This window comes from Danio aesculapii, chromosome 9, assembly GCF_903798145.1.
Source record: "Danio aesculapii chromosome 9, fDanAes4.1, whole genome shotgun sequence".
NCBI lineage: Eukaryota > Metazoa > Chordata > Actinopteri > Cypriniformes > Danionidae > Danio > Danio aesculapii.
Genome location: NC_079443.1, coordinates 51,138,408 through 51,202,372, shown reverse-complemented (window position 1 = coordinate 51,202,372; position 63,965 = coordinate 51,138,408). Strand labels below are relative to the sequence as shown.

At 36.6% G+C, this 63,965-nt stretch overlaps 3 protein-coding genes across 6 annotated transcripts in view; all 3 read right to left on the bottom strand.

The window, feature by feature from the left end:
- Window positions 1–330, bottom strand: part of LOC130235494 (bromodomain adjacent to zinc finger domain protein 2B) — an 82,371-nt gene extending 82,041 nt beyond the window's left edge. The window contains exon 1 of the mRNA XM_056466083.1: window positions 312–330. Within this exon, the coding sequence (XP_056322058.1) occupies window positions 312–330 (19 nt within the window). The remainder of the gene's footprint in view (window positions 1–311) is intronic.
- A 16,667-nt stretch (window positions 331–16,997) lies between these two features.
- cd302 (CD302 molecule) lies at window positions 16,998–39,005 on the bottom strand. Its single transcript, XM_056466003.1, has 6 exons — window positions 38,881–39,005; window positions 33,531–33,656; window positions 33,328–33,438; window positions 24,022–24,204; window positions 20,372–20,395; window positions 16,998–18,394 (listed from the first exon to the last, which is right to left on the bottom strand). Exons 1-6 carry the CDS (start codon window positions 38,993–38,995, stop codon window positions 18,192–18,194), a joined length of 762 nt encoding a protein of 253 aa, XP_056321978.1. The 5' UTR covers window positions 38,996–39,005; the 3' UTR covers window positions 16,998–18,191.
- A 20,511-nt stretch (window positions 39,006–59,516) lies between these two features.
- LOC130235370 (RNA-binding motif, single-stranded-interacting protein 1) overlaps window positions 59,517–63,965 on the bottom strand; it is a 185,659-nt gene continuing 181,210 nt past the window's right edge. For all 4 annotated transcript variants that reach the window (XM_056465944.1, XM_056465945.1, XM_056465946.1 and 1 more), the window contains exons 13-14: window positions 63,810–63,888; window positions 59,517–59,929 (exon numbers count right to left, since the gene is read on the bottom strand). In XM_056465944.1, the coding sequence (XP_056321919.1) occupies window positions 63,817–63,888 (72 nt within the window). In that variant the 3' untranslated portion in view covers window positions 59,517–59,929; window positions 63,810–63,816. The remainder of the gene's footprint in view (window positions 59,930–63,809; window positions 63,889–63,965) is intronic.

Sequence of the window (63,965 nt, the reverse complement as noted above, 5' to 3'; positions counted from 1 at the left end):
TTTTACAGTTGAAATCATGGCCATTTGTTTTTACAGAGAGTTAACCTTTATTTTGCTAAGTGCACAGCTATCATCATGCATGCATGTGACTTTTGCACGCCCAAGACTCTTCCTGAAAATAATCAAGCTCTAGTTTGATGATGCAAATCTGCCTGTGTGCAAACAGCATATTCTCTCTTAACAAAGGACGTGAGAAAGCGGCACATGTCTGCTGGTGCGTCTGGTATGCACATTTCCATGCCAACTGTCGCTTCGTGTCTTGTCATATTAACGCTGTCCCTTTTAATTAGCAGTGTCGGGTCAACGCTAACCTTTTTCTCCTCCATGCATCAGTATTAGAGAGCCAGAAACATGCAAATGAAATGCATTTCAGTGTTATTTGATCAAAACCAGACCATTACAGCCATAATCATAACTGTAATACAGTTTCACTTAAAGTGACATTTAAAGGCTTAACTAGGTTAATTAGCCAAGTTAGGGTAATTAGGCAAGTCATTGTACAACAGTGGTTTGTTTTGTAGACAATCAAAGTAAATTTTGCTTAAGGGGGCTAATAATATTGACCTTAAAATGGTCTTAAATAATTAAAAAACTGCTTTTATTCTAGCTAAAATAAAACAAAAAAGACTTTCTCCAGAAGAAAGAATATTATAGGAAATACTGTGAAACATTTCTTGCTCTGTTAAACATCATTTGGGAAATATTTTGGGGGAAAAAAATACACAGGAGGCCGAATAATTCTGACTTCATCTGTATGTGGACAACAGATGGAGGAGGGAAAATAAAGCGGGAGACAGAAGACAAAAGCAAAGGTCTGTTTGAGGAATCAAGCACAGCGTGACACCGGGTAATTAAAGTGGAAGCTGGTGGCATCATCTTTAAGGACTCCGACTCATGCATTTTTTTTATTCAGAGCTCAAATTAATCATGGAAATCTGTAGAATGCAATGCAAAAGATGCATACTTCATTCATTTCCAATGCAGTGATCGTTTTTCAGCAGCAGGAGGGGTTGTTTTTTATTATGTTACTTATTATTTTTATTTATTATGCTATTTATTTTTTATTTATTGTGTTATTTATTATGTTATTTATTATTTATTATGTTATTTATTATTTTTTATTGTTATTTATAATTTTTACTGTTATTTATTATGTTATTATTATTTTTTATTGTTATTTATTATGTTATTATTATTTTTATTGTTATTTATTATGTTATTATTATTTTTTATTCTTATTTATTATGTTATTTATTATTTTTTATTCTTATTTATTATGTTATTTATTATTTTTATTGTTATTATGTTATTTATTATTTTTTATTGTTATTTATTATGTTATTATTATTTTTTATTCTTATTTATTATGTTATTTATAATTTTTTTATTCTTATTTATTATGTTATTATTATTTTTTATTCTTATTTATTATGTTATTTATAATTTTTATTGTTATTTATGTTATTTATAATTTTTTATTGTTATTTATTATGTTATTTATAATTTTTTATTGTTATTTATAATTTTTATTGTTATTTATTATGTTATTTATAATTTTTTATTGTCATTTATTATGTTATTTATAATTTTTTATTGTTATTTATGTTATTTATTATTTTTATTTATTTTTTTATTTTATTTTTATTTATTATATTATGCTGTTTATTATGTTATTTGTATTATATAGTTATTTATTATGTTATTTATTATTTTTTATTGTTATTTATGTTATTTATTATTTTTATTTATTTTTTTATTTTATTTTTATTTATTATATTATGCTATTTATTATGTTATTTGTATTTTATTGTTATTTATTATGTTATTTATTATTTTTTATTTATTATGTTATTTATTATTTTTTATTTATTATGTTATTTATTATTTTTTATTGTTATTTATTATGTTATTATTTTTATTGTAATTATGTTATTTATTATTTTTTATTTATTATGTTATTTATTATTTTTATTTTATTTTCTTAATTTTTTATTTATTATATTATGCTATTTATTATGTTACCTGTGTTTTATTGTTATTTATTATGCTATTTATCATGTTATTTATTTTTTATATATTATGGTATTTATTTAGAGCTCAATTAATCATCTAAATCATCATGCAATTTGCAAAATGTTATTTTACTTATGTTATTTATTATGCTGGCAACACGGTGGCTCAGTGGTTAGCACTGTCGCCTCACAGCAAGAAGGCCGCTGGTTCGAGTCGCGACTGGGTCAGTTTGCATGCTCTCCCCATGTTGGCGTGGGTTTCCTCCGGGTGCTCCGGTTTCCCCCACAGTCTAAACCAGGGGTGTCCAAACTCGGTCCTGGAGGGCCGGTGTCCTGCAGATTTTAGCTCCAACTTGCCTCAACACACCTGCACGGATGTTTCTAGAAAGCCTAGTAAGTGCTTGATTAAACTTTGCAGGACACCGGCCCTCCAGGACCGAGCTTGGACATGCCTGGTCTAAACACATGCGCTATAGGTGAATTGAATAAACTAATTAGGCCGTAGTGTATGAGAGTGTTAGTAAATGAGTGAATGGATTTTTCCCAGGACTGTGTTGCAGCTGGAAGGGCATCCGCTGTGTAAAACATCTGCTGGATAAGTTGGCGATTCATTCCACTGTGGCGACCCCAGATCAATAAAGGGACTAAGCCGAAGGAAAAGGAATGAATGAATTTATTATGCTATTTATTTTAGCTTATTATGTGATTATGTTATTTTATTTGTTATGTTATTTATTTATTTTTTATTTTAGGAATCAAGTTATATTTTTCATTTATTATGCTATTTATTATAATATAATGTTATTTATTTTGTATTTATTTAATGTTTTTGATATTGAAATGAAACAAACAGTGCAAGGAGCAGCGGAAGAGCACTAAATCGTCACAAATGAATTGATTAATTAATTGAATTTAATATGTTATGGCTTAAGGGCGTCATGGTGGCGCACGATCGCCTCACAGCTGACTGTGTATGGGTGTTTCCCAGTAATGGGTTGCAGCTGGAAGGGCATCCGCAGTGTAAAAAATATGCTGGATAAGTTGGCGGTTCATTCCGCTGTGGCGACCCCTGATTAATAAAGGGACTAAGCTGAAAAGAAAATTAATGAATGTTATTTCTGATTTAAACTTCTGCGTCAAGCTCCGGCGCAGCCTTCCCACGGGCACATAACCCTTGCCGACACTGACGCCTCTCAAAAAACCTAACTGCACGTCGCAACGACGTGTAGCACGTGGTCCGTTTGGTAACTGTGACGAGTGTGGGCGGTGTGCAGCAGAGGAGCACTAAATAATCACAAATAAATTGAATTTATTATGTTATTTTAAGGTTTTATTTACATTAGGGCGCAGTAAGGGCATTGTTTTAAATTATTGATGCAAGTATATAGTTAAGGCCACCTAATATAAAGTGGCCCCATTTATTTTGAGTTTATTTCCTTTTAGAATAGTGCTGCAGAGTTAAAAAAAAGAGAAAGACATGGAGTCACTCAAGGGAAATCCTCTGGTTTGTCTTTTGCTTCATTACTATTATCAGACCCGTGTCTTTGTCTCTCTCTCAAACTCAAACACACACACACACACACACACACACACACACACACACACACACACACACACACACACACACACGCCTCCCCTCTGCTGACAGCAGCTATTGTGTCTGTCTCTTATAAATTAGGCTTTGTTGACCTGGCTTTTGTCATGTCCTAAGAGCTCCAACAGCAAGTTGAACCCTGGGAAACTGCAGACAGACCAGCAGAAATCCTCAAGTGTGTCCACATTTCAGCCCTGGCAACCACATAGCATCACATCAACAAACACACAGAAAACACTATAGCAACTGCATAGAAACACAAACAACCACTCCATAGTAACCACATGACAATGACCTGACAATCAACCATAATACGCTAGCTACAACATAGCAACACACCAACAAACACACACAAAACACCCTAGCAACTGCATAGAAACACACAAACAACCACTCCATAGCAACCACATGGCAATTACCGGGCAACCAACCATAATACCCTAGCAACCACATAGCAACACACCAGCAAACAGACAGATAATACCCTAGCCACTGCATGGAAACAAACAAACAAACACTCCATAGAAACCACATGACAAGACCTGGCAACCAACCACAGTATCCTAGCAACCACAAAGAAACACATTAACAACAAACAAGAAAACACCTTAGCAACTGCATAGAAACACACAAACAACCACTCCATAGTAACCACATGACAAAAACCTGGCAACAATCCATAATACTCTAGCAACCACATAGCAATAGATCAACAACAAACAAAAAACTCCTTAGCAACTGCATAGAAACACACAAACAACCACTTTATAGTAACCACATGACAATGACCTGGCGACCCGCCATAATACCCTTGCAACCACATAGCAACACGCCAACAAACAGACAGAAAACACCCTAGCAACTGCATAGAAACACACAAACAACCACTTCATAGTAACCACATGACAACGACCTGGCAACCAACCATAATATCCTAGCAACCACATAGCAACACATTAACAACAAACAAGAAAACACCTTAGCAACTGCATAGAAACAAACAACCACTCCATAGTAACAACATGACAAAAACCTGGCAACAATCCATAATACTCTAGCAACCACATAGCAATAGATCAACAACAAACAAAAAACTCCTTAGCAACTGCATAGAAACACACAAACAACCACTTTATAGTAACCACATGACAATGACCTGGCGACCCGCCATAATACCCTTGCAACCACATAGCAACACGCCAACAAACAGACAGAAAACACCCTAGCAACTGCATAGAAACACACAACCACTTCATAACGACCTGGCAACCAACCATAATATCCAAGCAACCACATAGCAACACATTAACAACAAACAAGAAAACGCCCTAGCAACTGCATAGAAACAGACAAACAACCACTCCATAGTAGCCACATGACAACAATCAGGAAACAATGCATAATACCCTAGCAACCACATAGCAACACATCAAAAACCCACAAAAAACACCTTAGCAACTATAATGAAACACACAAACAACCACTCCATAGTAACCACATGACAACGACCTGGCAAACCACCATAATACCCTAGCAACCACATAGCAACACATCAACAAACACAAAAAACAACTTAGCAACTGCATAGAAACACACAAACAACAACTCCATAGTAACTACATGACAATGACCTGGCAATAAACCATAATACACTAACAACCACATAGCAACACACCAACAAACACACAGAAATCACCCTAGCAACTAAAAGAAACACACAAACAACCACTTCATAGTAACCACATGACAACGTATACACACACACACACATATATATATATATATATATTTACACACACACCGGCCACTTTATTAGGTACACCTGTCCAACTGTTTGTTAACACATTTCTAATCAGCCAATCACATGGCAGCAACTCAATGCATTTAGGCACGTAGACATGGTCAAGACGATCTGCTGCAGTTCAAACCGAGCATCAGAACGGGAAAGAAAGGTGATTTAAGTGACTTTGAACATGGAATGGTTCACTGTACTCAAATGGCCTCCACAGCCACCATACCTCAATCCAATAGAGCACCTTTGGGATGTGGTGGAACAGGGGATTCGCATCATGGATGTGCAGCCGACAAATCTGCAACTGTGTGATGCTATCATGTCAATATGGAGCAAAATCTCTGAGGAATATTTCCATTACATTGTTGAATCTATGCCACAAAGGATTAGGGCAGTTCTGAAGGCAGAACGGGGTCCAACCGGTACTAGTAAGGCGTACCTAATAAAGTGGCCAGTGAGCGTATAATATATCATCATATATTTAGGCTATTTCTTTTTTTATCAGTCCACATCATAAGACAGTTTGTGGAATATTTAAATGTGTTATTGTATTTGGATCCAACATTTATCAAACAGAAACTATTTTGTATTCTTTGTTTTCTTTTGAGAACTAGCAACCAATAAATCAATCGAACAAACAATAAACACCAAATTTTGCAGTCTACACATATGTGGACATGGACTGGTGGTGTGTTACCGCATACATTATTAATCTTTCAATGTGTCTTTTAAACTGTCTTGAGTGTAGTGAATGAACTGTAGTCCGGTACATTTAGAGTCTGTGAGCTTGAATGGTTTAATCATGAGTCACAGTGACCTCTAGTGGTCACTTACTAGATCTTCATTACAGAGGGTCAGATCAAGGTCACTCACTAACAAAGGCTTAATCTTAATAAAATAACTGTATACTAGTCAACTAGACAGTGAAATTCTGCCTAAAGGTGATGGACTAATCTAATTACACTGTATATGTATGTATGTATGTATGTATGTATGTATATATATGTATATATATGTATATGTGTATATATATATGTGTGTGTGTGTCTGTCTGTATATATATATATATATATATATATATATATATATATATATATATATATATATTTATATATACATACATTTATATACATACATACATGCGTACATATATATAAGTACACATGTGTGTATATAAATGTTTGTATATATACACACAGATACATATATATATATAATAAAACTGCCAACTATTCCAGCATATGTTTTACACAGCGGATGCTCTTCCAGCTGCAACCAAGTACTGGGAAACACCCATACGCTCTCACATTCACACTCATACACTAAGGCCAACTTAGTTTATTCAATTCATCTATAGCGCATGTGTTTGGACTGTGGGGGAAACCGAAGCACCCGGAGGAAACCCACGCCAACACAGAGAGACCATGCAAACTCCATACAGAAATGCCAACTGGCCCAGGGACTCGAACCAGCGACCTTCTTGCTGTGAGGCGACAGTGCTAACCACTGAGCCACCATGCTGCCCCTATTTAGTTGAAACCTGATTAAATTAGTTTCTGATTTAAATTAGTTTTCAGATTATAAAGAATTGGTTAGTTTTGTAAAGCTGCTTTGAAACAATAATTATTGCGCCGCACAAATAAACTTGCATTGAACTGAAATAAAGGGATATCAATTAATATTATTAATGTATCCTGTGATCAACTATAAACACAGAGTTGTAATAAATAAATAAAATAATAATAATAAAAAATAGCCAATATTTCCTGCACTCCAACAAAAATGTCACTTCCAGGACAACAGGGATGAATATGTGATGGAAATAGTGTCTGAGGACACAGGAAAAACCTATAATTGATTATCAACTGTGTGCAAACGAACTACTGTGGAGATTTAAATACTTCTTTGATTTATAGTATAAGAGATGAAAATGGTCTGATGTTGATCAGATGAGCAAACATGTTGAGGTGAAGCAGCAGCTGCAGAAACAGAGGAAAGTGACACTTTGAGGCTGAAAGACTGACAGTGATGTAGAAAAGCCCAGAGGGAGATTCACTGGCCTCAATAAACTGGCCCACTTTATCCTGAGAATTGCTCCTCTCTCACACACACACACACACACACACACGCGCACACACGCACACACACACACACACACACACACACACATTCATTTTATTTAACTAAAAGAGCAAACTAAGATTTATAACATCTCTATTTACATTGAAAAAATTCATGTAATGTAAAACAGAAAAGGGATATTAGTTAGTTAGTTGGTTTTTGGTTATTTACATGTATCCTGTAATCAAGTCAACTAACACAGACGAACAATAAACAAATTAAAATATCACATGCTCATTTTCACTTTCTCTTTCATTTTAAAAACAATAAAAAATAACAAAGATTCATTAAATCTCTATTTACATTGAAAAAAATCATGTGATGTAAAATTTAAAAGGGATATCATTCATTCACTCATTCATTTTCTTTTCAGCTTAGTCCCTTTATTAATCCGGGATCGCCACAGCGAAATGAACCGTCAACTTATCCAGCACATGTTTTACGCAGCGGATGCCCTTCCAGCCGCAACCCACCTCTGGGAAAAATCCACACACACTCACTCACACTCATACACTGCAGACAATTTAGCCAACCCAATTCACCTGTACCGCATGTCTTTAGACTGTGGGGGAAACCGGAGCACCGAGAGGAAACCCACGCGAACGCAGGGAGAACATGCAAACTCCACACAGAAACGTCAACCGACCCAGCCGAGGCTCGAGCCAGTGCTCTTCTTGCTGTGAGGCAACATCACTACCTTCTGTGCGACTGTGTCGCCCAAAAAAGGGATTTTAATTAATATAATTAACATTGTGGCTGTTCTGAGTGTTTCTGTTATGTATCCTGTAATCAAGTCAACTAAAAATACAGACTAATAATTCAATAAATTAAAAAAAAAAAAAAAAAACACACACACATTCATTTTAACTGAAGCAACAAACTAAGATTTTTTAAATCTGTATTTACGTTGAAAAAAAAATCATGTAAAGTTAAATATAAAAGGGATATTAGTTAATATTATTAATATGGCTGTTCTGAGTGCTTTTAAATGTATTCTGTAATCAAGTCAACTAAAAACACTAATAATTAAATAAATAAAAATTAAATAAAATCCCATACACGCGCATTTTCACTTTCTCTTAGTTAGTGTGTGATTTTATTTATTGAATTGTTAGTCTGTGTTTTTAGTTAACTTGAATACAGGACACATAAAAATACCCAAAACAGCCACAATATTAATAATATTATCTAATATGCCTTTTCTAGGTTACATGCAAGGGCGTAGGTTTGCACTTGACATTGGTAGGGTCAGGTGAATCAAACAATATATATATATATATGTATATGTATGTGTGTGTATATGTATATATATGTGTATATATATATATATATATATATATATATATATATATATATTGCTATTATTTCTTCAACTGCTATTAAAATACATTAATAATTAATCCTCTTTTCGTACAAATTACAAAGTTTTAGGCCCATAGCTAAGGGGGGTTTGGGTGGTTCGAGAGACCAAAAGTTGGATTATTATTATGGATATTTTTTCTTATTCAAATGGCCAAATTCTGACAGAGGAAAGTTGGATGTTCTGGCCAGTTTGTTATTATTATATTAAATGTACACTTAAAATAGTATGGTAAGCAATTTGACAAAATAGTTGGAAAAAATTTTTGGTACACCAAAAAGCGTGGTTATGATAATCATCCGACAAGATAATCCAGCAAAAACTTGTTCTTAAAATGTCACTAAAATGCAATATTCATACCTCATAATTAAATAGAAAATAAGACAAACAACTAAATATAGCCACAGCCATATCACCCTGCAGCCCAAGAGCGGTTACTGACTGAAGCTGAACAGGGCTGAGCCTGGTCAGTACCTGGATGGGAGACCACATGGGAAAACTAGGCTGCTGTTGGAAGTGGTGTTAGAGAGGCCAACAGGGGGCCTCTGCGTGAGTCCTAATGACCCAGTAAAGTGAAGAAGACACTCTACTGTCAGTGGGCGCGGCCTTTCAGATGAGACATTAAACCGAGGTCCTGCCCCTCTGTGGTCATTAAAAATCCCATGGCACTTCTCGTAAAAGAGTAGGGGTGTAACCCCGGTGTCCTGGCCAAAGTCCCTCAATCGGCCTGTACCAATGTCAAGTGAAAACCTACGCCCATGCATGTAACCTAGAAAAGAGATATTAGATAATATTATTAATATTGTGGCTGTTTTGGGTATTTTTATGTGTCCTGTATTCAACTAAAAACACAGACGAACAATTTAATAAATAAATAAAAATCACACACATTTATTTTATTCAACTATTACAACTATTACAACAAACGAAGATGAATAAAATCTGTATTTACATTGAAAAAATTCATGTAATGTCAAATATAAAAGGGATATTAGTTATTATTATTAATATTGTGGCTGTTTTGAGTGTTTTCAAGTCAAGTAAAAACACAAACTAATAATAAATAATTAATAAATAAAATATCACATGCTCATTTTCACTTTCTCTTTCATTTTAAAAACAATAAAAAAACAACAAATATTTAGAAAATCTCTATTTACTCTGAAAAACAAACAAACATGTAATGTAAAATATAAAAGGGATATTAGATCATATCAATATTGTGGCTGTTTTGGGTGTTTTTATGTATCCTGTAATCAAGTCAACAGACTAATAATAAAAACATTTCACACACACAATCTCACTTTCTCTTTCATTTTTTGAACTAAAAAACAAACTAAGATTTATAAAATCTATATTAACGTTCCAGAAAATTATAAAATGACAAATGGCGTGGGTTTCCTCCAGGTGCTCCGCTTTCCCCCACAGTCCACACGCTATAGGTGAACTGAATAAACCAAACTGGCCGCAGTGTATGAGTGTGTCTGTGAAGTGAGTGTGCTTGGATGTTTCCCAGCAATGGGTTGCAGTTGGAAGGGCATCCGCTGTGTAAAACATATGGCGGAATAGTTGGTGGTTCATTCTGCTAGGGATATTAACTAATATTACTAATATTGTGGCTGTTTTTTTTAAGTATCATGTAATCAAGTCAACTAAAAACATTTCACTCACACACTCACACACAAACACACACACACACACACACACACACACACACACAATTTCACTTTCTCTTTAATTTTTTTAACTAAAAAACAAACTAAGATTTATAAAATGTATATTTACATTCCAGAAAAATTATAAAATGACAAAAACATGCAGCAAAACTTTTCAAACTCAAACATGAAATACAAAAACAAAAATAAATTAAATAAAAATAGCTGACAATAAAAACTAAACACACACACACACACACACACACATACATACATATACATACATATACATATACACACATATACATATATATATATATATATATATATATATATATATGTGTGTGTGTGTGTGTGTGTGTGTGATCAGCATAAATGGGTACACCCCTCATCAATCTCTCTTTTAAATTAATATTTTTCGATAGGACGCTTTACAATAATATTTGTGCATTTAATGTACATTAGATTAGCCAGTATCAAAATGAAAACTGGAGCAAATCTAACAAAAACAATGAAGATCACAGTCCAAAAATGTGTACACCCAAATTAATATGTTGGGGAGAAAAAAATTAAATAAAATAAAAAAATTATAATAATAAATACAATTTTATTAAGCAGGAAAAATCTAAAAAAAACATAAAAAATTAATTTAGGTGAAATTTTGTAAATAACAATAAAACACACACACACGCACACACGCGCACACACGCACACACGCGCACACACACACACACACACACGCACACACACACACACTTTAGATTTTAGCTTCAAGTTACTTTAGATTTTAGCTTCAAGACACTAGTACAAACATATTAAGAAAAACTAGTTGATGTACTACAGAATAATCTAAAATAAAAACTAACCTATATAAACATTTATAATTTTTTTATATAATAATATTATTATGGTATATACACACACATATAAGATCATATAATAATAATAATATATAATATTACTGAAAGGGCGTCACGGTGGCGCAGTGGTTAGCACTGTCGCCTCACAGCAAGAAAGTTGCTGGTTCGAGTCCCAGGTGGATCACTGGCATTTCTGTATGGAGTTTGCATGTTCTCCCCGTGTTGGCGTGGGTTTCCTCCGGGTGCTCCGGTTTCCCCCACAGTCCAAACACATGCACTATAGGTGAGTTGGACCAAATTGGCCGTAGTGTATTAGTGGGTCTGTGAAAGTGAGAGTGTATGGGTGTTTCCCAGTACTGGGTTGCAGCTGGAAGGGCATCCGCTGTGTAAAACAAATGCTGGATAGGTTGGCGGTTCATTCCGCTGTGGCGACCCCTGATAAATAAAGGGACTAAGCCGAAGGAAAATGAATAATACTGAATATTTGAATATGTTTTGTATATTTTGAACATTTAAAAATGAAAAACAAAGATAGAAACTAGTTAAAAATATGAATAAACATTTACGAGATGATAGTTTCTCATGACTACTAAATCGAGAGTGTTTTGCCGACGTGTCTCTAAGAGATATTCAGGGTTTCACTAAAGGCCGCACTAAAATCTGAGCTATTAAAAGCATCATGGGAGTATCATTCATTTATTTTCTTTTCAGCTTAGTCCCTTTAATAATCAGGGGTCACCACAGCGAAATGAACCGCCGACTTATCCAGCATATGTTTTACACAGCGAATGCCCTTCCAGCTGCAACCCATCACTGGGAAACACCCATACACACTCATTTACACACATACACTACCGACAATTTAGCTTACCTAATTTACCAATGTCTTTGGACTTGTGGGGGAAACCGAAGCACCCGGAGGAAACCCACGCCAACATGGGGTGAACATGCAAACTCCACACAGAAATGCCAACTGACCCAGCTAAGGCTCAAACCAGCGACCTTCTTGCTGTGAAGTGATTGTGCTACCCACTGCGCCACCATGACGCCCCTTCAGTAATATTATATGTATATTATTATATAATGTATTTGATTTTAATAAAACAGATCAGACACTAAAAACAAAAAAACAAAGCAAATTGTTTGATGAATCTTTATTTGTATTGAAGGAGCAACATGATTAGTTTCTCTCAGAGAAATGGCTGGCTCATGAATGGATAAATAAAGCCTTAATCAATGTTTATACCGTTTGATTCATAACAATAGATACAGAAAACTGTTAGTGGCCAATACAAATCAGAAAATCAACAACAACTTAAAACATTTAAAAACATTGAGATGGCCATCAGGAAATGCTCATATCTAACAAACTAACAGAGAAAAGTGACCTTTTCAGTGGAGAAAGGAGGAAAGGAAACACTGGTTATTGGTAAAATCTCACAGCAGAAGCAAATGCAAAACTTGGCACTGAAAACTTGGTCGATAAGCTCTGATTGATATCACAGAAAGATCATACTAAATATGACTTTAAACCGCTTTCTCACACTAATTTATTATCAAATTTATAGTGCACAAAAATATATGGCATTTGCCCTCTTCAGAGCTTGATAGTGGTCTCTGTATTTCAATTATAACTACATATAAAATATTATTATCAATTTAATACATATTATATAAGATCTATATTTTTATAATTTATATAAATGATACATTTGATTTATAACACACACACACACACAAACGCACGCACGCACGCACACACACACAATTTCAGTTTCTCATGACTTTTTGGATTTACTATGTGTTTGAATAAAATGATCTTATTTTTCTTTATAAGTAAAAGTTTCAATTGTTTGTGATTGAAAATTAGGGCTATTTCACCCAATTTGTTTTTAAATGCTTCAAACATTCTTCTTACTATTATTATTATAATTATTATATGTTTTCAGAAGTTAAAACATTATTATTATTATTATAATGTTCAAACATTCTTCTTCTTATTATTATTATTATAAATATTATATGTTTTCAGAAGTTAAAACATTATTATATTTTCCAAATACTAAAATAAACATGTTTGAAAACAAGGCATGAATATTTTTGACCAACTCTACGCTTATGCTATAGATCAGGGGTGCCCAAACTTTTTCGTATGAAGGGCCAAAAACTAAATATCATTGAGAGTCGTGGGCTGAAGGTAAATATACTAAGCAATATTACATTAAAGTTGCCATGGGTTATTTCCTAATATTTCAAAATAAATAAAAAACATGACTTTAAATCGTATTAACTAATGCAGTATAACTTTTTAAATGTTAACTTATTGCAAAGAAAACAATCTCATTTATAACACGGTGGTGTTCAATGCTGAATACACAGGTCAAGCAGAATCTGCCTTTGACTTGATTTGCTCCCATCTCTGCTAAACAACATCTGATTCATTTACACCCTTTAATTTCAGCTAGCTTTTAACACTAAAACAAACAAACAAACAAACAAACAAACAAAGGGTTACATTAAGTTTGAATTGACAATCCCTAACCCATCCCCATCATTCTCACACTCTCTTCTCAGGTGGGATCGCGAGCCAAATCAAAGGTTACCATGTGCCAACTTTAGCCCGCACGCCCTAGTTTGGGCACCTCTGCTATAGATGATAAATGAAAAGTGGAAATAAGGTGATCTGTAGTTAGCATGAATCATTAAAACAAATTATATTGTGTGTTAACACTTAACTATAAATTGTGAACTTTGAGAAATAAAACAGAAGTTTTATTTTTTCCATAGCGCACATACACACACACAAGCACACACACACACACAAGCACATGCACGCATACACGCACGCCTGCACCCACCCATGCACAATTTGTTTTTCCATCTTAGTGAGGAGATTACATAGACGTCCATTGTTTTTCTATCAGGTTAACTATACTGTCTATTACCTGACTCTAAAGCCAACTCTCACAGAAACAAGCGCACATCATTAGATGTAATACTAATAAAAACATCATAGATGCAATACATGTATTAGACGTGATGCTAATAAAAACATCTTCTGGCTGATTTTAAAGCTTTTACAATTGGTGGGGACTCAAGGTGGGTCAATTTTCCTATTTAACTATAAAAGTGAGGATGACTGAGCCCTCACCATTGAGCACTCACAAGTATAGCTAGACCAGTATCACACACACACACACACACACAATTTATAATGAATACATTTAGCAAAATCTGGCTAATCTCACAATGGTGACACATTGCAGCTAAAAATATTAGTAATGCAAACAATACGTCACTAGCTATGTTTCCATCCAAATATGTGAATTAGATTCATGCGCACCACTGGAATATGGCATAAAAGATTTGCAAATAAAGCAGCGTTTCCATCCAAGGAGTCAAAGAGAACAAAATTGTCACTTATGGCTCGTTTCCACTGACTGGTACGGTACGGTTCGGTTTGGTATGGGTCTCCTTTATCAGGCTTGCGTTTCCACTACCAAGGGTACCCTTTTGGTGGGCGTGGTGTATGACAGAAAGTTTCAGTCGACGTCATTCTAGCTCGAGGAAATGTCTACAATATCGCTCACATATCATATGAGAAGCACTTCTCACAAAATAGATGCTTCATACACATAAATACTTGTGTAGAAATGATTATTACTAACTTTTCAATGAACATGAGTTGATTATAACTGCAAATCAAAGACAGTGCGAAACAGCCTACTGTAACGTCTGTAATTATATTAAAAAATTAAATAAATGAACATATATAAACACATACAGCCCCTTACAGTCTCCGATATGTTCCCAACTACAGAAGAACTACATATAGCAGACATTTCGCCTGTATTTAATGTGCTCCTTTTTTCCCGGCTTCTCCTTTGTTTCTTCACGCTTCACTCTCGCGTTTGTCAGTGTCTGACAGGATCGGGTTTTAAAAGCACATCAATAATCAAGCGCAGGTTATTATCATCAGCTCAAGAAGTTTGTTATTTCAGATATAATGTTAGACGCACGCGAGCACTAGCAAGAAAAACCGCTCGCGCCTCAGACTGGCTCGTAAAAAACTACGGGGCACAGGGTAAATCTGCTCTTCTTCTTGGATTTGTGGCTGTTTATCAAGATGACGACAAGGTTTGTTTGAGCCCAGATCGACCATGGCTCGTTATTATATGTATTTATAATTCCGCTAAAATCTCTCGCTGTGTTTTTCAAACATGGCGGTTTTTTTTGTTTTCATTCTGGCTTGTTGCATAAGCGAATGACGTATCTTTGTAAACCAATATCGTTCAGCTGCGCGTGTGGCTCCGCCTTTTGGTACCCTTTCTCGTCTTTGGTACCCTTTCGAAAGGGTGCCGAAAAAGTGGTACGGTTCGGTACGCTTTTTGACAGTGGAAACGACCATAAAAGCATACCAAACCGAACCGTACCGTACCACACAGTGGAAACGGGCCATTACTGATAAACTGGCACCAAATATCAGACAGAAAAATGCAGTTTTCTGTGTTTTTCTTCGGTAACAAATGAGTTGTGCCTCAGAAGATGAAGATGCAATGAATGCAATGCGATAGGTGTGAGATGCTCTTTATAATAATAATAATAATAATAATAATAATAATAATAATAATAATAATGATAATAATAATAATAATTATAATATTGATAATGATAATAATAATAATAATAAAACAACAACAATAATAATAATAATAATAATAAACCACTGTGATGACAGACTTTGGCATTTTAGACCAAAACAACATTTCAGATGTTTCAAGCTGGTTTGTCCATTAACGTCATTCCATTGTGCCAATTTTTATCATCACATAATCTGCTAAAACAAAATCACATGACTTTTTTGATGCACAAGCTGGAATTTATTCAGTAAAAATGTGTTCATCACCTCTTTCACATCGCACGCGCGAGCACATCGTGAGCAGCGCATGTCTTTTTGGCGTTTATGTTAACAGATTAGAGCTAACAGAAGCAGCACATCAGTGCAGTGCTGTGATCATTTCGACGATGGGTCTATTTTTCCACGCTGCTCACGCTCAATTAAAGTGGCAGTGCATTGAGAATGACCAAAAACACACTGAATGACAGTAAAAAGTAGCAATGTTACCCAATAAATGCATCAATAATATCCACCGACTTTCATGGTCAATCAAATGAACTTAAACGATTAAATGCAACAAATATTTATTTGGGCCCAAACTATATAACCAAATTTAAAACTATTTCAGTACTAGTTTTGCTTAAGCTGCACATTAGTTTGATTATGTATAAATATCATTCTAACTATATTGGATAAATATATGATAACTATAGGCCTACATCATGCTGACAATCAAAAACAAAACTACATGATATCACAGGCGATTGTCCTCTGAATGCACCTGAAAAACATGCATGACACTTCTCGTAGAGCATGAGAAGCATGCAGTTCTTTAGATCTAGATAAAGCCGGTTAAGGAAACAGCATGGGAGGAAGCCGCGGGCCTTAGTACAGATGAAAAGTACAAAAATAAAATAAAATTAACAAGTGCTTAGATTAATATATAGATAATGTAAATTAGATAGATAACTATCAATCAATCAATCAATCAATCAATCAATCAATCTTCATTTATATAGGACCTTATTACAACTAGGAGGCTGTCCTTAGAGATTTACAGTATTAAAAACTAAATGAAACATTAAAACACATGGTGGTAAGAACACAAGTGTCAATAAAACAGCATTTTATACTCCCGAATATCAAAAGCAAGTCTAAATAAACAAGTTTTAAGTTCAGCTTTAAACTGTGCCACATTTGTGATGAAGTGAAGTTCTAAAGGTTTTGGACCGGCCACTGAAAATGAACGATCACCCCATTGTTTATACCTGGATCTGGGCACCTCCAGCAACAACTGACCTGCTGATCGTGGGGCCCTGCTCGGTTTATGAACTTTTAAAATCTCACATAAATATGAAGGTGCAAGACTATTAACTGCATTAAAACCAAATAACAGTAGTTTAAAATAAATCAATCCTGAATTTAACAGGGAGCCAGTGAAGGGAGTAAAACAGATGTGATGTGCTCATGTTTGCGACTATTCGTTAGCATGCGAGCAGCAGCATTTTGCACCAGTTGATGAAGAAAGGTTTGGTTAATTCCAGCATAAAGTGCACTGCAATAGTCCAGACAACAACTAGATAGAATAGACAGAGATAGATTGATCTGTGCAGCAGCCGCCGATGAGCTGCACGCTGCAGACGCAGCCGGTGTGAAAGGCAAACGACAGCGCGCTACTTCTGCTCTCCCTTCACGTTACACATTCGCTGTTTCAGCTCTGCTTGTGCGTGCGGTGTGTAACAGGCCTTTTGTTTAGAAACGTGTTTAAAAAAACTTCTCTCCGTTAAACAGAAATTTGGGAAGAAATATCTAAAGTAATTAAAATTTAAGAGGAGCGCTAATAAGTCTGATTTCAACTGTATAAGATTTTATGTGCAATTTTATAACGCATGTGCACCTTGGTGTTTGCATTAGTGATTCTTTTATTGCAATATTCCTAAACGTGCACAATAATAGCTGGATGAAAACATAGCTAATAACAGAAGCACAATCAATATGCTCGATTTTCCTGCATAATAAAAGCCCAGCGACTGTAGTATGTTTATTTCACATTCAGACAGATCATCCAGCCCTTTGTTCTGACCCGGGAAAGAGACGCTTTGAGTCTGGCTTTAGTGAATTGGAGTTGTGAATCTCCCATGAGCCCCTGTGGTTCATTCTGACCTGTGAGCGGAGAGTTTTATGGCATCTCGTTGATCTCTTCTGCCTCCACCAGACAGGTCTGATCGGCGGATGGGGATCTGAAGGGCGGATGATACTCGATCAGGTTGAGGATGGAGGATCCAGGGTTGTGTCTTTGTTGAACGAACCAAATGACGGCAGAAACGGCCAGAATGAGCACCACGCTGATGATGACCAGAGCCGACAGCAGAGGTTTGCTCTCTGCAGAACACACAGACAAACGTGACCCAATCATTATTTACTTTCATTCATGATGCATCTGGACTCATTTAAAAAGAAATAATAAACACAAATTCAGGATATCATGCATGCAGACACATATTCAGGATATCATGCATGCAGACACATATTCAGGATATCATGCATGCAGACACATATTCAGGATATCATGCATGCAGACACATATTCAGGATATCATGCATGCAGACACATATTCAGGATATCATGTTAATTGTTAAATGCAATTAACTACATGTAATTTTAAAACTATGGTTCATTTTTTCAGTTTTCTGTATTTTTGACTTTTCATGTTTATAATCTTTCTTAATCAAGACAATACTAATGTTTTAAAGGCGCAGTAGGTGATCTGCCTAAACGCTAACCGGTTAGGATAATTTGTTTGAAACACAGTCCCTCCCCTGCTGTCCAAAGCCACATCTCCTGAAATCATGAACGCGCACATTAAAGATGACAGAGACCTGACAGACTGTCACTGTTCAGAAATGACCCAATGTGAATATAAAAGCACCTTCAGCTCAGTAAAGCAGGCTAGGTGGAATAGCGCTGTTTACTGATGTTTTGTTGTTAAACTAAATATAAATCGACATTATCGATGCTGTAAAAGGTCCTTATGAAACTGAAAATAGTCACATCAATCTTTCAGCAGGAGATTTCAGTGGCTGAACAACACTTCTGTGCATATAACCCATTCATAACAACACAATCTACATCAGCTTTGAGTGACTAAAAGAGTTTTAACACAGAACATGACCTGTCTAACAGAAATACTTCAGCCATGGTGTCGTCCTTTCTCCAGCGAGCAAAACTAACTCCAATACTGATTCAGGATTTTCAAAAGTTTTGATTCAGCATTTGATTTTACTGCGGTCACTCTCTTGAACTCGGTGTGTATGCGTGTGCAAATGGCGGATCGGCACGCAGATGTACAAATCCACATTTGCTGACAGACAGTTTGGGCTACTTATCAGAATTATGGGAATTGTCGGCCCGACAAACTTTAATTGGATGAAGATATTTTGGTCTTATGCCTCACTCAGGATATAAAAACACATATAAATACATTTAGATGATTTACTTTAATCATTACTACTGGAATGTGAAGAGATTTTCAACCAGCACAACAACACATGTTTCTGACGACGATCACCTACTGCACCTTTAACTTCAGAAAAATTTATATTCCATGGAATGACCATGATTTTTAATCTTTTAGAAACCTTGATTTTTGTTCAATCTCAACGAACAAAAATATATTTAAGAAATGTTTAATATATATATATATATATATATATATATATATATATATATATATATATATATATATATATATATATATATACACACACAGTTGAAGACAGAATTATTATATATATATACACACACACATATACACACACGCACACACGCACGCACGCACGCACGCACGCACGCACGCACGCACACACCTATGCCAAACAAAGTTTTGTTTTTATGTATGTGTATTACTTATACATAATACACACAAATTTCTTTGGCAAAACAAACTTTTATTTTGGATACGATTAATCTTTGCCCAGAAATAATACATTATCTACAGTATATACATTTATCAAGATATTGTTTTTTCGCTAGTTGTCAAAACATTTCTCATTTTTATTTAGTTGATAAATAATTAAATAAAAATATTACAAGCACAGAAACATATTTGTACAAAAATTACAACTAATAAAAACAGCACAATCACACAACCAAATTAGTTTTACTATTTCGACCAATTTAGAATAAAAATTAACACACACGCACACACACACACGCACACACACACACGCACGCACACGCACACACACACACGCACACACACACACTACAGAAGCTCAGTTCAATCAGTTTCTCAGCAGCGTTTTTCAAATATTGCTTACTGTAGCTTTAAATGTGCATGTATGATAAGATTATACTTACGATTTGACCTGATAATGACTGCTTCTGTAAAACAAAATGCAAAGATTGACAATTAGCTTAAATACTAATATTTTATAGCCATTGACTTTTAAAAGTACACACACAGTGCTCAGCATATATAAGTACACCCCTCACAAATCTATCTTTTAAATTCATACTTTTAATAGGAAGCTCTACAATAATATATTTGTGCATATACATTAGATTAGTCAGTACTGAACCAAATCTGGGGCTTATCTAACAAAATAACTTACGATAACTGTCCAAAAACTAGTACAGGCGAATTTATATGTTATTGAAAAATATTAAATACAAATTAAAAAAAGAGGGAAAAAATCAAGAGAAGCAAAAAAAAAAAAAAAGTAAAAATTTGCTTCAGAAATTTTCTAGGTATATCTTTTTTGCAATATTTTGCTTGAATTTAATTGTATTATCTTTCAATTTCTAAATATGTTTGACGACTAAAATAGTTTTTAAAATAAATATATCCGTTTAATCTGTTTTGTTGAAAATGCATCAAAAAACACTGCTTATTTTCACTGAGAAATGGAGAAAAATATTCATTTTTAAAATGAGGTGTACATAATTATGCTGAGCACTGTATATACAAAAATACTGTATATCTAAAGCAATTCCATGACATTAAAATAACCAGCACAGGCTAATTGGAAATATGTGCCTCGGCCTACATTTTTGTAAAATATAAAGTATGTTTCTCCAGGTAAATTTGTTGCACGTTTCTGATGATGAATAGGCACTGTCTCGTTATTATGTTACTTAGGGTACATTTTGTTTTACATTTCAGAGACGCGTCCTTCTTGTACAGAGGTCCGTTCTTTGTACAGTACCTCGCTTACATGATCTAAGATGATTTGGCAGATCCTGGATCTTTTAATCTTGATAACAGATCTCTGGCTAATTTGGTTAGGTTGGTGTATTAATCAGATTAAAATGTCTGGATGAACTGATCTAAGATCTCTGCGTGTGTTATGAAGAACAGATCTATTGATCCTTGAAATCATGCAATACAACGATTAGCTGATGGCACAGCAGCGTAATGACATCATCTGATTAATATTCAAGTATACATGTGAGCAATATAATATAAAATTTGTAGTAAACGCTTTGTTAAATATGATACATGATAACTTTCCACATTTGTTGTGAGCTGCATCCTTTATACTTTCATGTGTCAAGAGTATTTAGTAATTTATTTAGCTTTACATTTAGAGCGGATTTTGTTTACTATAGTAGCCTAGGCCTATTTTAATTTCTCAATCGGCATAAGGAAATTAATTTTGCATCTAAAAAAGCATTTTGATATTGGTCAAGGTGTCTGCAACTTTTGCAAAGCATCAAATCACCATCATATTAGCCGTCAAAACATGTGCATGACTGCATAAATTATTATTCCATTATAAAAGACAAACAAACAAAAAACAGTTGATTATTGTGCATGTCTATTATCATACAGAAATTGTACTAAAGCTGGATCAGTACCTTAAAATAGTACGTGTTTGTATCTAAAAAAAAAAAAAAATATATATATATATATATATATATATATATATATATATTAATTAATTAATGAAATTATGCAATCTGCTCTCCAAAACAAAAGTACAAAAACTGTATATATAAATAAATTAAGGCTGCCAAAATTAGCGGGGTAACGCACGTGATTAATTGTAAATATTTAAAAAATAAACGCAAATAATGCAGTTGCAGTTTTTTTATTTTTTATTTCCTGTTGTGGCCGACATGTGTTTAGGGACGGCGCGTGCATCGAGGTGACCTAGGCGGTCGCCCTGGGCAGCAGAATAGGATGACTTCACTTTCCCGGTCTTCACTTTCATCTGCTACACCCACCCCCTCCCTCACGGTCCTAACTTTCAACCGCGAATTGGTCACTTTCGGGTTGAGGGCGGCGTGATTGCCGTTTTCCTAGAGTGCCAGTTTAGCTTGCTCTGGCCCTGCATGTGTTTAACGTGCAAAGAAATTTGGATAAGACCAAGCTTTTAGAAGGAAAGTTTCAGTATAAAACAATTAATGTCGCATAACCAGGCTATCCTGCGCTTCCTCCAGAGATTCATGCAATTTCAGGTGTTTCATTTTTAATCTTTAGACTTTAACTGCAGTTCAGCAGTTCGTTTTCATTCAGAATGTTTTTATGGATTTTGATACCGCATGGCGAACGGAAAGAAAAACCTCCGCATTGCAGGACTCGCGTGATCCGTTCATGTATTGAAAAATCTCTGCTTACATGGTCGACTCTTAATCAGTATTATCCTAATCATAAAAGCGGAGTATTGATGTCCATGTAAATGTACTGTAGTGAAAGTGGCAGATGAAGTCGCAACCTCAGTCAAAGACAGCCCTGTTATCTGCCTTTAAGCTGCTTCCATGAGCCCTCACAATCATAAGTTTGACGTGTTTCCCCCCCTACACGCAACTTTTGTAAAGCATCAGCTTCACATTGCTGTGTCAGAATCTTTGCTTGTAAAATACAGCCATTCTTCAGAACGTTTAATTTTTTTTTTTTAAGATTTTTTTTTTTGGCCTTTTTGCCTTTATTAAGCGGATAGGACAGTTTTACAGACAGGAAGCGAAGTGGGAGAGAGAGAGGGGGTAGGGACGGGAAGTGTCCACAAGCCGAGATTCGAACTCGGGACGCCCTGAAGTGCTACTGCACCATATGTCAGCGCGCTAACCACTAGGCTATTGCACTGACCAGAACGTTTAATTTAAGCAAATTTCATGCGTGTTAATGAATCTCCCGCTCATCGGGTTCGCTGTACTGCGCGCATTGTCTGTGTGTGTGTGTGTGTGTGTGTAGTTCACTTAGAATCCAACAAGGAAATCATTTTTGTTCAATTCAAATGGCACTTACATGCCTGTGTTTTTATTTCTGTAATAAATATGGCGTTTCGTGATTAATCATGATTAATTACAAAAAAAGTGTAATTACATTAACTTTTTAATCATTTGACAGCCCTAATATATATATATATATATATATATAAACTTTTTTTTTTTACTATTTTACTAAGTGTATGTAATCTATTGGTTACTACTGTAAGAAAATATCAGCATTCGGTACCTTTGCTTGAAAAGACCCCATCTAATCCTGTTTCTATGAAATGAGCGTACTCCCGAGCAGGTTTGAGCTACCAGACCTGTTGCTATGACAACAACTTTCAGATCTGTTTTGAAGAAAGAAACGATCCTGGATCGTGTCAAATCGTCAATCACCATATCCAGCTAATTGAGTAATCCACGTACAAAGAACGGACCCCAGGTCTACATCAGCTAGCGAACCACTGAGCTAAAATGTAAATATTTGTTTTTTAGTGTGAAAAACTTTTTCTGATTTAGGGTTGAAGATAGGTGACGCAAACACATTCACTACAAATCATAGACAGTGTTAATTTGTTTTGTGATATTTATTTGGTGTTGTGCAAAGAACTCCTTGAAAATATCGTTCATGTGAAAAGAAACAAAAGTTGTTGTCATCCTACTGCCCCCTAGTGTTCATTTTAACTAGTAACTGCAGTCAAATGTATGCTGAAGTACGCTTTTGCAGTTTCACAGACTAAAGTAAGCATTTCCATTGAGTCTGTGTTGGAAATACCACAGTATGGTGAACTCACTGGTCTGACACACTACTCCGTTCTCAGGCTCGTCTGTGCAGCTGATGTTTTCCCACTTGCCGGTATTAGAGTGAAGAGCGACACATGTGTCCATCAGAGGCAGATCAGTTTCATCGTCACCGCCATCCTCCCAGTTACTGAAGCTCAAAACACTGTCATCCTCGTGCCACCTAAACACATCCTCTGAACAGTCAAACACACACAACACTATGGTTAATGCATGTAATGAGAAGTTCTCTGTTAAAACAACAAATTAGGCTCTACATGATCATACCCTTTTCACATTTCTGTGTTTCTCAACAGCGGAAGTAGTTACATTTGAGTAAACTTTGAGTGCAGTGAATAGAAGAGTGCAACAAATAATTTTCTACAATACTATTTGCTGAAAAAATAAAAGAAAAACTCACGATGGTGTTATCAAGACTTATAGAAAAAGGAAAAAAGTTGTGCGAGACTGATAACGGCAGCCAGAAGAGAGAATAATGCCAAATGTACTGTCCTGCCCCCATAAATGCTGCATTAGAAAAACCTTACATAACTTTTAGACTGTTTGGCAATATCCTGTCTCTGAATAATGCGCAGGTTAGCGTATGCTCCATCAGTTGTTTTCATTTATGTCAGATGTTTGGTGCCATCCTGTGTCTGAATAATGCGCAGGTTAGCATATACTCCATCAGTTGTTTTAGTTTCTGTCAGATGTTTGGCACCGTCTTGTGTCTGAATAATGCGCAGGTTAGTGTATGCTTCATTCAGGTGTTTTCCTTTCTGTCAGCTTTGTGTTTTTGATTGCCGCCATCTTGTGACTGAATAATGCGCAGGTTAGTGTATACTCCATCAGCTGTTTTAAATTCTGTCAGCTTTGTGTTTTTGATTGGCGCCATCTTGTGTCTAAATAATGCGCAGGTTAGTGTATACTCCATCAGCTGTTTTAGTTTCTGTCAGCTTTGTGCTTTTGACTGTTTGTCGTCATCCTGTGACTGAATAATCCACAGGTTAACGTATGCTCCATCAGCTGTTTTTGTTTGTGTCAGCTTTGGGTTTAATTAAAAAATTAATAAACCATTAAGGCTCAGAACAGTGTTGTGTGTGTAATTTTTATGTTTTGTGGCAAGTAGCTGTTTAATAAACAGAATAAAAGTACATTTGCTAATAAACCTGTCAGGATTTATTCTGCAATAACAACCTCCTGGATATACTTTATCCCTAACTTAAGCACCTCTGATGATAGCGGTGGTCGCAGGCAGAGATGTATAAAGTACTAGAGACCCAGACTTAAGTAAAAGTACAAGTACTCTATCTAAAAGTGACTTGAGTAGAAGTAAAAGTGCTCTTTAAGCACCATACTTAAGTGGAAGTACTAAAGTATTCAACATTTTTTGTACTTAAGTATTGCAAGTAGTTTATTTCAAAATGTACTACTCAAGTACTGAAAGTAAAAGTACAAGTATTGTGTAATGTAGTTATTAAAGAAAGCAGTCAAAAGACATCATATTGTTTTGTTTATTTTAAATCGCTTTTTTTGGGGGCACGTCATTAAGCAGAACGAAAAGAAACATGACTTACAATACTGTTTTTCTCTCACGCTTGAACCACAGATCTGACAGATTATAACAGCTTTAACACACACCTTTCAAAGTTGTGTGTCACAAAAACAGTCCATAATCCACTCAAAACGCTATTGAAACCCATTTTCGGAGCACAATTTACTGGTTGTAAACGCTGTAAACGAACGTTCTAATTCACTTGATTTTGATTTTATTGTAAAAAAAAAAGAAAACGTGTATATTACTGTGTTAAATGAAAATCTGAAATATTTTATGGCTTATGGCTATGATTTAGTATTCAAAAATGTTTCATTTTGATTATGTTTAATTAAATTGGTCTTAAACTTCATATTTTTATAGTATATTTATTCATTCTGGTACTTTTACCATAAACCAACATCTCAACCATTTGGTAGAGGCTGATATTTTTGAAATTATGGGATGTGTTGGGGGAAAATGTATTGATTGTGTTAACTAGCAACATTAGGAGTTAAGAAATGCAATAAATAAAAAAATTCTATAGTTTTTTTTCTTGGTGAGACAGTTAAATGGTTACTTGTAATAAAATTGTGTCCTTTAATACAGCAGTAATATATATGAACTGTACCCTTAATTTGACCCGCTCAAAGAAAACACTCTTTCTGAATGTATCAAACAAAACTCATGCACAGAAGACAGCATGAGCATTTATAGCAAATAAACTAATGTAAATATTCTCCCGCCTGCTTTTTAAACGCTGACAGGCGAGGTCTTACACCCCTTTGATTGGTTATTGTCTTCACCTTCTCAACAGAAAGGGCTGCTACCAGCTTTAGAAATGAAAGCGTTGTTCACTGATGGCGGGAAGAACAGCCGCGGTTACAGTCTATGTATGTATAATACGCGGTTATCACAGGTAATCTATAATAGACACAGTGGAGAAAACTTGCACCTCATACACGCCCAGGTCTGGATCCACAAGTATCGCTTTAACAGCCAAGAGGAGATGAAAAGTTACCTCACAAACAGGCCAGCGGGTCAAATGTCCAAAGTGAGAGAGGCAGAGATTCTCACAACATTTCTCTGTAGTAGTGAAATAGCGGCTCATGTGCTGTGCCGCCTTCACTCGCCCTCGCGCCTCCGTCCTTCGCCATAGAGTAGTATTGCGACACCGCACAGAGGAGATAAATGACGTCAGTACGTAATAACCCGTTATGATCTATTACTGAACCGATATCGACCATTTTGACACCTCTAGTAACGAGTAACGATGCAGCTCATAAAAAATCTATCGGAGTAAAAGTATTAAACTCATCGAAAATATGTACTTAAGTAAAAGTGGAAGTAGGAGAAAAAACAATACTCCAGTAAAGTAAAGATACTGCCTTTTAGTACTTAAGTACAGTAGTGAAGTAGTTCTACTTCGTTACTATACATCTCTGGTCGCAGGTCACTGGCATTGTTATTTTGGGGCTTGTGGGCTTAAAAGTTTAGAACCCTAAACAACACAAAACCATTTTTTTTTTTAATGCTCATAAAAAAAAACTTCATAAAGCATGATGGAGCAGCAGAGGCCTGAATCTGGGTCAAATTCTCACTGAGCCATGAACAGATGATCAAAGTTCACATTGTCCTCTACTACATTGTTCAATAACTGAGTGAAGTCTTTCATCGAGAAGCCTAAAAAGCAAACATGTGGCGTCGGGAACCTGTTTTTATAGTTTTCATCTGGACTCTGGGTGTGGATGAAGTATTCTTTGAATCCGCCAACCCCCCGATCATACCCTCAAACAACAGGATTTCCTAGTGTTGTGAGACGACACGTGTGAAAATTACACCAGAGGAAAACAACTCACAAAATGGATGCGTTTACACGCTTACATTATGGATGGACAAGGATGGAAGCTTGTTTTTGCCATGAAAAACATTTACACTTTTACAACATATACAATTTTAACTTTTTTCCCTCAGAAATAAAAAAAATACACACACATATATACATACATACATATACATACATACATACATACATACATTTATATACACACACACGCACACACACACACACACACACACACACACATACATATATATATATATAGCTACAAGCAGCAAACATTGGTGTCTGAGCACAGCCTGTCGGGCAACTGGTGTTAAAAATACATCAAATTGATGTTAAAGAATATCTACAAATTCTTAAATCAAGAAGCATTTCTTGTCATGCAAATATATTGTCTTGTTTTCAGAAATAATGTGTATAAATTAAGTCATTTTCAAGCAAAATAATCTGACATTTATTTCTGAAAACAAGACAATAGTTTTTGCTTGTCTCGGATTTTAAGAATTTTTTCAATATTTCGACTGGAAACAATACAAATGCTCTAAGAAAAGCTTTTTTTTTTTTGCAGCGTGGTGTTAATTCAATGTAAACTGAACATTAAACACTTAGCTACCAAAAACCACTTTCAGTGCAGGATTAACTGTCTATTTTCACTGAACTATCAATGACTTTGTGGCCTAAACTGAATTTAAAGCTAGATAATAGCTTTGTGATCAAAAACTTACACTTACCCAAGATGACTTGGTTTTTAAGATTGACTCAGGAAATCTTTGGGGAAAAAAGGGATTTTTCCTTGTAACTTGTGGAGAAGTAAGTAAGAATATAAAAGGTACTTTTATTTTGTATAAGCGCTATACAAATAAAGGTGAATTGAATTGAATACTTATTGAAGCACTACCGGTCACACTCTTGATGGTCCGTTTGTTGAATTAAGTTACATTGCATCTACATGCAAACTAACTCTAATTAGATTATAAGTAGACTGTTAGGTTGCAGTATCAACAGATATTAAACAGACAGTCTACTAATACTCAAATGGACCATCAAAATAAAGTGTTACCTATGGTATGATTGGTGTAGGAGAATTATGGGACAATCTTGCCAAGTTTGGTCTGACTTTCAGATTTGGTTAGCCAGACAGAACAATACAAAAATGTTTTTTTCTTTTACTTATAACTCAGCTTGTTTATGCAGTAAATAATTTAAAGTTTTGAGTTTCTTATTATTTCTTTACTCTCTTTAAAGTCATATTTACTTTGGTTAAGTGACCTTGAGTCCTCAAAATGTGCGTTTTTCAAAATCCAAAAATAATTACGATTCAGTGTGACACCGTGGCTCAGTGGTTAGCACTGTGGCCTCACAGCAAGAAGGTCGCTGGTTCGAGTCCCAGCTGGGTCAGCTGGCATTTCTGTGTGGAGTTTGCATGTTCTCCTTGTGTTGGCGTGGGTTTCCTCTGGGTGCTCCGGTTTCCCTCCACAGTCCAAACACATGCGCTATAAGTGTATCGAATAAGTTAAATTGGCCGTAGTGTATGAGTGTGTGTGTTTGTGTGTGTATGAATGAGTGTGTATGGGTGTTTCCCAGTACTGGGTTGGGGCTGGAAGGGCACCCGCTGTGTAAAAATATATGCTGGATAAGTTGGCAGTTCATTCCGCTGTGGCGACCTCTAATTAATAATGGGACTAAGCTAAAGGAAAATGAATAAATGGATTAAATTGAGAGTTACTAGAACTGTAGGATTGTGGGATGTAAATTATGAAGGGGGAAAAAAGGAGTTGTGAGGTGTAAATTTAGAACTGGAATTAAAAAGAGTCAGAATTTTGCGTTTATATCTTGTAATTATGACTTTTTCTACCCTAAAAATGGTAAGATGCAATTTTAATACAGATAAAATAAAAAGGAATGTAAGCAAAGAGCAATGGTTACATGTCTATTTACAACATCTATTCCATCATGTCTATTTACAAATCCGTTTTTACCTTATTTGGAAGCATCATGAATATTAATGAGCTCTGCTCTGATGGTCTGTTTCACTATGGCTCACAAAGCAAACAGATATCTATTGTTAAATCTCCCTATTTTTATATTATTATATATATATTATACTACATTTGGTTTAACTTTGTTCAAAAGTGAAAAATCTTTCAGCAACTGTAAGAAACAATGTGGCACATCTGAGAAAATAGTCAGAAATGCAAGATGTAAAGTAATAATTATCTAATACAGTACAAACTCAGAATTCCAGGAAGAGTCTGAATTGTGGAGTTAAATACTGCAATCAATTTTTAATCACATGGCACAACCAGGCTACAATTTGACCTTAAGACATTGAGCAATGCTGAGTCTGGTTCACAGAAACAGTCATCATTAACTCCTTAAACCCATATTATGTATTAATAATGTCAAACCTGAACAGCACAAACGATAACCGAGCAATTCAGAATGGCATAAGTATGAAACTTTTTTATTTTTGCATTAACAACCCATTTAAAACACAAGTAAATACTCATGATTCACTCAATTAGATGTTATACAAACTGTCTGCAAGAGCTGACGCATAATCCTCAATAGGAACTAAACAGACTGCTCAAGATTTTCCAAAGCACTTCTCCTTTAAATGTCCCAACTTAAATCACTGACTAGGCAACAGTTTGACAAACAACTCTTTGCCAAGGGTTTGAGAAGATTAGTCAAGTTCAGCTGCATTCCAGTGTAGAGAAGCTGGAGCACATCCAATAATCTGCTTAAACATGCTCCTCCACATGCATTGGGTGTTTATTAGGGGAAAATGTATAACTAGAATTAAGTATTGAACCAAATAGTATTACTGAAGGATTCATTGAGATTTTGCATAGTCAAAGCAATTATGATTCACTTATAAAAGGTCTCATGTTTCTATGTACAATTTAATTTCTCTTCTGTAACTTTAGAAATATTATATTTTATTAAGATACACCGCAAATTCTACATTTTAACTTAGAATTTCATACAAATAATATTTGAAGAGTTCAGATGCAAAAACCTCTTAGTGCCGTCTGAATTTTTCATTGAAAATTGTTCTCAGTCTCCTTCATTTATGTCGAGTTATTTTACTTTAAAGACCATAGAAAAAAAACTTATTCTTTGCCTTAAAGGGCACATAGGTTAGCCCTTTTTTCATATTTAATATAAGTCTTTTGTGTCCCCAGAATGTGTCTGTAAAGTTTCAGCTCAAAACACCCATCAGATTATTTAATATAGCTGTTTGAAGTGTCTATATTATAGCTGGAAAAAAGGTTTTGCTGTTTTTTTTGTACTGGCCCTTTAAGGCTAGTCCTCCCCACCAACCATTCCCACGTGCCTGTCAGCAATCGCCAGCTTTGCACTCGTTTAATCGTTAAGCTTTGCACTCATTTTGCACGCATATGTGACATGATACTGGTAATATCCACTACTGTATGGATATCTCTTATCTAAAATGTACAAAATAAACCCGATTTAACGTCCACAAACCGGGATTGAAGCGTCTTCTTTTATAATTGTTCTGACACGCGGCTGTGCTGATGAAGTGAATCTGAAGTAAATAGCTGTAATTTATTACACACATGCTCTGTTTTAAAACATGTTAAACTTGTAAAACTCACTCTTGATCACGTTTGATGATGATTGATGATCCTAGCAAACTGAACACACCTTTTATTCTCATTTTATTCTTTCTTGATGATATGATTATACACGTGACTACCGGGACATGTTAATGCGCGCAACTGTCAATCAATATTGGTGGGCGGGGGGAGCGCACTCCTACGTAAAGTTGCGGTCGATCTGAAAACCGCTCCAATTGGTCCACCGTTTTTAAGTTGTTAAATTGAAAAAAAAGGACTAGGTGTGTTTATATCACCCCAATATGACAGTTTATACACTATACTTACACACATTTCTGTATACTTACACACACTTACACCATAGGTGCCCTTCAAAAGGGATATTACTGGACATATCACACAGGAGCCAGGTAAAAATGCTCATTTTAGAAGAAAATATGTAGATAGGTTTAGAAGGTTTTTGCATCTGAACTCTTCATTTATAATGGGCAAATACAAGATTTTAACAACTAACATCAGCAAATCACAATCTGATGCATTTAAATGGGATTTTCAAAGAAGGAAAAAAAAAGGCAGAATAGAAAAAAAGGCACTGGGTGTTACTTTCCATAATGAAGCCTTAGGTTTTGAGGAACATTTTAAAGGGCACCTATGGTAAAAAATCTACTTTTCAAGCTGTTTGGACAGAAATGTGTGTAGATATAGTGTATAAACTGTCATATTGGGGTGATATAAACACACCCTGCCCTTTTTTTTTTAAATTTAACAACATAAAAACGGTGGACCAATTGGAGCGGTTTTCAGATCGACCTCAACTTTACGTAGGAGAGCGGTCCCCCCGCCCACCAATATTGATTGACAGCTGCGTGCATTAACATGTTGCGGTAGTCACGTGTATAATCATATCATCAAGAGAGGACGAGCGCAAAGCAGCCGGGAATAAAAGGTGTGTTCAGTTGGCTAGGATCATTAATCATCATCAAATGTGATCAAGAGTGAGTTTCACAAGTTTAACATGTTTTAAAACAGAGCATGTGTGTAATGAAGTACAGCGATTCAATTCAGCTTTACTTAATCAGCACAGCCACATGTCAAATCGCGGTTCAATCGCGGTTTGTGGACGTCAAATCGGGTTTATTTTGTACATTAACATAACAGATATTCATACAGCAGTGGATATTACCAGTATCATGTCACATATGCGTGCAAAACGAGTGCAAATGAATAAGCTAAATTGGCCATTGTGTATGTGAGTGTGTGCAGGAGTGTATGTGTGTTTCACAGTGATGGGTTGCAGCTGGAAGGGCATCCGCTGCGTAAAACATGTGCTGGGTAAGTTGGCAGTTCATTCCGCTGTGGCGACCCCAGATTAATAAAGGGACTAAGCCAAGAAGAAAATGAATGAATGGAAATGTAACTTTATGTTAAACAACTATTATTAATCCCACAAGGAGCAATTAAGGTATAGGGCCAACACAGCCAAGCATGCTTTATAGTGAATTCCACAGAAACAATACGCATTAATATAAAACAAAAAGACCTGCTAACAACTGCTTAAAAGAGCCTCTGGAACAAAAGAAAATGTATATCTATCAGTCTTAGATATAAATGCAAAGCTTCTAAATCTTCTTCAAGAGGGCAACGCTTTTAAAACTAAATTCATTTTAATAGTGGAGGACATTATTATGCATGATTATAAAAATAAACACTTTTCCTATAACAGGAAATAACAGGAATAACAGGAAATATGTACATTAGGAAAGCAAATATGGTTATTTTGGGTGTTTAAAAAACTGGTTGAAGTCAAAATTATTCGCCCTCCTGTGAATAATTTCACAGGACACTTACTTTGTCAAATATCTTCCAAAGGATGTTTAATAGAGCAAGGAATTTTTCACAGTATATCCTATAATATTTTTTCTTCTGGAGAAAGTCTTATTTGTTTTATTTCGGCTAGAATAAAAGCAGTTTTTAATATTTTTAAAAAATATATTAAGGTCAATATTATTAGCCCCCTTAAGCAATATATTTTTTGATTGTCTATAGAATAAACCATTGCTATACAGCGATTTGCCTAATTAACCTAGTTAAGCCTTTAAATGTCACTTTAAGCTGTATAGAAGTGTCTTGAAAAATATCTAGTCAATATTATTTACTGTCAGATATATATGTTATTATAAATGGGTTATTAAAACTATTATGATTAGAAATGTGTTGATCTTCTTCCCATTAAACATAAATTGGGGGGAAAAAAATCTACAGGAGGGCTAATAATTCAGGAGGGCTAATAATTCTGACTTCAACTATACATAAGCAGGTTTTGAGAAACAGGCACGTTTTTGAAGGAAGTCAAACTTACTGTCACTGTCATAGTACAATCCAAGCCAGACGTTCATTTTGCCTTTCCACACAGAAGGGCTGTAGTTAACGACGAAGTCATTCTCATCAGCACTTTTTACCGTCAGAAGCTCTAAAAATATAATGGAAATGTTATGACTACATCCAGTGCAGAAATCAACAAACAATTTTTAACATTTCGAGTTTGCGAAATATAAAAAGTACCATATCCTCTGCACATGTCTTTTGCATCCTGAAGAGAGTAGCTTCTGGCCACGTCCTCTGCTCCATGGATGAAGTGATAGCAGTTGCGTCCGAAAGGCAGCCATGTGCGTCCATCTGCAGGGCAGTCTGTACAGACAGGACATTTTTCTTATTAAACATTTCAAAGTTTTTCCTTCCAGTAAATAAGGTTGCTAATAATATAAAATTGCTTCTTCAAAGGAAATATATTGTGTTCAATGGGGAAAATAATTGTTTGTAGAGCAGTGATCACAATACTGTAATATTTTTATCCAAGGTTATTATATTACGTTAGAATCTTATACGTGCCCGTGCTTAAACTAAACCTGCTCCTAAATTAGGGCTTCTGAGCCTCTATTCATGATCCTCTATAGCCACTTTCATGGTGAGAAAAAATATATAGGAGATATAGATTATGTATTATGGTTTTCCAATTTATTTTTGCTCCTGAGTTATGTGTTGTGAATAAAATATAAATGATACTTATCCTTAATAAAAGGGACCAGCAGAGATGTATAGCATTTAGAGTTGTGTTTTGTGGAGTTAACTTACAGTGCTCAGAATATAGGAGCACACCCCCCACCCCCACATATCTCTTAAATTAATATTTTCTATAGTATGCTTTACAATATTATATTTGTGCATATACTGTACATTACTGAAGCCAAATCTGGAGCTTATCTAACAAAATAACTTACAATAATGATTCAAATATTAGTAGCCCAAATTTAAATATTAGGGAAAAATATTAAATAAAATGATCAAAAATACCAAAAATCAAGACAAACAAAATAAATAAATAAATAAAATGTTGTTGAAATGTTGCAGCTTGTAATTTTTTTTGCAATATTTTGCATGAATTTAAATGTATTTTCTTTCCGTTTCTAAATATGTTCTGTGACTAAAATATTATTTTAATAAATATATCTGTTTAATAAATCTGATTTGTTCAAATGCACCAATATATATTGCCCATATTCACTGAGAAATGGATAAAAAAAATTCTAAATGGGGTGTACTCATATATGCGAAGCACTGTATATGCCAGGAATGTCTAAACTCAGTCCTGGAGGGCCGGTGTCCTGCATGTTTAGCCCTAACTTCCTTCAACACATTTCCCTGGAAGTTTCTAGTATACCTAGAAAGAGCTTAATTAGTTCGTTCAGGTGTGTTTAATTGGGATTGGAACTAAAATATGCAGGACACCAGCCCTTCAGGACCGAGTTTGGAAACCCCATATGCAAACACATGCAGAAATTAGTATCAGCAGATGAGGTTTAATAAAGTGTATTGCGGTCCTTTCACTCTAGAAAAATGGATATTATGGGAATAAACCACAATTACTTCGGTCATAATTGTAACCATGATTATTTAGAACGATTATCAGTGTGCCATAAATCCAAAAAGTAGATATTCTCTTTCACGCATTCTCTTTTGTGCTTTTAAAAACATGAATTAATCAAATTTACATCAATAAATAAAATGCGTCCTACACTGCAAAAGTCACGTTACAGTACATGCTTTTACTCATTTTCATGTGAAACCAAGCGGCAACCTCCCGCTCTCCCCCGTGAAGCAAAAACGGAAATAACTGAAACTGCAATTCATCGAAATTCTGCTAGTCCTGGCTCCAGAACAGAGCAAATTTCTATTGAGCCCACTGTTAAAATGGCCAAAATTACAGCAGAAAAAAAAGTGTTTACAGCCTGGTACAAAGAACGATTTTGCTTCATATAGCTTCATTGACCCTTCATGACAACTGTGCGGGGGGTGAATTTTTTTCTAACTCATCTGTTTTGTTTATATAATTATATATAATATAATTATATATATATATATATATATATAATAATAAAGTCTGCATAATTAAGGGCGTGGCCACTTGAGTGACAGCTAGGTCTCGCTGGTCGCAGTCACATCACCTCAGCTTATTCCGGCTGATTAGCTGCTGAACTCGGCGTGTACAAAATATTTTTGTGTTGTTTTATGTGGCTTTACACAGTCCATTGCCTTTTGGAATTATTTCTTACAATTATCAGATGATATGGCATGCTGTGTGCACTTAATTGTGTTCACAAAACATTGACGTGCCCTCCATTTCACAGGTGAGTGAAATAATATATGTATTTATTTATTTATTTATATATAATTTATATATATATCATATCTATAAATGTATTTGTTTTATTTAAGATCATTTATATTTTTCTTTAGAGCTGTAATGCACTCCAGATTCTGACAGATTGATTAGCTGTAGGCTCTAGAACAGTCATCTGAAGCGTTGTCATACAGTTTTATGCTGGAGTTCATCAATAGTCTTGCATTTACTAACACAGACTATATTATAAGTGTTTAGAAGTGATTCACGTTTTCCTCCTGTAAAAAAAAACGTCATAAGAACAATTCTTAGTGGCTCAATGTATTACAACAGTGTTTTTTAAAAGACTAATCACTTTATTGATATAGTATACTACAACCCATGTGGTCAGAACACAAACGAGTCGCAGGTAATGAAGTATTAAGCGTTTCTCCCAAAGAAAAGCCCATCTAAACAAAATGCTAGCAGGCGTCTGTAGCTCCGCTCACGCCCCGCCTCTTTGCCCTTGTTTGGTATCCCCAAGTCGGTGCGAGGACGCATGACCAAAATGATAACGGTTGGCCACGCCTACTTGTAGCTTCTTTTGCATTCTTCAGAAACCTATGGGTGACGTCACGGATACTACGTCCATATCTTTTACAGTCTATGTGTGAAACTGAGCTTTGCAGAGGAACCCATGCATACTGCTGAAATGGGGGAGGCATATGACGCAATAATCGTTTTATCTCCATTAATGTTTTTTCACAATTGTTAAAAGTCAATATCAAAACTGAATTTCGATTAATTGCACAACAGCACTAGTAAGAGCTGACTGATATGATATGATGCTGAAACGTGCATTAAACTCTTAAACTCAGCAGTTTTCTCTACATGTGTTTGTTGCCTCATTAAAAACGTCCACGGCAAACTTCATAATATACACGTTAAACTGACAAAAGATACATTTAATCAGACCTTATGCCTCTTTGGGGTGCTACTGAATGCATTTATAATCCGTATATCCTGCATTTTGCATTCGGAAGCACTGTGAACAGATGAGACGCATGGCTGCCTCACAGCAAGCTTATTTACTCGTCATGCCTCTCTCATTTTTAAAATAAGAGTCCCACATGCATAGTACGCTTAACACAAGCATAGATAAACGTATAAATATGAAAATTTGTGTTAAATGAAGTGAATGTTAATGATCTTGTGTGCAACATTGCGTAACGTAATTGGTCTGCTTTTCACTGACAATTTAAACTCACAGGATTTACACGAGAACAAGGACACAATGAGAATAAGCAAACATTTCCGTGTGCTAAACTCTTATTATTCAGCTATGCCTAGAAGGTATTTTCTTCGATGGCACCTTTAAATATACTGAGATTGTAGAAGGAACTCAAGATGAAGATGTCGGACTGGTGGAATTTACAGTACAGCATTATGGGTCATTTTCTGCACAAATTTTACTATTAAACAATTATTAATTCAAACAGAAGTTGAATCAATGCAACAAAAGCATATATAAGTAATGTAAAACCTCAGAGTTCACAACAAATCGGTCTTTTAATGTTTATCAGTTATTGTTTTAAAAACAATACATGCTTTTTCACTTTATAGGTTTGACGCTAATAACATGTCAATAATAGTCTGGTAACAAAACATAACATTAATATTATTTGTATTTCAGTTTCTGAAGACTTTGAGCACAGCTAAAAGCCTTTGAATTCATCACTGACAACTTGTTGATAAAGTGGTAAAGTAGAAAGTAAAGTAGAAATAAACATGCATTTCAATTGCTTAAGATATTAAAAGAAACATTAATGTTATGTTTGGTTACCGAATTATTATTGACACAATTAGGCATGGGTCAGTATAGGATTCTGACAGTATGATAACCTTGGATACTTCTCTAAAATAGTGCTCTTTTTAAATATCTGGGTAAAAAACTAATCATTTTTCCCCTTTGAACACAATATATTTTATGTTGAGAAACATTTATAATATTTTGGAACTGTAAACATGTCGGGCTGAATAATTCAAATGAATCATTGACTTCTGCTGTCTTCTTTTGTTTCAAAAACACTGAATTCTTTACAATTTAAAAAGGCATCTTTGAAGATCCTTTCTGCTGGAGATACTGTTGACCTAAAATAAAATAAAAATCATATAAATACCACAGGAATGGTATAGCAGAAAATGTTGGCGGTTTTAAAACCTTGACTTTTCCAAACAGCGGTATACCTAGAAAACGGTTATCGTCCCATGTTTACATACAGTAAGATGTAATTGGCATAGATCTTATAAAGTGCAAGAGCTGGGCTCCTGGAGTAAAATCTTTTTTTAATTAATATTATTTGTGTGTATCTTGGTTTGCGCAGCTCATAGCTTCATTAATGACAACTTCTTGTTGATAAAGTTGTAAAAAGTAGAATATATATGGTATTTCAATCACTTAAGATATGAAATGAAACATTACCCAGTGTTTCTAGAAGGTTCTGTCAAAAGAAGGGAGCATTACAGAAAACCTCAGAAAGCTCATTAAGAATTCACTCGACAATTTACTACAATCTTACAGTATAGATCACTCTAACTGTATGATAACAATAAAACGACATAAATGTACCGTAACTACAATATATAATTGAGGTAAAGCTGGTTTTATATTCACACATTGGACTTTCGCCTTAGTAATATAATTTCATAAAAGTATTCTTTGCAAATTCTAATTAGTCATTGGCTGCTATGGATCACTATCACAGTACAACATTGTTTACAATCCATTAAACAGTGCTAATGTTGTCTTCAAGTCATATTTACATGTGATTTGAGACCATATATTCAAATTACCATGGTAAACATTATAGGGAGCGTGTCACAAGTTATCACAGAACGAACGAGCGAATATTAAACTAACTTTACCTCAATCATTAGGATAATTGTGTGAATCTTTCTCTTTAAATTAGCCTACAGCTCAGCCTGAAGTTTTAGTGTTAGCTAACAGTCAAATCTCATGACCAGTGATGCTCACGAAGAGAAGTTTGACATTTTATTGAGAACTCTCTCACAATATTCATGATAAAACAGTATTTTAAAGAGGCAGTGTGTGTTTCTCAAGTGGAGAAGTCAGAGGAAGTTTACTCCTGTTGTTTGAACATTGCCATTTAATAGTTAAAAACTAAGGTAAACAGTCACGCGCTTTGCGTTAAACACGCAACAGAGCAAACACTCGCTAAATAACAAAATACTCACCATTATCGTCCTCTCCTCTCGCCGAATAACCAGTGAGGATGATTAAAGCGATGTAAAACAGAGTAACGTTAACATGTCGAGCGCTGGACTCCATGTTTTGAAGTGCAGAAATCATGGCTGCAAAACGCGTCACACACACACAGACACACACATACACAAACGTCCACGCGCACGCACACGACGTCAGCAATAAAGTTTTATTTTCATTATTACTACAGTTTGACAGCATTGCCAAAGCAAATAAACGTGTTATAGTACAGAAACAGACAATACAGAAGATAAACGCGGAGCCATGAGTACAAATAAAACAATATAACAGGAGACATAAACAAATAACGACGAGTCGATTCTCATATAAGCTAGCAGATGCTAATTTGATTTTGCTGTAGAAATAAAATACAATGCAAATTTAAAAGGGTTAGTTCACCCAAAAATGAAAGTTCTGTCATCATTTACTCACTTGTTTCAAACCTTTATGAGTTTCTTTCTTCTATCGTTTCGCTTGATCCTTTTTAACAAACAACAACAGTCCATTTCTCAATGTATGTGTTTTTAATCTATTGAAATGTGGTAAAGCTGAACAACTGAACTGTATTTTTATACTATATTAATTTTCTATTTATTATTAATATTATTATTGTTTTATTTTTTTTCCCATAAGTCGTGTGTTGCGGGCCTCTTGGCCAGGTCACCCTTGTAAATGAGATCTTGATCTCAGTGTTTTTTTTTTTTTTTTTTTTATCTGGTTAAATAAAGTAACATATATAAACACAAAAGAAGATACTTTGAAGAATGGTGAAAACCTGTAACCACTGACTTCCACTTGTTTTTCCTACTATTGAAGTCAATAGTTGCAGGTTTTCACCATTCTTCCAAATATCTTCATTTGAGTTCAACAGAAGACAGAAACACTTGAGGAGGAGTAAATAGTGAGTACATTTTCATTTTTGGGTGACGTATTGCTTTAAATCGATTTTACATTATAAATACATTAAAAAGGAATACAAGTTATCTACACTAAAAATAGTGGGTTGTCGTAACACAATTTTGGTTGTGAAATATGATTTATTTATTTATTTAATTTAAATGGACTCTTTTTTTTTTTGCACAAAACTCATTTAGTGTTGATAAAACAGAAAACAAAATGTAAAACAGCACACAATTACATGATTAAAAGTTTAACTAAACATTTAAATAAAAAAATATAGCCTAACATTGATTCTAATATTTTCCCATCTGATATGTCATTCGTTATGAGCTTTGAACCAGCTTAAACTGGTATAAAACTGCTAGTTTTACACGGGTGAAGATGGTCTGGCAGAATCTGCTGGTGGAGCTTGTTTTTAGCATAAAATCAGGCTCATATTATGGGTTGTTTATCCATTATTCGTGTGTAATCTTAGACTCGGAAGTTTTATTTCTGTATATATTAATCCTTGTGTTGTCCTATACGCTCAGACTATGAAAATAGAATATATTTTTAAAAGCCCAAACTCCTTATATGCGATTGACTTTCCTCACTTGAAGGAATATCATACATATCACAAGGTATTTTGCCAAAAAAAAAGACAGGTAAGCAAATTTAAGTTTTTTTTGGGCTAGAGATGGGTTACACATAGCCGGACTAGATTGGGTCTATACTTCACCGAGAAACTGAAACTACGTCTATTACTTGCAGGAACCTCATAAACATTATTGACTTTTCTTACATGATGGAGTATCATACATATATAAGCTTTATTTAGCAAAAAAACAACATGCAACCAAATTTAAGGTTATTCAGGCTAAAATTGGGTTACATGTAGCCGGGCTAGATCTGGTCTATACTTCACCTAGCCGGTGAAATGACGGCTATTGCTTGCTGGGATAATTCTGTATACACTGTTCACTCTTCAAGCCAAGAATGAGCCGCCTTCACTAAACCTCTAAAACAAAGCAGATCAATTTCATTTCAATCCTTAAATCTATTTTGCATTGGTAATGGTTTTTATAAATGACCCAGTATTTAAATGCAATGTGAACTGAATTTTACTGTAGGACAGTTATGCAGTGGGTTTACAGTAAGTTACTGTATCACAAACTCTGTGAATGTCTAGGTTTTCCCTCATCAGTTTGCAGTTTATCAATGTTTAATGAGTAGACAAAACTAATTTTTGACTGAAGTAAAGGGTGTATTTTCTAATGTAAAAAGTATCTTTGTGAGTGTAAAAAGTTTAAGCAAGACAACATTCAGATAAGTTAAAGCAGCAGATTCTTATTGTGTGTGTGTGTGTGTGCTAGTAGTTTTTGTGTTGTAAAGACAGTTTTATAGCTGCACTATTAATAATTTCCTGTAGAATCTACAGTAACTCACTGGCAGAAGTTCACCAGTAACTTACTGTAAATCAATTACAGCAAAAATAGTGTATTTACATGATATATCTGCTGTATATGTATTTTCAGAATGTATTTTATCTTTACTGTAAAGTATACAGCAATTTTCACAACAGAACTGTAAAATAACAGTAAAATACAGTTCATATTGCAAATTAAATACTGTGTAATTTTCAAAAATCATTAACAGTGTGGCAGGATGAAATGGTCCCTATTGGTCCTAAATGTGTACAGCCTTTGTGAAAATACGAAAACAGAACATGATTCAGGGTTTTTTCTGATGTTGGGGTCATTTCTATAAAACTCACCAAAAGTTCAAGATAAAAAAACATTGTTTGTTAAAATGATGGTAATTTTTGAGCTGTAAGTCAACAGGAGAGATGACCGATGACTAGGCCCATACGGAATCTGCACGCGCAGATTTTCCGCCCATCATTATTTCTGTTTATTTACTTGAGTAAATGTGTGTAAATCTATATTTACTCAGTTTTTTAATTAATTACAGTAATATTATTGACTAATATGAAAATGTTCATCTGATTTATGTACAATGCAGTTTGTACAGTAATATTTTCTGTCTTTCAGTAGAGATATTATATGAGGGACTTGCTTTGTTTACTAAATAAAGTGAATCTAATTTGATTTACATTTTACATTTTAAACATTAAATAAAATTTTATATTATTGTTTTATTTCATATATTAAGGTTTTAGTTATGATACTCCCAAAATAATTCTACAGAAATCCGCAGATTTTTACTAAAATTCTGGCCCTACCGATGGCCTTTCAAACATTACTCTGGCCCTGTTAACTCGATTAAAGACCCTCCAGTGGTCAAATCCCAGCGGAATGTGTAGACGTGACCAGTGGGCTGTAACTTCAGCAGTAACCTGAGACCATCATTACCCTGCACAACACAATGGATCAAAGAGAGAGAGAGGGGGGGGGGGGGGGGGACGGAGATAGAGAGAGAGAGAGAGAGAGAGAGAGAGAGAGAGAGAGATGGGGGGGGAGGGAGAGAGAGAGAGAGAGAGAGAGAGAGAGAGAGAGAGAGAATTGAATTTTAAAAGTTTATTTTATTACAAAAAAACAGGGTTACATTTCATTTAACAACTAGCTTTACCATCAGTCCACCAGGTCAAATCACTGCAGCCACAAAAATAAATAAAAGCAGAAATGAATGAATGAATGAATCAATCAATCAATCAATCAATTCATTAATCAATTCAGTTTTACCCTGAGAGTGTAAAAAATAGATCAGTATATAGGTGGCTCAGTGGTGAGTGTAACGGAGATCAGCTAGTAAGTGCTGTGCAGGTAAACCTCACTCTTCTGACCTCTAAAGGTGCTCTAGTAACAGACACTAGAGGCCATGGTCTTTAACCTCCATGTTAGAGCAACCTACTCCCATGCGGAGAGTCGCTGGTTCGATCCCAACTCGGAGCAGGTTGGGTGGTGTAGGACCGGTGGGATTACACTGGTGTCGTGACCCTGATGAGAGTGGGGTTTTAAGGGTTAAGTGTAACGGAGGCCAGCTAGTAAGTGCTGTGCAGGTAAACCTCACTCTTCTGACCTCTAAAAGTGCTCTAGTAACAGACAATAGAGGCCATGGTCTTTAGCCTCCTTGTTTACATTTACATTTAGTCATTTAGCAGACGCTTTTATCCAAAGCGACTTACAAATGAGGACAAGGAAGCAATTCACAAAACTATAAGAGCAGCAGTGAACAAGTGCTATAGACAAGTTTCAGGTGTGTAAAGTCTAAGAAGCAAAGCATTAGTAAAAAAAAATTTTTTATTTATTTATTTTTTTTTTGAGAGAGAGAGAGAGAGGGCACAGTTAGTGGTATAGCCAGAGAGGCAGTTACAGATTAGGAGGAAAAGTGGAGACTAAACAGTTGCGTTTTTAGTCGTTTCTTGAAGACAGCAAGTGACTCTGCTGTTCTGATGTAGTTAGGGAGTTCATTCCACCAACTGGGCAGATTGAATGTGAGAGTTCGGGAAAGTGATTTCTTCCCTCTTTGGGATGGAACAACGAGGCGACGTTCATTCACAGAACGCAAGTTTCTGGAGGGCACATAAATCTGCAGAAGTGAGAGCAGATAAGAAGGAGCAAAGCCAGAGGTCACTTTGTAAGCAAACATCAGAGCTTTGAATTTGATGCGTGCAGCAACTGGCAGCCAGTGCAAACGGGTGAGTAGCGGAGTGACATGTGCTCTTTTGGGTTCATCAAAGACCACTCGTGCTGCTGCGTTCTGAAGCAGCTGAAGAGGTTTGATAGAACTAGCTGGTAGCCCGGCTAGTAGAGAGTTGCAATAGTCCAGTTTGGAGAGAACAAGAGCTTGAACAATGAGTTGAGCTGTATGTTCAGATAGGAAGGGTCAGACCTTTCTGATTTTGTAGAGTGCGAATCTGCAAGATCGAGCAGTTCTAGAAATGTGGTCAGAGAAGTTCAGTTGGTCATCAATCGTAACTCCAAGGCTTTTTACCATTTTGGATGCAGTGATGGTTGCCCCATCCATCTGGATTGAAAAGTTATGGTGAAGAGTCGGGTTGGCAGAAACTTCAAGCATTTCCGTTTTCGTGAGGTTAAGCTGAAGATGATGATCTTTCATCCAGAGTGAAATGTCTGACAGGCAGGCTGAAATGCGAGCTGGAACCGAGGGATCGTCAGGGTGAAAAGAGAGGTATAGCTGGGTGTCATCAGCATAGCAGTGGTAGGAAAAACCATGTTTCTGGATGACTGTTCCTAAAGATGCCGTGTAGATAGAGAAGAGAAGTGGCCCAAGAACAGAGCCCTGAGGTACCCCAGTGTTTAGATGCTGTAGGTTGGACACCTCTCCCCTCCACGACACCCTGAATGACCTGTCCGAGAGGTAAGAACTGAACCATTGAATACCAGTGCCTGCGACGCCCAGTGACTCAAGCGTAGATAGCAGGATCTGGTGGTTTACAGTGTCAAAAGCAGCTGATAAATCCAGCAAGATGAGGACAGATGATTTAGAGTCTGCTTTAGCCAGTCTGAGATCCTCCACGACCGAGAGCAGGGCAGTCTCAGTTGAGTGGCCTTTCTTAAAGCCAGATTGCTTGTTGTCCATGAGGTTGTTTTGAGTAAGAAAGTCTAGGACTTGATTGAACACTACTTTCTCCAAAATCTTGGCCATGAATGGAAGCAGGGATACCAGTCGGTAGTTTTCGAGTAGCGTTTGATCCAGGTTGGGTTTCTTTAGCAGTGGGGTTACCCTAGCCTGCTTAAATGAAGTAGGGAATAGACCAGAGTCAAGAGATGTGTTAATTATGTGAGTCAGTGTTGGTATGACTGCAGGAGAAATGGCTTGCAGGAGATGAGAGGGAATGGGATCAAGCGGACAGGTGGTTGCATGGCTAGATAGCACGAGATTGGACACCTCAGACTCAGAGAGCTGGGAAAAAGAGGTGAGTGTGTGTGGTGTTGGTGGTGTATCTTGCGCGTTTGTTGTAGGTGCAGCAAATTTTTGCAATTTTGGTGCAAAAGAATGTAGCAAAGTCATCAGTAGTGAGTGTGGAGGATGCTGGTAAAGGAGGAGGGTAGAGGAGGGAGGAAAATGTTTTAAAAAGTAAGCGAGGATTGGTGGCACTGTTGACTTTCTGACGGAAGTATGTCTGCTTTGCAGAAGTAACCTCAGTCGAGAAAGAAGACAGAAGAGTTTGGTATGTTATGAGCTGTTCAGGATTTTTAGTTTTTCGCCAAAATCTCTCAGCAGCCCGAAGTTTTGAGCGATGCTCACGTAGAACATCAGAGAGCCAGGGTGCAGGAGGACCGGCCCGGGTTGGTCTGGATGTAAGAGGGCATAGTCTGTCTAGACATGATGTTAGCGTGGAGCAGAGTGGCTCAGGAGTAATGTGGATGTTGAGAGATAGAAGGAAATGATCCGATGTTTGTAGTGGAGTTACTAGTGTTTGATCAGCGAGGCAATGTCGAGTGTAAATAAGGTCTAGTTGATTACCTGATTTGTGAGTAGCAGAAGTAGGTGCTGTTTTGAGGTCGAAAGATGCAAGCAGAGTCTGGAAGTCAGCAGCTTGAGGTCTTTCAATGTGGATGTTGAAGTCACCTAGCACCAACAAGGGAGTGTGATAATCAGAAAAAGATGAGAGAAGAACATCCAGTTCATCTAAGAAGTGACCTAATGTACCCGGTGGGCGGTAGATGACAACCACATTTATTGTTAGAGCCACCGCCTCCCATGCGGAAGGTCGCCGGTTTGATCCCAGCTCAGAGCGGGTTGGGTGGTGTAGGATCGGTGGGGTTACATTAGCACTGTTGCCTCACAGAAAGAAGCTCGCTGGTTTTGTTTAAGGTGTCATCTTGTGGCGGAACACCAACTGTCACTTTCTTTGGTCTGCTCAGGCTAATTACGGCCAATGCACTGAATCCATTGCTCCGAAATGATAAATATTTTAAAATAGGCACTGTTTTTATAAATAAACTGTGTAGTTGCCATCTAAACAACTACATTTTCAAAAAGTACATTATGTCTTCCTTAAAAGTACATTATGTTGTCCAACGGCTGCAATAATTGTCAAACTGTAGAGTGTCCGCTGCTTGTGGCTGTATGTGGGTGGAGTAATACACAAGGGTGAAGGGTAAAGAGGCTGGACAAGTGCTGTTACTGCAGAATATCTAACACAATCTCACGGCAATTCATAACTTTTTGATTTAGTGGCTAATTCGTACGAATTCGTACGATCTAATTCATACAATTTAGTACGATTTGCTCATCCCCCGATGACGGTTGGGTTTAGGGGTGGGGTTAGATGCCACACCTCCTTTTTAAAATCGTACAATTTCGTACGACTGAACTCATACGAATTAGCCACTAAACGGACAAAATGTAAAATACTTACGTTTTCTTGTGAGATCAGGCTGGAATATCACACAGCTATCAGCCAATCAGATTCAAGAACCAGACAGAACTGTAGCATAAAGATTGATGAAGAATCATGAATGTTGATCTCATGCAGACACTGACAATGAAAAATCTCAGTGTCTTTAAAGCAGAAATATTATGAATATTACACAAAGACAGACAGTACAAAAAATAAAACAGATTGCCAGTTGTTAAAACACTCTCAGACATCTTGAGAATAATAACAGGAATAAGATAAAAGTGTGATGTGAAGTGCCAACTCAACATTACCAGAATAGATATTGTGCAGGATTTCAGAAAAGTGCTGCTTGGACTGAGTGTAAATCTGCTGATATCACATCAGAAAGACAAGAGGAAAAGAAGCTTTTTATTTCAAGAGTGTGGACAGGAGACATCGACACAGATTAGTGTTATCAGTGTACTGTGTGTGTGGTGTCTGTAACAATGTCATTTAATAAAGGGCTTTGATATGCATTAAATGACAGTAAAGTGTCTGATGTTTCAAATAATGTTCATGAAAACAGTAAAAGAATGAATGAAGTAATGCTCCACTGGCAACATGTTTGTGTAAAAATAATACAGAAAAGTCTAATAATCATAATAATCATTAATATATAAATAATAAATCTAAATATTAATAATACAATCTTTAGAACAAGGCCTTGCTTTAAGACATAAAGAATATTAAACGTTAGTAAAGTCTCGACTTTAATATTTCAAATGATGTTTGTAAAAATAAAGTTTCAAAATATGAGTGAAATAATAATAATAATGACCATTTTATGTTGCATTATATATATATATATATATATATATATATATATATATATATATATATATATATATATATACACACTGGCCACTTTATTAGGTACACCTTACAAGAACTGGGTTGGACCCTCTTTTGCCTTCAGAGCTGCCTTAATCCTAGATTCAACAAGATACTGGAAATATTTCTCAGAGATTTTGGTCCATATTGACATGATAGCATCACACAGTTGCTGCAGATTTGTCAGCTGCACATCCGCGATGTGAATCTCCCGTTCCACCACATCCCAAAGGTGCTCTATTGGATTGAGCTCTGGTGACTGTGGAGGCCATTAGAGTACAGTGAACTCATTGTCATGTTCAAGAAACCAGTCTGAGAGGATTCACGCTTTATGACATGGTGTGTTATCCTGCTGGAAGTAGCCATCAGAAGATGAGTACACTGTGGTCATAAAGGGATGGACATGGTCAGCAACAATACTCAGGTAGGCTGTGGCGTTGACACGATGCTCAATTGGTACTAATGGGCCCAAATTGTGCCAAGAAAATATCCCCCACACCATTACACCACCAGCACCAGCCTGAACCGTTGATACAAGGCAGGATGGATCCATGCTTTCATGTTGTTGATGCCAAATTCTGACTCTACCATCCGAATGCTGCAGCAGAGATGGAGACTCATCAGACCAGGCAACGTTTCTCCAATCTTCTATTGTCCAATTTTGCATATAAAATATATGTAATTATTATTATTATTATTAATAATAGATTATAATTTATATTAACAATCCTTCAAAGACAAAAAGACCCTGACAGCAATAAAAAAATAAACAACCACGTCTCAAAAACTCCTCATAACAGAATAAAGAAAAATAAATGAACACATTTCTTCAGATATAAAGAATATTAAATGTCAAAATATGAGTGTCAAAAAATGACACAACCTACCCATTTTGAGCTGTACATATTAAAATAATAATTGATCCTCAATTGTGCTCAAACTGTGATTCTTCTTTATGTGTCGTCAAAAGATTCTCAATAGATAATCATTTATTTGTTTGCACTATAAATGATTATGATTATAAATGAAATTATGACAAATATATATAATACCATATCATGTATCATAATAATATATACGATGTGTTTTGATCTATTTTAATGTTTGTTTTATGCTCAGAAAAAAGGATCAGTCCAAAAAATTGAATATTTGATGTGTGTCTCAAGCAGGTCCTGTAGATGTCGCCATTGCTGCATTTATGAATTCAGCGCTTGTCAAACTGTACATTTCTAAACTAAACAGCACATTATAGAGACTGAGAGAGTTCAAGAGTCCATCAAATCTATTAACGATTAATATTCAAATCTGTTTTTACCAGCAGGACTCACTGAGTAAAATGTCACAACAGTATTGCTCATTATGCCTCTTGTACTGACACCAGGAAAATCAGCCTCCTCATGTATCTGCAGGACAAGTACTTTTCTTGGACTATGGGGAAAACCGTAGCTCCCGGAGGAAACCCACGCAAACACGGGGAGAACATGCAAACTCCACACAGAAACGCCAACTTACCCAGCTGGGACTTGAACCAGCGACCTTCTCGCTGTGAGGCAATAGTGCTAACCACTGAGCCACCGTCTTCTGCCTTTATATATTTGTAAATGAAATATATTCTTACCATTATTTAGGAAGTCATTGTTCATTTCAGATAAGTCCAGTGTCTGCATATTAAATGAACACGTCCTGGCAGGATAGCTTTGATAATGTCTGAGGAATGTTGTGTGTGTGGATATGTACTGTAAACACGATGAAATATTTCTGCTGAGACACTGACACCTGCTGGTGGAGGCAAGGAAGTGCTGATTATCTGCGGTCTAAACACTGAAAAAAGCTGAGATTTAAGTAAAAGGTTTCAGTTCAGAGGAAACTCAGCTATAAGAATGATAAAGTATTACTATTCTGACAATAAATAAATAAATAAATAAATCAACAATCATTTTGTTCAGCACTTCAGATTGATTTAGTGGTATACAGTATTATCAGGAAACTGTGCATGGTTTCAGTTTCATTGCAATGATTTCCATGCATACAATTTCAAATAAACTGTAATTTAGGCAATAAATAAAATAATAAAATATATATAAAAAAGTACCTCTGGAAAATTCTGAGCTAAAGTTACTTTTATTTAACAAGGACGTTTTGTTTTGACTGGAAATGACACAGACTTCCCACGAAAGATGATAAGAGGATGTTCAAGAGGCATCACAGTGGAAAAAACATTGCCCAGCTTTTATTTACATTTGAACAAAAAGTGCTCCACTGCCTATTCATCTTTAGCAATCTTTGACTCAGGTTGGAGGGTCTCCTTGCTCACCCTGATCTTTAGCTCCCTCCATAAATGCTCAATAGGATTTACATCAGGACTCTGGCTGGGCCACTTTAAAACGTTAATACATATGTAATAAAAACATAAATACAGTGCCTTTCTCATAGTTTTGTTGTTGTTGTTGATTTTCACATTTCCACAATGTCTCTCTCTACACAATTTAAGGGTGCATACATAATATCTAGCTAAAAAGACATTGTTGTAGGCTATAAAATAACTTGATCCATGCTTTTCTTTATTTACATCATCTCTTTTTGACAAAAAGCTTACAGAAACATCATTATAATATGTCTGAGACCATATTAATATTAATTAATTATGTTTAAAAATTATATAACGTAGGAAAAAAAGAACAAGACAATAACAAAGAAATGTAATAAATATTGAATTATTTTTTACATTTAATACGTAACCCTAAATATATATCTCAGTTTATACCATCTAGGTCACTAATGTGAATAAATCAGCTCAAGATGCTCTTTGAATCTTATCTGATGATCATCAGGTTTTACACAACGAATACTGCCATGTCTCTCTTTTAAACTCAAACAACTTACACTAATAACATAATTTCTAATGCAAAGCGTTGCATTAAACGATAAAAGAATGCAAATGAGAACACTCTCAGATGTTTTATCCCTTTATATTTAATATCTCTTATTTAAATACATTACTTCCACATGGGGATACCTCATCCATCTTGAGTGCTTTAGAGATTGTGCAGCGCCATTGATGTGATCCAAAGCCTGTGAAGAGATGATGCCAACCATTGAGGACCTCAAAGACAACACATATGAAGAAATGACGCCAAACATAGAGGACTTCTAGAGGTCTCCATAATCCTGGACCAGGCCGTATCCTGAGCAGATGCTGTGGTGGTCATGGAGGAGTGGAGAGCATGAGACTGATTCCGGAAAGACTCTGCATTGATCCTGTGGGCCTGCCTGAACACCCGTCGGTGACCTAGTCACACCTGCAGTTCTCCACGATGGACATCCAGCGTTCTCCGGCGCCTAAACTGCAGCTCTGCAGAAGAAGTTTGGCCAGAGGAGAAATGGGCCCGAGTCTGGTTTCTCTTAAGGTTTTTTCCTTCACTTGTCAATTGGTGAAGTTTGTTCCTCCGCTGTCGCCACTGGCTTGCTTGGTTTGGGACTTGTAGAGCTGCGCATTGATGGATTTGCTCTTCAGTAGCCGCGTTTCCACTATCGCGCCTAAAGCGAGCGAGCCAGGGCGAGCCAAGGCCAGTCGCGTTTCCACTGTCACTTCCGGGGCGTAATCGGGCCAAAGCGGGGCTTCCTTGGGGCCAGCGTCCGGCCTTTTTCGGCCCGCCGAATTCCTTGGACCAAGGAGGGCCAACTGGGGCTTCGGGGTGGGGTTACGTACAAAGGCGGAGTTTTCCTGTCAGGTAAAGAGGAGACAAGATGCTTTCTTCCCTTACATTTGTTTTGCTATCGCGCTTGATCAACTCACTACGAAAAATCTGTGTTCGAAGTAAATGCCGCCGAACTCGAATGTCCTTATCCAGGGATCGCTGTCTGGCCTTACACCAACAGACCACAAACAGTAAAAAAGCAATCGCTTCGGTGTTCTCCATCTTCCTGCTCTCGTAGTGATGCCAGGTTGTGTTTGTGGTTATAATTTGAGTTTTTTTGTTCCCGCTGAAGTGGGCGGGTTGTGTGACGGGTTGTGTGACGTTTGATTTGGGGGACGTTCTGGGGGCGGTGTTTGCGTGACGTGCTGCGAGCAACTAGCCCGACAGTGGAAACGCGACATGATTTCGGCCTCATTTCTCAATCTCCCGGGCTATTGGCCCGGCCTGGCCCGATTAAAGCCCTGGCTCGCACTGGCCCGATAGTGGAAATGCGGCTAGTGTTTGGACTTTCAGCAGTGACAATGAAACCACACTGAACTGAACTCTGAAAACTGGACTGACACCGTTTCAATATACTAGAACTTCTATGTTAAGCTAATCTAATCTACATTGTAAAAGCGCTACAGGAATAAAGATGAAGTGAATTGAATCTCCGTCAGGTGAATGGTGAATAAACGACGCCACATGAAGAAAACAAAATGTGTGTTTATTCAAAAGTTCTCAAAGAAATGAACAGAAATAAAGCTTAATCAACAATCTACAGAAAACTAAAGGGAGAAAAAAGCTCTTTTTTTTGGCTTAATCAAACAACAAACACTCTAGAAAACCAAAGAGAAAATGACAGAGGAAGGTTTCTGATGAACCGAACGTACAAGATGCCACTGGCGAGCGTGTGGCACACCAGAAAGAAATTACAAAAGCAACTCTCATATAGATATCTCTATCAAAATCTGTTTATTGTTTCGATTTTTCTCAAACAGTCTGTACAAAACGTCTCTCTTCATAAATTATTACTTTTCTCTTTTCATATAACTTAATGGCTGTCTAGTACATGATTTTCTTATGTTTCCATATTCATGAGCAACTTCTCTCTGCACAACAACTCTTTTTCAACTCTTTGACGCAGACACAGATTGGCACTTCGGATTCGGATGTTACTAGCAGCATGACCCACACAAGAACTCCACAGAAACACACACTCACTCACTCACTCACTCACACACTCGGCTCGGCTGTGAGCAGAGCACCACGGATTACGCTGCTAAAAGTCTGTCTGGACTCACTCTGAAAGCAAAAGTACTGAAGTTTGGTTTTGCCGTGGGATGAAAAGGGTCATTGCAATAATTAATCTCACAATAAAAAGTTGCAAAGAAAGAAATTCTCCTCAAAATTGAGGAGGTGAAAAACAAAAACAAATGCATGATTTCATTCATTTTCCTTTAGCTTAGTCCCTTTATTCATTAGGGGTCGCCACAGCGGAATGAACTGCCAACTATTCCAGCATATGTTTTATGCAGCAGATGCCCTTCCGCCTGCAACCCAGTTTTGGGAAACATCCACACACACTCATACACTACGGCCAATTTAGTTTATTCAGTTCCCCTATAGCGCATGTGTTTGGACTGTGGGGGAAACCGGAGCACCCAGAGGAAACTCACACCAACACGGGGAGAGCATGCAAACTCCATACAGAAATGCCAACTGGCCCAGCCGAGGCTCAAACCAGCGACCTTCTTGCTGTGAGGTGACAGTGCTAACCACTGATCCACAGCGTCGCCCCTGTTAAAATTCTGTGATTTAAATAGCCAAAGTTTCAACATGGAACTGATATTCTGAGTAAAGAGTCAAAATAATAGCATGGAAACTATAAAAACAATAAAAATGTCTCTGTAAAACCTGAATTCTGAAAAACAAAGGAAAAATTGTGAAATGGAAACAGGATTTTGAGGAAACTTATTTTAGTTTCCACATGCAAGCTCAGAATTCTGTCAAAATTGTGACATATATGATCAAATTTCCCTATAAAAGTAAGTAGTTTTAAACTGGAATCAATCAAAATTCATTCATTTTCTTTCAGCTTAGTCCCTTATTTATCAGAGGTCACCACAGTGGATTGAACCGCCAATTATTCCAGCATATGTTTTACACAGCGGATGCCATTCCAACTGCAACCCAGAACTGGGAAACATCCATACACCCTCAAATTCACACACACTCATACACTATGGACAATTTAGTTAATCAATTCCCCTATAGCGCATGTGTTTGGACTGTGGGGGAAACCGGAGCACCTGGAGGAAACCCACGCCAACACGGGGAGAACATGCAAACTCCACACAGAAATGCCAACTGGCCCAGCCGGGACTGAAACCAGTGACCTTCTTGCTGTAGGACGACAGTCTTGGATTTTGGAGAAAAATTCGGATTCAGAATTCGGAGAAGTCAAAATTCTGACATGCAAAACCAATATCTTGAGGAAAAAAAAGACAAAATTTGTAATTGGAGGCAGAATTCTGATAAAAGAAAAAATTAATTAATTAATTCTGACAAGCAAACTCTAAACTCAGAGAAAAAAGTCTAAATTACGAATTGAAACCAGAATTCTGAATAAAATATTTAAATATTGGTAATAAAACTGGTAATGGTAATAAAAATCTGACATGCAAAATCAAAATTCTGAGAAAAAGCTTAAATTTCAAACTGGAATCAGAATTTAAAGAAAACAATTAAAAACCAAAAATTTGATAAAAAAAAGTCTACATTTTGAATTGAACCAGAACACTAAAAAAATGAATAAATAAAATTCCAACATTCAGTAAATTCAGAATTCCGACGGGTCAAAATTTATTCATTTTCCTCCAGCTTAGTTCCTCATTATTTATTAGAGGTCACCACAGCGGAATGAACCACCAACTTTTCCAGCATATGTTTTACACAGTGGATGCCCTTCCAGCTGCAACCCAGTACTGGGAAACACCCATACACACTCATCCACACACACTCATACACTACGACCAATTTAGTTCATCCAATTCACCTATAGCGCATGTGTTTGGACTTGAGCAAACTCCATACAGAAATGCCAATTGGCCCAACCGGGACTCGAACCAGCGACCTTCTTGCTGCGACAGTGCTAACCACTCAGCCACCGTGTCGCCAGCTCAAAATTCTGAAATGCAAAAAATCTAAATTATGAGAAAAAAAAATTTGAAATTCCCAATTGGAACAAGAATTCTGAGAAAACAATCAAAATTCCCACATTTAAAGTCAGAATTCAGAGAAGTCAAAATTCTGACACGTAAAACCAACATTTGGAGGAAAAAAAAAAGATAAAATAAATGAATTTTGACATGTTAATCTCAGAATTAAAGTCAAAATCCTGAAATGCAAAAATCTAAATTATGAGGAAAAAAGTCAAAATTCCTTCGTCTTTGTCCCTTGTTTATCAGAGGTCGCCACAGCGGAATGAACCAGCAACTATTCCAGCACAAGTTTTACACAGCGGATGCCCTTCCTGCCATAACCCATTACTGGGAAAGACCCATACACACTCATACACTACGGCCAATTTAGTTCATCCAATTCACCTAAAGCGCATGTGTTTGGACTGTGGGGGAAACCAGAGCACCTGGAGGAAACCCACACCAATGCGGCAAATTGGACATTGGCAAAATTCTGATATCTGAACTCCATCATGGAATAATTATTGTAATTACACAGTTACTCGCACAACACAATCAGAATAGTGAGATTAAGTGCATTGCAGTGACCTAAATCTATTACATTTGAATTCCAAGACAAAAGCAAACTTCCACACAACAGTGATGTCTCTGGAAAAGCACAACTCTCAGCGTCGCTCTTTTCTCATTCGTTCTCTCGCGCACTTTCTGATCTACCATCTACAGACTACCGGAATATCTTGTGATGAAAAAGCAGCAGTTTTTTTGTCTGTTTTTTTTTGCTTTTGAAACCATGAATCTGAATGCTAAACGACACTAAAACGATACGTTCAACGCACAACTTTCCTCACAACGATAACGATAATTAAAACAAAACCTTTTGTTTGAAGAATTAAAAAGAGGATCAGAGTATCTTTAAAAGAAGAAAATAAAACCTGAAAGAAAATCAAGTGTACGTGGACAGCTCCTGAGCCGCCGTTTGGTCTGGAGGGGCGGGCTGAACCTGCGAGCCCGACCAATCAAAACAGAGGACAACAAAACTCTGAGGTAGATAACCGGTCGACAAGACCACCAGGTCAAAAAACACAGTCTTTTGGAAGACAAATTAATCAATAAAGCCTTGCTTACTAAAGTATATCGTGAAGTGAAAATAAAATAAAAACCTGTTCCTTTAAGAGATGCCATTTTACTTTCAAAGGCTGCGCTGCAAAACCCAGTGAGCTGCTGGAATCGCATGAACCGGAAGCTGCCAACCATTTTTCGTTTCGTATTGTGACGCAGTTCCTAGAGTAACGGAAAACAGTGGGCGTGGCTTGTTTTTTCTACTGCGAGCTGATTGGATGTAGTAAAGTTCATTCAGAAAGATCTGGAAAAGGGTTTGGGGAGAGTTAATACAACTTAAGAGACTCCTCCTGCTCACCATTTCTGCTTGTTGTCAAAACTTTCAGCTGGAGGGGCGTGGTTAAGTATGTTAGCCACGCCCAATACCTCAGAGAGACCTAATCTGAGAATTGAACTGAAAACAAACAGGACGTGCATTTTCAGATTTCAATTAAAGATTACAAGGGCAAACTATTTATTTTTTCTTAATGACATGCACAGATGAACAGTTCACCTCAACACTAGCAATGTGAGCTCACAAAATCAGTATGGTTAGTTTTGATGTTATGTGTACTTTAACCTCCAAAGATACTTATACAACGCATTTATTCTCTTCAGATATTGAAAGCTTGATTTTGATTGGCTAATGAGCATTCTAAAGTGTCATCACAGCCACATCGAATAATCACAAAAAAATATAAATAAAAATGGTGTCGGCACAAAAGCCTAGTGGTTAGTGCACCGACATATGCTGCGGTAGCACTTCAGGGCATCCAGAGTTTGAATTCCAGCTCAAGGACATTTCCAAACCCTCGCTCCCTCTCCCACTTCGCTTCTCACCTGTATCCTGCACTTGCTGCTATTGCACTGCTGGTTAGACCTAAACTGCATTTCGTTGCCTTGTACTTGTACATGTGTAATGACAATAAAGTTGAATCTAATCTAATAAATCTAACCATCTAATTACTGTCCCGTCTAATAAAGACAAAAAGGCCAAAAATAAATCTTATATATATATATATATATATATATATATATATATATATATATATATATATATATATATATTGTTGCATGTTCAAACTTCTTGTGTAAAATGAGCTTAAATAACCCAATTCTTGAGTTTTTCAGGGGTACAGCTTAATCGTTTTATGCTCAATCAACCTAAAATTGTAAAAACCATCAAGGTAACTTAATTGATTTGCGTTGGGATAACAGGAAGGTGTTGTGTGGAACCCAGCATTTATTATTATGATTTTGTTGCGTGTTCAAACTCATTCATTAATTTTCCTTCGGTTTAGTCACTTATTATCTGGGGTCACCACAGCGGAATGAACCACCAATTTATCCAGCATATGTTTTACACAGCGGATGCCCTTCCAGCTGCAACCCAGTACTGGGAAACATCCATACACACTCATACACTACGGCCAATTTACTTCATCCAATTCCCCCTATAGAGGAAACCCACACCAACACAAGGAGAACATGCAAACTCCACACAGAAAGGCCAAATGAGCCAGCCGGGACTTGAACCAGCGACCTTCTTGCTGTGAGGCGACAGTGCTAACCACTGAGCCACCGTGTCACCCCGAGTGTTCAAACTATGAGATTTTTTTTGGGACAACTTAATTGTTTTATGTTTAATGCACTTAAGCTTGGTTAACTTAACTGATTAGTGTTGGGACATTCTGAATGAATTGTGTGGAACCCTGCATTTTGTTTACAGTGTACGGGGATGTTGAATAGTTGATTCTGATTGGCTGATGAACCTCTAAAGTGTGCTGTTATTTTCTTATAAATGCACAGCTAAAGTAGTTCCGGCAGGTTTTGAGAGCACGGCAGCTTCACATCACACTTAATCAACAATTAGTCAGTCCCTCCGTGATTTATTAGGAATATTTTCTTATATTTGCAGCCTAAAATGATTGATTGTGTGCTGTCTTTTCTCAAAATGTAGGCCATGATGTGCTGCGATTGTTGAGTTTTGCTGTGAAAACTCATTTTTAATCTGTTTTTAACCATTTTTATTCTTCATATCTTATTTCTTTAATTCAATTTCCTAAAATTTAGTCTTTATTTCAGAGGTCGACACAGCGGAATGAACCACCAACTATTCCAGCATTTGTTTTACAGAACGGATGCCCTTCCAGCTGCAACCCAGTACTGGGAAACACCCATAAACACTTATTCACACACACTCATACACTACGACCAATTTAGTTCATCCAATTCATCCTTCCCAGTACTGGGAAACACCCATACGCTCTCACATTCACACACACTCATACACTACGGCCGATTTAGTTTATTCAATTCACCTATAGCGCATGTGTTTGAACAGGAGCACCCAGAGGAAACCCACGCCAACACAGGGAGAACATGTAAACTCCACACAGAAATGCCAACTGACCCAGCTGGGGCTCAATAACTGTGCGAGCAGGCTCACTGGGGGAAAAAACGCGTATGCGCCTGGCCCAAGACCAGCTGTCAGGAAGGGAGCCCTCGGTCAGGAAAAAAACGCTGTCAATGGGCGCTCTCGGGGAAAGCAAACAGGACAACCTGGGCTTCCCCGAAGTGCGCCCATATCAGCTAAACAGATTTGGGGTGGAGTCTCCATTCTCCGGATGTGGAAGCTGCCGTGAGAGCGCATCGGCTGCACGGTTGAGCTTGCCCGGGATGTGAACAGCATGCGATTTCAGCCGCGTGTGACTCCAGAGGAGCATATGGCGAGCGAGCTGAGATATGCGGTGGGAGTGGATACCCCCCATGCGGATGATACACGCTACCGTCGCTGTGCTGTCCGTCCTGACCAGCACTGTTTCCAAAAAAACGGCGCAGAGCGAGATACACTGCCAACAGCTTCAGGTAACTGATATGCCAATGCAACCGGATTCCTTTCCACGGACCCGTAGCTGCATGCTCGCAACACATGGCCCCCCAGCCCATGCTGGAAGCATCCGTCGAGATGACGACATGCCTGGAACACTTGCCCTAGAGGCACTCCGGCCTCCACTGAGCCACCATGTCGACTTATTTCTATGAAGATTGTCAATAATTATTATTATTCTCTATATCTTCATGTTTCATGTGTTTATTCTTGTTTAGGTAGAGCACTTTGAATAACCAAGCGTGCAACATAAATAAACTTGCCTTGAAAATACACAAAAATCTTGTAAAATTTCTCAAGAGTCCTTGACCTCCCAAATCCTGGAGGGACTGATTAGACAACAGCCCATTTCACTCACTCAGTCACACACAGCTTAAGTAAAACTATTGATAAATCGCAATAAAGCGTTTGTTTGTGAACAGCCCCTTAAAAAAAAATTCAGTTTTTGAATCCACCACTAAAGTCGTTCCAATAATTTCCCAATGCAAAAGTCTATCTGTATGACCCATGAAATCATTTCAAGTGTGTTAATGCTCCCTTAGAAGGCAGCTCCCTACCTAGACAGCTCATCAGGGTTTTGCAACAGAGCCTTCATCTCAACCTGTCCTCTCGTTCTGCGTTTCAGTTTCAGTTGTCTCCGCTCTGTAGTGATGTTTTGCGTCTAGTTTGTGGCACTTGCTGGATCCGAATCGTCCTTCACGCTATCGGTGTCCGCTCCTCGACAACTAAACACAGCTGAATGCATATGTACAAAGAAGGCACATTCTCCAGGACCGCAATCTAGTCTGTTTAAAAAGTCTCAGCGTGGCCCGCCTTGAAAGAAAAAAAAAAAAAAAAAACGACATTTAATCCGCACCATCCGATTCGTTGACTGTCTTTGGTGAAGTAAACTTGAAAGTGCCGAGATTTGTTTGCCTGCTATAATAAACGAGCACTAAAATTCTACACGTTCACCTCTCCCCGCTGCTGAAAACTGTCACGGGAGATTCACGAATCTAACATTTTATATATATGTGTATGTGCGGCCACGCCCTCAATTAGCACCCCACCCCCTAATTAGCATACAAGTCAAAGCTCCTCCCACACAAGTTCATCTAAATCTAAACTACAACACCGATTCTTTTAAACGAAAACAAAAATAAAAGGCAATTATCAAAAATGTGATCGTTCAGCAGAATGTCTACCACATTCAAACAACCAAAGGATCGTCGCCTCTGATTATAAAAACATTAAATCCTATGAAAAACTCCATCATCAATGGTGTCACTCGAAACGGTTTGTACTCTAAAAAGATCCAAAAAAAAGCACGAGAAAAAAAAAAAACACACCGAAATCCAAGCACGGCGGCTAAATTTTGCTTTTGCGAGATGCTAGAAAAGCCCTATTCAGCTGATTTACAAGGCAGTAGTCTTCGGCTACTGTACGGGAAAGAGTTAAGGCAAATCGTATAAGACGGACAGATCGGTCAGACCGAAGATGAAGCACACAACAGAAAAAGAAAAAACACACACACACACCAACAACACTCACACCGCAAGCACAAATGCATCTTTCTCAGGTTGTCCGGCTGATAAATCTCTAAAAACAAACATCAGTTTCAGTACAAAAGAAGAGATGAGAGAGAGAGAGAGAGAGAGAGAGAGAGAGAGAGAGAGAGAGAGAGAGAGAGAGAGAGAGAGAGAGAAAACAAAAACACAAATCTGAAATCATAATAAAAATAAGATCTCCATGCACATTTGAGTCGCATGATGAAGCTCCTGCATCTATGTGACCATCCTTGGTAGAAAATAAGCGTTGTTTCCTTATTAAAATAAAACTTCTTGGTTTTTTTTTCTTCCCATTTCTCATTTGCTTTTTGTTTTCCTCTTTGTTAGCATCCTCTGATGAAATGAATCCTTGATTTGCACCTAATGGAACTTATACCAAAAATAGTCAAAGTAGTTTTGTTATAAAACCGAGGAACTCATCGTAGAACCTGTGCAAAATGTTGATTCGTCGGTAGAGCCGGTTCTTCAAAGGAAGCTGTTGTTGATTTAGCAGTGGTCTCCTTCTCTCTCAGTCACCAACGTGACCCTACAAACAAACAAACAATCAATCCTTTGTTATAATACACTACCTGACAACAAAAGTCGTCGATCCTAGATGTAAAAGCAAGACATAATAACTTGACTTCAAGTTGATTGTTTGGGAATTGGTAGATTCTTCAGATGAATCATCTGTTGAACTGCATCTCAATCATCACAAAAACTGCAGAAGACCTACTGGAACCCACATGGGCCCAAGATTCACACAGAAATCAGTCAAGTTTGGTGAAGGAAAAATCATGGTTTGGGGTTACATTCAGTATGGGGGTGTGTGAGAGATCTGCTGAGTGTACGGCAACATCAACAGCCTGAGGTATTGAGACATTTGTGCTGCTCATTACATTACAAACCACAGGAGAGGGCAAATTCTCCAGCAGGATAGCGCTCCTTCTCATACTTCAGCCTCCACATCAAAGATCCTGAAAGCAAAGACGGTCAAGGTGCTCCAGGATTGGCCAGCCCAGTCACCAGACATGAACATTATTGAGTATGTCTGGGGTAAGATGAAGGATTAGGCATTGAAGATTAATCCAAGGAATCTTGATGAGCTCTGGGAGTCCTGCAAGAACGCTTTCTTTGCCATTCCAGATGACTTTATTAAGTGATTTGAGTCATTGCAGAGATGTATGGATGCAGTCCTCCAAGCTCATGATGGAGTCAGACACAATATTCATTCTGTTTCCACTGCAGCATGACCACATATTCTATACTGGACATTATTTCTGTTAAGTGACAAGACTTTTGTCTAAGCAAAGTCTGACCTCACTGTCCCAATGAAATAATTAATAATCAAGGCATGATCATATGTTATTTTGGTAAAATAAGTGTAATCTAGAGGCCTTTGCCTTTCATATAAGCCACTTCTGATACCAAATGATCAACTAGAAGTCAAGTTATTATTTGGTGTTCCTAAAACTTGGATAGGCAAGGCAAGGCAAGTTTATTTATATAGCACATTTCATACACAGTGGCAATTCAAAGTGCTTTACATAAACAGGAATAAAAGAAACAAGTATAAGAGAAATAAAAACAAATAATAAAAATGGTAAAAATGAAAATAAAATAAAATAAAAGCTGATAAAATGTGTTATAAAAGAATTAAAAAGAAGAGAAAAACATAGTAGTTCGATCTGTCGGACGTAGCACAGTGCTCATTCAGTAAAGGCACAGCTAAACAGATGTGTTTTCAGTCTTGATTTGAACGTGGCTAATGTTGGAGCACATCTGATCATTTCTGGAAGCTGATTCCAGCAGCAAGGGGCGCTGTTAGTAGCTGAAAGCCAATTCACCCTGCTTTGACTGAACTCTTGGGATTTCTAGTTTATTTGATCCTAAAGATCTGAGTGATCTGTTAGGTTTGTATTCAGTAAACATATCTGTAATGTATTGAGGTCCTAGACCATTTAGTGATTTATAGACAAGTAATAATACTTTAAAATCTATTCTGAATGTAACTGGGAGCCAGTGTAAAGACCTGAGGACATGTGTGATGTGCTCTGATTTCCTGGTTCTGGTCAGAATTCTGGCCGCAGCGTTCTGGATGAGCTGCAACTGTCTGACTGTCTTTTTGGGAAGGCCAGTGAGGAGGCCATTACAGTAATCCACCCTGCTGCCGATAAAAGCATGAACAAGTTTCTCTAAGTCTTCACTGGAAACAAAGCATCTAATTCTTGCAATGTTTTTGAGATGATAGTATGCTGATTTACTAACTGCTTTGACATGACTATTGAAACTCATATCTGACTCCAGAGTCACACCAAGATTCTTGACCTTATTTTTTGTTGTTTGACCCTTAGAGCCAAGGTACGCATTCACCTTGAGAACCTCATCTCTGTTCCCAAACGCAATCACTTCAGTTTTCTCTTTGTTTAACTAAAGAAAGTTTTGGCCCATCCAATTGTTAATTTCATCAATGCATTGGCAGAGGGTGTCAATGGGGCTGTAGTCATTAGGCAGTAAGGCTAGGTAGATCTGAGTGTCATCAGCATAGCTGTGGTAGGAGATATGCGACAAGACTTTTGTCAGGTAGTGTATATTGTTTGAAAAGAATACTGTAGTTATAGTAAATACTATTGTGTTTTTGAACCACACTATAGAAAAGAATTTGAATCAACCTTTTGGGGAGACTCTATAGTTGCTATGGTAACACAACAAATTTAGTACGCAAGTACTTGAATTAATTTGTTGTGCTGATTCTGTAGTTGCTATGGCAACCAAACACCTATAGTAATATAAAAAAATGACTCAATGCTTAATAGCTATAGGGTGTATTATACCACGATACATCACAGTTTACTGTAGTAAGTATTCACCTTATTCTCCGCGTACGAGCGGGCGCAGCCATCGGAATCATTTTGGCTCGTGACTTCCGGTCTCATTCACTTCCATTAATTTTTAGACGTTAAAAACAGCTCGTTATGCTGCTTTGTGTTGCAAACTGATATTTTCTTATTATATTATTCTGCTTTGTCTGTATTGTCATGCAAACACTTGTTTGTAGAGTGAGTAGTGTGACCGTTTTCTGCCGTTTTCTGCAGCTGAATTGCAAGTTCTAAAACAATCGCAAAAAGGCGCCCACTTCCGCATTGAAGAATAAGGTCAATACTAAAGTATTTATTAAAGTTGATCAGTTCACTATAGCAATACTACAGTATGCTGAATAGCAAAAGAGTTGTGAATGCTATAATATATACAGTTTATCTGTTATATTTTCAATTAATATTTCTAATATATGAAATAAAACGTTAAATAATAATAATAATAATACTATTTTTATATCCCACAAGTGCTGTTTAACAAAAGGGAGGATTTTTACCAACCCATTTTTTAACAGTATTTTAATAACTCATCTCTAATAACTGATTTCTTTTATCTTTGTCATGATGACAGTAAATAATATTTGACTAGATATTCTTCAGTACTAGTATTCAGCTTAACGTGGCATTTAAAGGCTTAACTAGTTGTGTAACAGTGATTTGTTCTGTAGACATCAAAAAAATCTGAACAGGGCTAAAAATATTGAGTATAAAAAACTATTAAAAATAATAATTTAAACTGCTTTAATTCCAGCCAAGCTAAAAGAAATAAGACCTTCTTCAGAAAAAAAACATTATAGGAAATACTGTGAAAAAAACCCTCTGGTCTTTTATACATCACTGATGAAATATTTGAATAAATAAATCAAAATTCACGGGAGGGCTACTAACTCTGCATGTTTAGTGGCATGTATGTGAATGTTATGACTGTTATTATTGTTATAAGAGGTGAATGGATGGAGCGCTCCGGTTTCCCCCACAAGCCCAAAGACATGTGCTATGGGTGAATTGGGTAAGCTAAATTGTCCGCAGAGTATGTGTGTGAATGATGGGTGTATGGGTGTTTCCCAGTGATGGATTGCACCTGGAAGGGCATCCGCTGTGTAAAACATATGCTGAATAAGTTGGCGGTTCATTCCACCTGTGATCAATAAAGGCACTAAGCCGAAAAGAAAATGAATGAATGGATGGAGCGCCCTCTTGTGGTCCAGCTAGTGACCATAACACAGCTGTTTTATGACTGTGTTCGTGTACGTGCTTTTGTGACATCAGTACACAAATCTGTATAATGACACAGGTATGACACAGGAATTACAAGAAGGTGGTGAAATATGAGGACATCGCTGATGTCCTCATTTCTCAAAATGCTTATAAATCACACAGAATTAGTTTTTTTCATAAAGTAAAACTGTACAGTTTCCTGTGATGGTTGGGTTTAAGGGTAGGGTGGGGTTAGGTCAATAAAAAGTACAGTTTGTACAGTATAAAAATAATGGAAACCTATGTGATGTCCCCACATTTCACAAAAACAAACGTGTGTGTTTGTGTTTGCACCTGTTCATCACTTGGCCTGCTGATAGGTGTAAGGTGAATGATCACTGGACGATTCCACCTGAGGTTGTGGACTGTTCTCCTGCAACAAAAAATTAAATAATAATGATTAAATAAAAATTAACTAGACAACAAAAATGATAATACAAATAAAACAAA

Bases quoted from the DNA above. Each gene is read 5' to 3' on its own strand.
- cd302 (XM_056466003.1), bottom strand. From the start codon at position 38,995: ATGATTTCTGCACTTCAAAACATGGAGTCCAGCGCTCGACATGTTAAC. The intron at 33,657-38,880 runs GTGAGTATTTTG...CTGTCTGTACAG, and splicing joins GAGAGGAGAGGACGATAATG to ACTGCCCTGCAGATGGACGC. The intron at 20,396-24,021 runs GTGAGTTCACCA...TTTGTTTTACAG, and splicing joins CGGAGTAGTGTGTCAGACCA to AAGCAGTCATTATCAGGTCA.